Raw genomic sequence first — 63,179 nt, 5'->3', positions numbered from 1 at the left:
TTCAGCTGTTCAATGAGGCAACAAGTTATAGGAATTGAGAGGGAGGTCTTGGCTGCCCACCCTCTAGCTCAGGTGCTCGTCGGTACGCCGACTCTCAGTTCAAAGACCGCACCCTTCCCCAAACCTCTTTTCCTGCATTCAGTAGACACTTAACTCCACCGGAAGAAAGGAGGCAGAGTCTCGTTCCCATTTCACAGATGAAGAAACTGATCAGAGAAAGGACGTTTTGTTTTTGTTGTTGTTTATTTTTTAGGAGGCAGGCTCCTGCCCAACTAGAGATCTGGGGCTAAAGCATCTACACTGCTGCCCAAGAGCTGTGGCCTGTGAACTGAGAGTCTGAAATAGTACCTGGAAGAAAGCAACACTCAGAAAGCAAACCAAGAGAACTAAATATTCAGCCCTATGCAACGGGGTTGGTTTCCTGTGGGAACAGCCGATTTGAGCCCGCATGTCTTTGCACCTAGTCCATCTATGTCTCTGCCCTTGGACAAAGTCCTATCCCTCATCTGGCCAGCTTGGGCTAATCCTACAGCCGATGTCTTCTCAGAGAACTATATAGAATGAGTCCTGAACCCCTATCATCCCAGAGTGACAGTCACACAGTCAGGGCTTCGAGCAGGAGGTGGGAGTTGCCTAAGTCAGACCACAGAGAAATCAGTAGGTGGGTCAGCTTGGTTCTAAGCGTTACAGCCTGCTATCAAGTGGGGTCCAGAAAACAGGGAGTTAACTGCAGCCCCCAGGGTGCCTGCAGCCACAGGCCCTGGCCTCCACAGCAGAAGCGAAATCGCCTCCCACAGTTTCCTCTCTGGTTGTGGGTCTCCCTAGAGCTGGAACTAATATCCTCCCTCCAAGCCATCTGCGTATGGACTTAGGGCTTCAACCCAGTTTGGGGTAGGGGTGGGATGTCAAAGGGCAGAGCTCATCTGGAATGTGTTAACCTGTCCCCCACTCTTGACATCCCAGGCCACAAGGAGCGACTCCTCCCAGGCACTGGGGACACCTCCTAGCTAGTTCCTTCCTATCTACTGTCAAATAATGGGTCCCTTGAGGGAGGTATTTAGCTCCCCTTAACCCCTGGCTGGTTTCTTCATAGTCGCCCCCAAATAAGCCTGTTGGCTAAATAAGGAGGTGCTTTCTACGGAAACTGTCTTTTCTTTCTGCGACAGGGTCCCACTAGTCTGAAATTCACTACATAGACCAGGCTGGCCATGAATTCAGAAAGATCCACCTGCTTCATGCCTCCCAAGTGCTGGGACTAAAGGCATCTACCACCATGCCCTGCATGGAGAGTCCTAAGACGACAGACAGACAGACAGACAGACAGACAGACAGACAGACGTGCATGCTTACCCCTAAGCTGCTTGGAGATTCTAGTCCTCACCCTGCCAGGCACTGTCTGTCTGGCACCGGCCACACGGAAAGGAAAGGGGAGGCAGAACCGCCGGAGTGCATGCTCCAGGGTGTCCCAGGACTTACCCTTCATTACCTACTGTGTTTGGGGAGGCTGAGACACTCACTGTGAGCAGGGGCCTGCTCTCTGGGAGTCAGCAACAGGCCCTGGAGGGTCCCGGAAGGGCCTGCAGAGTCAGTACACAGAGTCGAGGCCGGCAGGCTCGGAAGAGGGTCTGTGCTCGAAGCTCTGGCTCGTTTAGTAGATAAAAAAAAGCTTTCCTTGCTAGCAAGAAGACCTGGGTTCAATCCCGGGAACCCTGGACTGTGGGCTTTGTAAAACCCAGCATTGATGATCCAGAGACACAAGGATCCCCTGAGGCTTACTTGGTCAGCTGTCCTCGACCAATTGGTGAGCTCCAATGAGAAGCCCTGACTCTGAGGAGGTGGCCTGCATTCCTGAGGATGACTCCTGAGGCTGTCCTCCAGTTCTCAACAGCCTCCCTAACCCCCACATAAGCATCCATAGGCATTTAAAAAGGAAAAGCTCTAAGCCAGGATCTGGAGAGTCCCAGATCCTCACCTGTCCAATCTACGTGGGAACCACTGAGTATACTGTTCCCATGGAAAACACAGTATGAACAGAAAATGTCCCATGCATGCCACCTACCCGTAACTATCATGAGTGTGAGCCCAAGGAGAGGCAGGAAAAAGACCACCCCTTCTCAAGATGGAGGGAAGCCACCTTGGTTCTGTCCCTCAAAAAAGAAGAAATATTTTGGTTTACATGGTTATGAAAGTTTCTACTTAGTTTTCAACCAACCACCCTACAAGTCTCCAGCACCTGTGTGGAGGGCAGCCCCCCCTCCCGCCCCCAATACCCAATGCCCAACCATCATGCACGTCTCCAGCACCTGTGCAGAAGGCAGGACCCCTATTCCCACCTGTCCTGTCCTCCAGAGGGACATGCAGCAGTCTAGGACCCTAGATTATTCTGTTCCTGCCCATCCCCACCCATTGTGTGTGTGTGTGTGTACACGCGCGCACGCGTGTGCACATCTGTGTACGTGTGTGCATGTGTGTATGTCTCTCCTTTCCCTCCCTGTCTCTTCTCCCTCTTCCCAGACCTCCCAGACACCCTACCTGATCATGCCCCCTGAGAATATTTATCTCTGGCATTTATTAAACCCTTGCCCATCTCATTTTTTTTTCTCAATATCACCTCCATTTCCCCAATGAAGAATAAAAGTATTTGGTGCCAGCCGGGCGTTGGTGGCACACGCCTTTAATCCCAGCACTCGGGAGGCAGAGGCGGGTGGATCTCTGTGAGTTCGAGGCCAGCCTGGCCTACAGAGTGAGTTCCAGGACAGCCTCCAAAACAATACAGAGAAACCCTGTCTCAAAAAAAAATTTTTTTTGGTGCCAAAGTTGTTCCCTCGCCCCAAGACTGGCTGTCTTTGTGAGGCTTCTTCCAGACAGTCTCAATTTCCAGGACCTCACATACTTGTCTCGTGTGTAGAAGGGCTGATCCCAGTTCACCACAGAAGGTCCTGTTTGAGACAGTCCTCCACTGAGGATCTCTCTAGCTGTCACTCCCAGCCTGAGCTTGGGCCACACCTATGAGGCCCGCAGTAGTGTTTGGGATGCTCGGAAAAGGAGTCCCTTTGGACTGGTACTAGGTTGTTTTTTTTAACATTTATTATTTTTTTAAATTTTGTTTTATATGTACGGATGTCCTGTCTGCATGTACGCTTACGGTGCCGTGTGTGCGAGGGGACAGAAGAGGGTGCCAGATCCTGTGGAGCTGGAGTTACAGATGGCCGTGAGCCGCCATTAGAGCGCTGGGAATTGAATTCGGGTCATCAGCCAGAGCAGTTGAGTTCTTTTAGCCTCCGCACCATCTCTCCAGTGCCTTAATCTTTATTTTTATTTCACGTGCATGAATGTCTGCCTGCCTGCATGCATGTCTGTGCACCCTGTGCATGCCGTGGCTGTGGAGGCCAGAAGAGGGCATCAGATGCTCTGGGGACTGGAGTTATGGGTGTCGGTCAGGTACCATGTGGGAATCACACCCATGTCCTGTGGAAGAGTGACCAGTGCCCTTAACTGCCGAGCCATTTCTCCAGCCCCACTAGGTACCTTTGTTGACATGTGTGGGCTGCACACCTGTGATCTCATCACATTGCAATAGGATTTCTTTTTTTTTTTTTTTTTTGGTTTTTCGAGACAGGGTTTCTCTGTGGCTTTGGAGGCTGTCCTGGAACTCACTCTGTAGACCAGGCAGGTCTCAAACTCACAGAGATCCACCTGCCTCTGCCTCCCAAGTGCTGGGATTAAAGGCGTGCGCCACCAACGCCCGGCTCAGGTTTTGTATTTCTTTTTCTCTTTTGGCTGGGGGGATAAAATCTGCTCCTATCAGGCAAGTGTTCAACCACTGAGTTGCATCCCCAGCCCCAGAAAGAGATTTATTTGTTCACTGGGCTGCATTTAGTCACCCGCTACCACCACCTATGAAAATCCTTGGAAAGCCAGGCGGGTCTCCAGCCACCCCTACTCCTGAAGTTTGTGTTCCTGAGTGAGAACTTACTATGAGTTAGGCACCAAGCTGACCGCGTTTAGAACGTGCGTATCAAGAAAGCTGTCAGCGCGGTACCCCCATTTACAAGGCAGCAGGCCAAGTTCTCAGGCCAACCTTATCTGAGGTCTTTCTTCCCCCAGCTGCAGTGTCTCAGCTAAGGCTCATCATTAACTACATAGCTGGTATCTGCACAGGTCCAGATGAAGGAGTGAGTCTCTAATAAAGACGTCCCATGTAGCTGGGCGGTGGTGGCGCACGCCTTTAATCCCAGCACTTGGGAGGCAGAGGCAGGCGGATCTCTGTGAGTTCGAGGCCGGGCTGGTCTACAGAGTGAGTTCCAGGACAGCCTCCAAAGCCACAGAGAAACCCTGTCTCGAAAAACCAAAAAAAAAAAAAAAAAAAAAAAAAAAAGCCTATTGTGTTCTCAGGCCTTTGGGGTCTCGAATCGTCACCCTGACCACTGGACCTTAGGTCTGTGTCGCCACGTGATGTCACCTCCACCCCACGACAACTGACAGAGTAAGAAAGCCTTAAAAAAAAAAGAGAAATGTCAAACACGGTCCAGGCTTACTCCTATGAAATTAGTGTGGTGGCTCACCACCCTGGCCCTGGTCTGAAAAAGAAAAAAAAAAAAAAAAAGAAAGAGGAGGGAAGAGAAAATCGGGTGGGGAACCTCAGCCCCAGAACAGAACAGCTCTAGAGGCAGAGAAGCCAGTCTCCCCCGCAGTCGAGTACGTGTATAAATAATATCCAGACACAGTCCTACAGTCTTATCAAGTACAGGGAGCTGAGCATGCATGTGTGTGTGCGCACGCGCGCGCATGTGTGTGTACACAGTTACGCACGTGTGTAAATAATATCCAGACACAGTTCTACAGTCTTTTTTTTTTTTTTTTTTTTTGCTTTTTTTTTTTCTCTCAAGACAGGGTTTCTCTGTGGCTTTGGAGGCTGTCCTGGAACTCACTTTGTAGACCAGGCTGGCCTCAAACTCACAGAGATCCGCCTGCCTCTGCCTCCCGAGTGCTGGGATTAAAGGCATGCGCCACCAACGCCCGGCCAGTTCTACAGTCTTATCAAGTACAGGGAGCTGAGCGTGTGCGTGCATGCGTGTGTGTACGAGTGTGTGTAAGGGGAGGGGGAGGAAGGCCAGTCTGGTGACTGTCATATCCCTGACAGCCATGTGCTTTGACTTCTCCCTGGGAACCCGCATGGGTCTAGTGAAGAGAACTGAGTGCCACAGGGGCCAAACTGTGTCTCCAGGGTTCCCAGGTCAGGAAGGAGTAACTGGAGAAGCCTAGGGGAGGTGGAGAAGAGGGCAGAGTCCTGTACCAGCGGAGGGGGGAGGGTCTGGGGGGGCATGCCCTGGGCCTGGAGAAGCTGCCTGGTCTTTAAGTGTCTGCCTGAGACCTGCAGGCTGAGGGTGGAGTAACAGGAGGAATAAGCCTGCCCGCTGATGACGGGGGAGCGGGCGGGCGTGGGGAGGGGTGTGTGTCGGGTAGGACTCTTCCTCCCAGACAGGGCCCAGAAGATGAGGGTGTTAAATGCCCTCCGAATCGAGGTTTCTGAAAACTATCCATCCTCTCATAGACAAGGGGGGGGCTCAAAGACACCCACCTACCAATCTCTGCACTGTCTGTTTGTCTCCCTCTCCAGACTCCAGAGAATGGGGTTGCTCAGGTTGTGGCTGGGGTGGGGTCTGGATCTGGTGGGACTGGTTTTCTGTCTGGCCGCCTGGGCGGTCACGGGTTGCCTACTGGGCCAAGGAGAGAGGCCTCAGGAAGGGGCCCCTTGTAAATCGTTAACTCCCACAGCCACCACTGGGCCCCTTGGGCCCCACCCCACCCCCCCAGTCCTGGCTCTGGCCCCTGAGTGCTAGCTCACCCACAGGCCAGGAGTCAAAGGGCAGAGGGCAGAGCCAGAGGTCTCAGCACCTGGGCAAGTCCTTTCCCTAACTCTCAAGGGGAGAGGACATTTCTGGAGGGACACCCCCCTCCCCTCTAAATTCTGAGAGCTGTCACTCTGGTCCGGCCCCCCCTGCCCCCCACCCCCAGCCTTCCCATTGCAGCCCTGACCTTTGCCTCAGAGGAATTCTGGGTGGGCCTCAGGGCTACCCCTAGCGCCACCAGCCCCGGATAATTAGGCTAAATCCCACCTACTCACAGGAGTGTCCTCCAGTAGATAAGGAATGGGAAGAGAAAAACCAACAGGCAATTCAGAGTTGGGGTAAAGCCCCAGAGCCTCCTTACAGTTCCGAAGAATACGATAATGGCTGCTTGTCCTTTGTTTTGTTTTCTCAAGACAGGGTTTCTCTGGGTAACAGCCCTGGCTGTCCTGGAACTCGTTCTAAGCCAAGCTAGCTTCGGAGATCCACCTGCCTCTGCCTTCCAAGGGCTGGGATTAAAGACGTACACCTCCCACCCCTGGCTATTTTTATTTTTTTTTTCGAGACAGGGTTTCTCTGTGCGCCACCAACACCCAGCTATTTTTTATTTTTTTAAGACAGGGTCGGGCGTTGGTGGTGCATGCCTTTAATCCCAGCACTCGGGAGGCAGAGGCAGGAGGATCTTTGTGAGTTTGAGGCCAGCCTGGTCTACAGAGCGAGTTCCAGGACAACCTCCAAAACAATACAGAGAAACCCTGTCTGGGGGGAAAAAAAAGATTCATTCCACCCACTGGCATCCATATCCCCAAAAAGTCTATAATGTTGCCAGGCAGTGGCGGCGCATGCCTTTAATCCCAGCACTTGGGAGGCAGAAACAGGCGGATCTCTGTGAGTTCAGACCAGCCTGGTCTACAGAGTGAGTTCCAGGACAGCCTCCAAAGCTACACAGAGAATCCCTGTCTCGAAAAACCAAAGAGAGAGAGAGAGAGAGTCTTAATGGTTGGTAGAAGTTCCACACCCAAGACCCCTCCCCTATCTCTCTCCAAACCCTGCTGCATCTCAGAAAGCCCCACAAAATGATGACCCCTTTCCCAGAGATGCTCAAGACCACTCCCATAGGGTATTTAAACTGTTCCCCAGAAAATAGACTGATGGTTTTCTGATTTCTCTTTCCCGGCTCCTCTCTGTGGGACTGGAAAGCCATCCAAGAATGTTGTATCCATTAAACATAGGCCTTTTCTTTTTTTTTAATATTTTATTTATTTATTATGTATACAATCTTCTGCATGCCAGTAGAGGGCACCAGATCTCATTCAAGGTGGTTGTGAGCCACCATGTGGTTGCTGGTAATTGAACTCAGGACCTCTGGAAGAACAGTCAGTGCTCTTAACCGCTGAGCCATCTCTCCAGTCCCCAACATAGGACTTTTCTAATTCAGTTTGATTTAGTCTGACTTGTATTGTTGCATCAGCAGAGAGGCTTATGGGGTTGCAGAAACTTTTCAGTCTGGTTTGGAATTCACTATGTAGACCAGGCTGCCTGAGGACACACAGAGACCCATCTGCCTCTGTATTCAGAGTACTGGAATTAACGGTGGTAAGCATGCAACTATAGCCAGCATATTTAATTATTTTCTTTAGATTTATGAGTGTTTTGCATGCATATATGCATGTGCAGCATGTGTGTGCTTGGTGCCTGCAGGGATCAGAGAGGGTATCAGATTCCCTGGAACTGGAGTTATGGTGGGTTGTGACTAAGCCTAGGTCCTCTGCAAGAGCAGGTATGTTTAACCTCTAAGCCATCTCTTTCTTATGTCTGTGTTATAATTGCATGCAGTACCTGCAGAGGCCAGAAGAGGGCATCAGATCCTCTGGAGCTGAGTCACGGGTGGTCCGTGGTCACCAGCATCTACTTTTTTTAAAGATTGATTTATTTATTATGAATACAACATTCTGTCTCCATGTATGTCTGCACATGGTTGGGAGCCACCCTGTGGTTGCTGGGCATGGAACTCAGGACCTCTGGAAGAGCAGCCCATGCTCTTAACCTCTGAGCCGTCTCTCCAAGCCGGGTCATCAGCATCTTGATGCGGGTGTAGACTGAGTCCTCTGTATTGTTTTGGAGGCTGTCCTGGAACTTGCCCTGTAGACCAGGCTTGGTCTTGAACTCACAGAGATCCGCCTGCCTCTGCCTCCCGAGTGCTGGGATTAAAGGCGTGCGCCACCACCGTCCGGCCAGAAAGCACTCTTAAGTGATTTCACCAACCCCACAGAACTAGAAGGGGTCTAGTTTGTTTCATATTCTGAAGCCAAAGGTGAGAAGACATCATAAACCCCTTTTCCTGGGTATAATGCTGTTGGGAATTTCTGATGTGGGAATAATAGGGGACATATCTAGGTAAAACCCATCCATATCAGCCTGGCAATGGGAGCACATGCCTTTAATCCCAGCACTCTGGAGGCAAAAATCAGGCATGTCTCTGTGAGTTCAAGGCCAGCCTGGTCTACAGAGTGAGTTCCAGGACAGCCAGGGCTACACAAACAAAACAAACAAAAAGTATCAATATCATTCACGTCTCTGGGAATCCACGCCCAGTATGCCCTAAAAGTGCTACAACCTCCACCCCAAGAAGCCTGTTTCAGACAAGTCGATGAGGGAAGACTGATATTGTTGCCACCCTTTTCCATAGGGAGACATCTTAGAAGCCAAGAGGATGGGGGAGGGGCAACATCAACTTTTAATTGAGATTGCAGATTCAAAGATTTAGAACTGAAGTGATTCCCTAAGGAAATATAAAAAGTTACTTACGGCATGGCTAAATTGAGCACACTTCAACTGGGCTGTTGAGAAATCATTCAGATACATGCGATGATCTACACGAAGTCTGTCAGGAGGACTGCCCACCACTCCAGCTAGACAGGGCATCTGGTTCTAGGCTGCCTGGGCTCCCCCCCAGCGCTAGGGAGGGATGGAAGAAGCCCTATCTCTTGGCACCAGAGGCCACTGACCAGGGAACCAGAAATTCTGGCAAGGGAAAATGAAACTGGAAATAGACATTCTATTGTTGAGAGAAGTTTTCGCTCCAATCGTGCAGGGCGATGGCTGCTTATCTTGTCAAAAGCTAAGGAAGGGAAGTGCGTGGTAGCCTAAGCATTTAATCCCAGCTCTCAGGAGACAGAGGCAGGCAGATTTCTGTGAGTTCCAGGCCAGCCAAGGTTCTATAGTGAGACCCTGTCTATAGAACTCTATAGTGAGCAGAAGACCACAGTTCAACTCCCAGCACTCACATGGCGGCTCATAACCTCCTATTAACTCCAGTTCCAGGGGTTCTGAACACTCACACACGTGTATTACATGATCACATGCTCACACATAAAGCCTTTAATCCTGGTACACAGGAAGCAGAGGCAGGAGGATCTCTAAGAGTTTATGGCCAGCCTCATCTACAGATCGATACAAGGACTACATAGAGGGACCCTACCTCAAAATAAATAAATAAATAGCAACAAACAAACAAACAAACAAAAAAACCACCCACCAACCTAAAGAGAGGGTCCACTTTTCATGACCTCAAATTCTTCCCTGTTTCTCGGGTCAGTCTAAGTGGGCACCCTATTTTGGACATGGGAGAATTACTAAAATTATTTCCGCAAAGATTTGTGTAGAAGGAGAGATGGCTCAGCGGTTAAGAGCGCTTGGCTGTTCTTCCAGAGGACCCAGGTTCAGTTCCCGGCGCCCACATGGCGGCTCACGACTATCTGTAGCTCCAGCTCCAGGGGATCTGACGCCCTCACGCAGACATAATTGCAGGCAAAACACCAAATGCACGTGAAATAAGTAAACAGTAAGGTTTAGTTACTTAATTTATGTGTACTTGAGTGTCCAGTGTATGTCTGTTTCATGTGCACATAGATGCCTGCAGAGGCCAGAAGAGGGAGCTAGAGGGTATCTCTGGGTGCAGGCAATTTTCACCTGCCATGTGGCTGCTGGCAATCCAGCCTGGGTCCTCCGAAAGAGAAGATGCTCTTAACCATTGAGCCATCTCTCCAGCCCCACCCGGACTCCACTTTTCTTTGAATGGCAAGGGTCTCACTACGTAGCCCTGGTGGCCTGGAGCTTTTTATACAGACCAGGTGGGTCTTGAATCCACAAAGTTCTGCCTGCCTCTGCTTCCCCAAGTGCTCGGGATTAAACGCACATACTACCACACCTTGCTCCAAAATATAGTCTTGGGCCTGCACCTGAGGCCTTGACCTGGACAGTGAGACTGGGGGAAGAGGTCATTCTCTTTGTTCTCCTCCAGGACAAACAGGATGTGTACATTCTGGGGGAGCTCAAAGACAAGTAGCTTTTGAGAACCCTCCCTTTACAGTCACCTTCAAGCGCTCAGGCGCTGGGGTTACTGCAACCTGGTAGCATGTTTCTGGTCCTTATTTTCTACAGTTGCCAGGACAGGATCATTACTGTTGTATGCTGAGTAACTTCTGTTTATTCTTGTGACCCAGGACTGACATCAGCTACACATCGTCATCTCTGCCCAGAGTCCGGCCGGCCCTCAGTTGTTTGTTAGAGGAATGGTCCTGGTTACGGCTGGAATACAGCTATCTCAGGTCCCCAGTAGGGGATGAGAAGAAAGCCCGGTGAGCCAGCGTCTGCTCAGGGTACTGCCTGGCCCCCTTCCCTAAGGCCCTCCTTCCTGGTCTAACCATCAAGGAAGGCAAGGACACCCCACCCACACCCCTGCAGATTTTAAGCCCCAGCTCAAGCTGCTAGACCCATCTCTGATTACAAAGGCATTGCCCATCTCCCAGCTACATTCTCCTCCTTACCCTGGGTCCCTGGATAATGGGATGTTCTGGATTCTTCAAACCAAATTAATCTTACTCTAGGTGTATGGGTCTTTTGCCTGTGTGCCTAGAAGCATCAGATCTCTTGGGACTCAAGCCACAGACTGTTAACTGCCATGTGGGTGCTGGGGATCAAATGAGAACAATCTGGAAGAGTAGCCAGTGCTCTTTAGTCACTGGGCCAGCTCTCCAGTGCAGGTCTGGGACTTCTTGTCAAAGATTTATTTTATGATTTATGTGCAGGTGTCTGTATGTACAGGTGTCCAGCCAGAAGAGGGCATCGGATCCTCTGGAGCTGGAGTTATAGGTAGCTGTGAGCTGTATGTCTTGTTTTTAAGATTTAATTTTAATTTTTAATTATTTTTTATTTCATTTATTTATTGTGTACACAGTCTTCTGCCTGCATGTCAGAAGAGAGCACTAGGTCTCATTCAAGGTGTTTGTGAACCACCATGTGGTTGCTGGAATTGAACTCAGGACCTCTGGAAGAACAGTCAGTGCTCTTAACCACTGAGCCATCTCTCCAGCCCCCTTAATTTTTATTTTTATTTTTTGGTTTTTACGAGACAGGGTTTCTCTGTATTGTTTTGGAGGCTGTTGGTCCAGCCCAGCCTCGAACTCACAACGATCCGCCTGCCTCTGCCTCCCAAGTGCTGGGATTAAAGGCGTGCGCCACCACCGCCCGGCTTAATTTTTATTTTTAAGTGTTGTTTTACTGTTTATGAATTATGACTTGCACAGAGACATCCTGTCCTGTCAGGAGCACACCCAGAGCAGGAGTCACTGTCTTTTACTGCCCGATGACCTCCTCTCTAGCGATGGTGCCATTTAAGGGATGCTCCTCTTCTTGTTGATTTCACGGTAGGCATTGTTAGAGGCCTGCTTACATTTATCTCTGTCTTTCTCCCAGCTCCTTCATCTTTTGTTCTGGATGTCCACTGCCATGGAAACCACCACCTGCCCCCTCTAGGTACCTTGCTTCTTCAAGGCTCCTGACCAAGGGTGGGATGGTTTCTCTTCCCTTCCATTAGCCAAACCGGAGCCAGGAGATTGGCAACAGTTAGGCAGGCACGGTGCTGGAGCAGTAGTTGAGAGGTCACATCGTCCCCAAGTATGGACAGAGCTATTATTATTTTTAATTATGTGTATATGTGTGTTTGTGCATATGTACACTTGAGTTCAGTGCCTGGGGAGACCAGGAGATGCTGCTGGATTCCCCTAGTTGGAGTTAGAGGTGGTTTGCGAAGCATTTGACCTGGATGTTAGGAACTGCAAGAGCAGTTGAATTGTCTTCCTTACTGTTTATCCCATGCAGTACCCACAGAGGTCAGAAGAGGGCACCAGATTCCCCTGACCTGGAATTACGGATGGTCGTGAGTCACCAAGTGAGTGCCGGAAATCAAACCTAGGTTCTCTGAACCACTGAGCCACATTCCACCATCCTCACCCCTCCCAAACTGTCTTGGCCTCATGTCAGTGCCCATCTCCATCCAGCCACGAAGGCACCTATTGACCTATATCTTAAGATTTCCCCCTAGTTGACTTCCCACATCTCGGCCGGGGGACTGCAGTTTTGGGCACGGTTTCTGCTGGGGCCAGAATAGGAATTATGATTTAGGAAGGAAGAGGATTAGGAGGCCGGGCAGTGGTGGCACATGCCTTTAAGCCCAGCACTCGGGAGGCAGAGGCAGGTGTTTCTCTGTGAGTTCAGACCAGCCTGGTCTACAGAGTGAGTTCCAGGACAGCCTCCAAAGCCACAGAGAAACCCTGTCTCAAAAAACCAAAATTAGGAAGAAGTAGGGACTTCCTACGAGTAAGCCTGCACCAAGCTGTCCTTTCTCTGTTGACTGGAGGAGGTGACTCCAGAGGGCGTTCCCATTCCAATTCCCTGGTTCAAGAGCTATGGATTGGCACCATTTAGTTAATCCAGTATCTCCTTCCCTCCTGCCTTCTGGAGAGCTCAGTGTTCAGGTGGCCCAGCTGGACCTGTGTCCACAATCTCTCACACCCCCCAGCAGTAGACAGCTGAGTTCTGCTAGCACCACCCTAGCAGAAGGGGATGCAGCCAGGACACCATGGGAAGGAGGCTGATCACCAATGCTGGCGTGCCCATCCTGAGACCTATCACCTTCAATGACAGGTCACTGAGGCACCCCAAGTAGCTCCATGATCTCATCTGCTCTCCGGCTTCCGCAACTGGTACCTTCAGCAGTGAGGTATTGGCACCAAGCCTGAAGAGCATAAGCAAGGATTCCCAAAACCCCTGCTATCTAAAGCAATTTGCTCCAAGCTAGTAGTGGGGGCCATGGGCAAAGGGGACATTTCCAGTAACTCCATATCTGAGACAGCTGGGACAGAGATCACTCTCTCATTATTGCAGATCTCTGGCATCCCCATGATAGTCTGTCTGTCCTCTCCAGGTGTTAGTCCTGAGGTTAGATCATCATGGCTATTTGGAAATGTCTGAAGACCTACCCTGGGCTCCCCCCAGTACTAGGCAAGCACTCTTCACATTGAGCTGTCTCTTGAACCCTTGGAGACTCCCCCCCCGCAAGATGGGGTTTCTTTGTATAGCTTTAGAGCCTGGTACTCGCTCTGTAGACCAGGATGGCATGGAACTCATAGAGATCCACCTGCCTCTGCCTCCAGAGTGCTGGGATTGAAGATGTGAGCCACCAACGCCTGGCTGCCCTTGGAGACTTTTTGTTGTTACTGTTGTTTTGAGGTCCTGGCTGACCTAAAAGAGACAGGGGTGGCTCTCAAACTCATGGCGTGAACCTTGTGCTTCTGCTTTTCAGGTGTCGGGATTACAGGTGAGTGGTCCCATATCTGGCCCGAGTCACACTGTTGCTGCTGGCATCTAATAGAGATCACACTGATATGGGTTAAGAATTTGGATTTATGTCCCTAAATGTCAGTAGTGCCGAGGCTCTAGGCCTGGTAGGAGGCAAGAGGTATTCTTCAGCCCCTCCACCAGAGGCTTAGAGCTAAGGCTCATCCCTTCACCAGCACAGGTAAAGGAGGCCGCCACTCCAGCCTCAAAGGTCCCGTGTGGCCTTAGGAATGTGAATTGGCTGCCTGCTCACCCTAATAAAGTTTTAGCTGCTCCATCCCAAGACCAGGCAAACCCTGTACTGCCTGACCCAAAGGTGGTTCTGGACCCGAGGTTGGGTGAGGGTAGGAGATGGACATACAAGTTGCCCTACCCCTCCAAGCCCAGTCTATGGTTGGCTGGAAGCCCTGCCCCTACCCCCTTTCTTATTTAGGAGGCAGCCATGGTGGCTGAGCTCCTGTCTCTGGTTTCCAAGGGAGCTGGGCTGAAGCAGCCCAAGCCTCCGTGGGTCCATCTGTCAGGGAGGCTGTTACGCCCCATCGATTGCTGCTCCCAAGGGGCTGTGTTGCTCGAGGGACCCAATGTGGCCGCCAGATAGGAGGGAATCACTCGAAGAGGCAGGGAGGGAGGGCAGCTTGGCAGCAGGGAGAGGGGCTGACATTGCAGAGGGAAGGCTCAGAGCTAGACAGGCATGAGATACGTGGAGGGCCGGGAGGGGGGGGGGCAGTGCGGTAGCAGGCTAGCTGCAATGACCTCTGAAGCCAGCTGGCACCCTTGGGACTCAGTTTTGCCTTTGGACACACCAGGTTCCCACTTGCAAAGGCAACAACGGCTGCCATTTATTGAGCAGGAACAATGTGCCTGGCATTGGGCTGGGGCTTCAGTCGAGGAACTGCCCATGCAATGTGGGTGCGGTTATTCTCCAGCAGAGTGGGGAGGCATCAGAGAGGCTGCGGCACCGTCAGTAGCCACACACAGGAACCGGAGCTTCTCTGACGTGAGTCAGCTGGGCCCCGGCTCCAGACAGACAGAGCCAGGTCGGAGGGGGGGAGGAGGTAGTCTTGCCTGGCCAGAAGCCTTGCCCGCCCCCTCCCGGGGAGCCGCCTCCTCCCCTGGGCTGCGTGACATCTGCCCCGCTTCCCGGCCCTGACAGCTGCCCAGAGCCACGTCAGCACTTCCACCAGGGAGTCTGGAAACTGGCTCTGGCCCCTGAGAGGGAAGGAGGGGGCAGAGTTGCGGTCCCCCGAAGGGTGGCTTTTCAGAGGGGTGACCCACTCAGCTGAGCAGCAATAGGGGTATGTGACCTTGAACTTTTACAAGACCTAGTTTCCCCTGCTTGGGTGGGTATGTGCCTTTTGACAAGGGTACTAGTAGCATCCAATGTGAATAGAGCATTTATTCCCACTCAGCTCAGCCATTAGTTCCAGGAATACCAGTACAGCTAGCGACCCTCACGGCCTAAGCCTACTTAGGGCCATGTGGTCACCTGATGTGGATCCCAGGGGTGAGAAGACAGCGTTCGGAGGTCTTATGGCCCAGCTCTGCAACTGGGCGGCTGGGACCAGAGATAACCGCCGCCTCCCGGAAAATCATTAGCATCTGTTTGGGCCAGCAAAGTTGGCCTGCTGGTGCCTCCGCCTACTGGAAACGGCGGCTGCAGCCCAGTCCCTTCCGTGTACAAGCCGGCTCTAAAGGGTGGGGACGACATCTATCCACCCACCCTAGGGGTGGCCCGGACAAGTAAGGGACAGGACTTGTGTCGTTGGGGGTGGGGGATTCCTCTGCGAAATAGGTGATTCACTCCGCACTCTGGGTAATCCAGACCGGCTCTTGCAGATGCCCGTGCTGGCAGCAGCCCAGGGAGTGTGTGGAAATGACACCGCCAGGGCGGCGGAGATCCCCCCCCCTCCTGACATTGGCTGGAAAGTGGAGCAGCTCGTCAGGGACAATCAATGGCGATCGATCGCTGCGCGGCGCAGGCGGCCAGCGTAAGGGCGGGGGGGAGGGGCAGTGCGGCCAGCAGGGGTAGGGGCACCCGTAGCTGAGGTCAAAAAACACACAGACCTGCAAAAGGGCACAGTGGGGTCGCACGGATACAGGGAGGCATCACTATAGGCTACCACATTACTAAGAAGGCAGACTCATCACACTAGTCTCCGACACAAGTCGCAACATAGCAGGGTTAAATGTTTGGTCTTCATGGACACACGATGGAATCAGTCACACCTAACTGCACAATGATACAGCTTACCACAGTACCCCGCCACAGCTCCACGGCACATAGTACCTCAACAGATGCCCTACACCAGCCCCCCCTATTTGCCAGCATATAAACTTACACTGACCGGTCTCAACTAGACAAAAATAGGCAAGTTAATGTCTGGCTACACAAGGCAAAAGTCAGATGGCTATACTGCATATCACACCGCCTCAAAGAATATTGTTAAGTTGGGTCTCACTATGCACTTCCACAATGGGATCAGAGCCCACATGGAACACAACTGGGCCACCCATTGTCATATGATGCACCCCAATAACTAGAAGGAATATGGTGCACCCACGATGAATTCATCATATGGAATGCCCTCCGCCCTAATAAACACCAGAGCAAAGGCAACTAAACTAGGAGTAATTAACAGTTCTGGCAGTACCCGCAAGCAAGGCAGCATAGCCCAAGCACCCAGTGAGAGAACCTGACACAGGAAGTCTTGGGTCACTCTTGGTGGCCAAACTCCTGGGTAGAGACCCTGTTGAGGGCTGAACGACCCCTTCACAGGAGTCACCTAGGACCACTGGAAAACACATTTATGATTTGTAACTATAGCAAAACCACAGTTACGAAGTAGCAATGAAAATGATTTTATGGTTGGGGGTCACCAAGAGGAACTGCATTAATGGGTGGCAGCCTGAGGAAGGTTGAGAACCACTGTGCCAGGAAGCCAGATCTGTACAATGACTGATTCCCTAGCATCACTAGAAACATTTAAGCTTTGAGTTCCTCTCTGGGAACCTGACTCACCCCAGCAGCAAAACTACTTCTGTCATTACATCTGGAAAACACAACTCAAAAGTCACAAACCCAACACACATGGTTGTTTTCACCCACAAAGAAGTCATAATCTCACCCCTATCGGGTTGGATGTGTCCCAGCAGCAGGGTGAGTCTCAAAATAGTGCTGCTCATCTTACTTCCTGTTGCCACCACAAGCTTTAGAGGAGAAAACGTATTTCTCCAAAGTTACCCACTCAAAGCCTCCCAAACGCAAGTACTGCCTCTTAAACCCACTCTCTGTTGCTTATTTTCACCAAGAGGAACAGAGGTGCTGGCTGCATATATAGTCCCAGAAAGCTGGGTGTGGGTGAGCACACCTTTGGTCCCAGCATTGGAGGCAGGGGCTGGTGGACCTGAGGTCAGCTTGATCTACAGAGTGGGCTCCAGGACAGTCACAGCTACAGAGACTCCCAGAAAGGTTCTCTCAATTACAAGTCTAAAGCAGCAAAGGCAGGCCCGAGGTCTGAGCAGTGTCCTACTCCCATCCCGAGAACCTTCAGTTCTTCACACTTTTAAGACCTTCGCTATGAGATAATGCAGGTCAGCTGGGCTGGAGCCCAAACTTCATGTTCAGGCCTGGGCCCACCCAGTGACTTCCAGGAATCTCTGCTAGCAAGGGAGCTCCCCCTAAAGGCCATGCCTAGAGTGACTCCCAACATCCACAGTTTGATTCCCTAAACTTTCTGTGACAAGCTCTCAAGCCTCACACACTGGCCCAAGATCTCTCCTAACACAGAGGCCTTCCCTGACCAGGGAATGAAGACGGCTTTTATGTCCCGGGGTGGCAACCAAAAGGACCTGGCCATTGCGGGTGTCACAACCAAGGGGCCCAGAGTCTATATAAAGTACCTGGGGTCCCAGAAGCTGGTCTTGCTTGAAGGTTTGCCATGAAAAAACAAAAAAGGACATATATATAAATTGTCCACACATACTTCTTTGAAGCTGACCCCTAATTCTCTAATTGTTAAGATCATTTTCCACCAAGTTTTGACTACAAACTTGGTTAGAAATCAGTGCCTTTTTTTTTTTTCATTTCTTTTGGTTTTTCCTGACAGAGTTCCTCTAAGTAGCCCTGGCTATTCTGAACTCCCTCTGTGTACACCTGGCTGGTATGGACACACAGAGATCCATCTACCTCTGCCTCTAAGTGGTGGGATTAACCAAGTGCCCATTTTCTATGAGAAATATCAAAAGGAATATAAGTTATTTGCCCCAAATGATACAACTGAAAAGCCTATGATTCAAACCCAGATCTAATTTCTCTTTTGTAAAGGCTAGATTTAGGCTCACACCCACATGCATAAACACTAAGGAATGTCCATGCTCACAATCTGCTCCGTAGTTCTTAACATGGACAGCCCCTTCCTGCACACACAGAAGCTGGCCTATGCTCCCCCTCATCTGGAGGGGTTAGCCATGTTCTCCATGGCTCTGTCCTTCAGGGACAGGGAAGGCAGGGAGTCTACATTCCCAGGTTTCCACCCTGACCCTGACCCACTCATTCCCTTTCCCCACCAGAACACAAATTATTCCTGCTGCTGTCAGATAACCAACAATCCCCCCCCCACAGGGGGGGAATTAAGGAGACCTGGAGCAGAGCAAGGCATTCTGGGGGCCAGTCTGCTAGCCTGACTCAGGGCTGCCTAAGACCCTACTGCCTGTGTTTTGTAGCAAGTCAGCCTTTCTTTCAGGTTAAGCCTCCACCTTTGTAGCCCAGCTAGAATCAACGCCTCCCTCCTTATTATAGGGACTTTCCTAGGTCCAAAGTTTTCTCCATGCAAAATCCTTCACATGGTTAGCAGCTAAAACAGACTCAGGGAGTCCCCTAGATTTCCCTCTCTAGAGGTGTACAGCCAAAAGCCTGGCTTACAGGCAAAAACAGCCCCTAAAAGCTTTCCCAATCTGGGGGTAGTAGTGGTTTCTCATGGCTCTGCCTAGGTTGCAGCTACTTGGTGACTTCAGCAAATCTACAGTTATTTGCATACCCAGACAGCCAAGCCTAGAATGTCAAAGGATTCCCAATGAAGAGGCAGCTGGCTTCCTGATGGTAGTCCTGGAGGTCCACAGCTGTTGCACTGGAACACTAGAAAGCTTGGGGCCCCCAATCACAAGAGAGACTGAGAAAGACAAGAACATCCCCCAGGCTGTACCAACCAGAGCTCTGCTCTCTTCCCTGAATCTCCATCTTCGGGTCTAAACAACTGTGTCACGGCTGCCCAGCTGACACAGGCAAACAAGTGGGGCTGCACTAGTTGATGAGGGCACAGAGACGATCTGCTTCCAAGAAAGGCAACAGTGGGCACCAGAAATGTGAATGCCCTTCTTCACACATAACGCACAGCCACGTGGGCAACACTGGTGTTGAAGCTGTTTATGCAATACAGAGATGACTACAGGAGCACGTGGTGAAGACGACCTAGCACTTCTCTCTATACCCCAAACAAAAGCTCTTCTTAGGGGCTGTACGTGCACATTCACTGACCTCACACCTTGTAGTTTTAAAAGCTATGGGTCATCATTGCCCTCTGCTGGCTACAGAAGAACTAGCACCCACTCAGAACCCCTTTTACCTGTAGACACTGAAAATGTAACCCTCGTTTGCCAACTATCAGTTAAACCATGAGTTTAACAGGGGCCAGAATGGGTAGAAAGAAACTAAGGTAGACAAAGAGAGAGTGTGTGTGTGTGTGTACACATCTGTAGAACCCTAAAAACCCACCAGACCCTCCTTCCATCTTTTCTCATGCCCTTGCCCTATCGGCTCCAAAGGAGGCTGAGTGAAAAGACCTAGAGTCATACTTCCAGAAAGTTCAACAGTAAAGGAAGGTCTGGGACACTCCACAGCAAGTGCTTGGAAGCTCACAATGCCCTCTGAAGCAGTCCTTTAACAGTTGGCATAATATTCCGCAGGCTAACTACATCTTCAAAAATGGTTGCGACGCTAGCTTTCAGTCTGGAGTGTGCAGATAAGTGAAACCAATGAAGAGTATATTAGTGGGAGGAAGCTCTAGACACCAGAACCACAGGATAAGTAACTTTTTGCCAATTACTTAAAACATCGAACCTCTACTTCTGAGATAATGCTGGCTTTAAAGTCCAAATGCTAATTATCCTTTGTGATGCCTCTAGAAGTTCCAAGAACAATCTTAATTTTTACAGAGACTAAACCAGAGAAAACTGGTGATTTGGGGAGAAAATGGTCTCCAACAAAACTCCCTCCTTACCTACTGAAAAGTTTGAAATTCAAGATATGAGGATCAATAAGATGGCTCCCCAAGAAAAGGCACTATTTGCTGTCAAGTCTCACAACCTAAATTCAACCTTTGGAACTGACACGGTGGAAGGAAAGTGTCTCCAGAAACTTGTCCTTTACCCACACATGTGCTGAGGCACGATCAAAACAGCACACATATTCACACTAAATGTTTAAACATTTCAAGAGCTGGGACATACCCAGCTTTTCTGGGAAGAGGCAAGAGTGCCTCAAATTCAAGACCCACTCAGGTAACTTGGGCCCCTGTGGCAAAAAGCAAAATGAGGGATTGGACAGATGACTCTATAAGTACTTAACGCTATTATCTGGTGCCACAGGTGTGTGCATATGGTACACATATATCCACGCAGGTTCACAACTCATTACACAGAGAAACTATCTCAAAAAACAAAACAAACATCTTAAAGTTAAGAATGGCGGTACATACCTTTAATCTTAGCACTTGGGAAGGAGAGGGAGGTGGATCTGTGAGTTCAAGGCCAGCCTGGTCTACAGAGAAACCCTGTCTTGATAAAACAAAAACATACAAAAAAAATTAAACGGGAGCTAATGATATGGTTGGTGGAGTGCTTGCTTGCCTAGCATGCATGAAGCCCTTGGCTCAACTCCCTGCATTGCGTAACTGAGTGTCAGGTGCGTGGTGCCTGCAATCCCATCCCTCGGGAAGTAAAAGGATCAGAGCCACAAGGTCATCTGCAGCTATACAAGTTTAAAGCCATAAAAAATCTAAGTGTTTTCAAAATTGAACTGGGTGCAGATTCAGGAAGAATTCAGCCCAGAAGTTCAAGTCTTGAGTAACAAAGGTTGAGACTACAAGAAAAAAAAAAAAAAAAAAAAAGAAAAAAAGAAAAAAATTCAAGGTTTCTAAATCTCTCTCTTTTTTCAGAGACAGGGTTTCTCTGTGGCTTTGGAGCCTATCCTGGCACTCTGTAGACCAGGCTGGTCTCGAACTTACAGAGATCCACCCGCCTCGGCCTCTCGAGTACTGGGGATTAAAGGCGTGCACCACCAATGCCAAGCTTGGTTTCTAAGTATTTCAATAAGAAGTTCACATTGGAAATTTCAATAAGTAAATATGAAGATGGCTATGTACCTTTGGAAGCTATTACAGGCATCCTTCATACCATTACATGTAATTACTGTAATACAACGTATTACAGTTTAAGGTGGTTTTTTTTTTTTTTTTTTTTAAAACGAGACAGGGTTTCTCGGTTTTGTTTTGTTTTGTTTTTTTTACGAGACAGGGTTTCTCGTTTGGAGGCTGTCGGTTCAGCCTGGCCTCGAACTCACAGCAATCCGCCTGCCTCTGCCTCTGCCTCCCAAGTGCTGGGATTAAAGGTGTGCGCCACCATCGGGCCAGCCAGTTTTCAAGGTTCTTGCTGTTTATCTCTATACATCATCTTAAGAGGCCTAGCCTGGGTATTTAGTGGCTTCTTACTTTCTTTCCTACAAGTGATCAACCATTTGCTTTCAGAGTACAATGTAGGAAATAACTTACATAGGTTAAATATCAAACAATGAAAAACTAATCAAAGACTTAGGCTTCTGTATCGGTAACCAAGGTATTCATTTAGGTGTGAGGTAAAGGGGATCAAATCCAGGGCCTTGTGTATCCTACATAAGCACTCTATCTCTGAGCTACACCCCCCGGCCTATTCATACAGATTTGCATGTGATAAAAGGTAAAACTACGAATATCTTCAAGATGAAAAGTGACCACCTCCCCAGCTGGGTGGTGGCTACATTACAGTCTTTGGGGCCAAAGGTCTTAAAGGCTTTAGAACTCTTGAGCTTCCCCATTTATAAAAAGTAAAACACAGCAACACTAAATTGGTTCAAAAACTATCAAGAGAGGGCTGGAGAGGCAGCTCAGAGGTTAAGAGCACCCACTGCTCTTCCAGAGGTCCCGAGTTCAATTCCCAGCAACTACATGGTGGCTCACAACCATCTGTAATGAGATATGGCGCCCTCTTCTGGCCTGCAGGCAGAACACTGTATACATAATAAATCTGCAGAAAAAAGAAAAGAAAAAAGAAAAGGGCTTTTATCCCCCCTAATTAGACAGGATCTTATATATTCCAGACCTTGGATCCCAAGGTGCTGGGATAACCTGTGAAGGGACAGTAAAGAGAACTTGGGAGACAGCCAGTTTTTCTGTAAAACATGCACAACACAGGCAACCGGAAACTGCACCAGGGTATATCCCACAGCTCCAAAGGTCAGGAGGCAGGGCTGAAAAGGAAGAGGCAGAACAGAAGAGAACTCTACTCATGACTCACCCCCAGTAAGTGGTAAGTATTGAGACAAACTAGAGTTCCTCCTTAACTGCAGACAAGGGGCAGTTTACATTCACCTTGACATAGTTTAGAAAGAACTCATTTCTCCCGACAATCTAAAGCCCAAAATAATTGGTTGAGCAAAGAGACGGCTTAGAAAGCAGGACTGGGTGCCAGGCGTTGGTGGCACATGCCTTTAATCCCAGCACTCAGGAGGCAGAGGCAGGCGGATCTCTGTGAGTTCGAGACCAACCTGGTCTATTGAGCGAGTTCTAGGACAGGCTCCAACCCTGTCTCGAAAAACCAAAAAAAAGCAGGACTGGAAGAAGTAAAGAAATGCTTCTATTACTAGGTCAGCGCATAAAAAGCCTCAGACCCTCATTTTTCCCCCCACAAACCTTCCCTGGCACCTCACCATCATCATAGTCCTGCTAAATCTTTATTATAGACAAAGTAGAATGATCCCTTTGACTACTGGCCAGTAATAGAGCATGCAAATATCTAAAATGGTTTGGTTTTACCAAGAGATTGTTGAATATGACTTGACAAAACTGTCTAAATTATTATTAATAAGACCCAAACAGAAACTCATACCGACATTCCTCTGTAATCACTACCTTACCACAATAAAACAAGATTGCTGCAAATTAGCCTTTGACAGAGAAATTTCCAATGTGAGAATCCTGAGTAACATCTGTTTTCTTATGGGACCACATGTGACTCATACTTAAACCACGTTCAATGACCTAATATTGTCTGTGACCATCCAAACCTCTCATTTGGCACTTGCACAACAAGAGGACAGCTTTTATTTAGCACAGACATACTTAGAGCACTCTTATAAAATATATCTTCACTATGGTATTAAGCTAGCAGTTTCCTGAGATGACAGGTAAATAAGAATGGTCTTTCAAGAGCTGCGCAACGGAACCCAAAGTAGCAGTGTTAATAGTTAAAAAACAGTAAAAGTTCAACGGCAGAATAGCTGACTAGTATGTGCAAGGCCCAGGGCCCTCTGCAACAGACACAGCACCCAAAACTGAATTTCTATTCGCCTACAATAGTAATGATACATGGTGATTTCTGGTTAGAGTTCAGTTCTAAAAATCTCTCACATCCAATTACAGCCATTACCTGGCAAGGGCAAGGGATGCAATATAGCATTCCTGAAATGCTAGTAAGCGGCCAGATGCTAAGACATTTTTCGCTGACAGGCTGAAATGGAGGAACAGTGACACTGATAGATGAGACAGGGGAACAAGTTTAAAACAAAAAGCAGTGGACATTTATTCCTCATTTTTTGTGCAAGAGTGTAAAGATGCATTTCAAAGAATCCGATGACTAGAGAGCATCAGCCATGGCCTTCAAGCTGGCCTGGCTTACAGTTAAGTTAGGAAAAGGGATGAGGGGAGGTAACTTGCCTAGTTCACATGAATGTTTCTGGGTAACAGTTGTTTACAAATTTCAAACTACATTTTACTAGAGTCAAGGGAAGACTTCAAAAAGCCACATACAGTACAATTTAAAACCAATGAACATCCTGCAAATGTTAGTGCAAAGTAATTACGTAGACTCTCCAATACAAGATTGTGCTCATGTTTTCCCAGTTTGGTCAGTTATTCTTTTATAATTACAATCACAAGGCTTAACTTATCAAACAGCAACACCTTTGTGTTCTATGTCCTATGTACCAAGAGAAAATCACAAGGTTTTGGTGAAATGCTGCTCAGTTTCATTAACAAAGCAAATTTATTTAGTTAACAGTCATGTTCCTGGAATGGTGCACACATAAGTTTCATGAAAATGCCTTTAAGCTTCTGCCTCTATCTTGTTTAATAAAATTACTCTTGTCTTTTTTACTATGTAAACTGGAATTGTTTCATGATTTTGAAATGCAACAAATATAAATGAAAACATTTCAGGGGTGAGGAAAAAAAATCCACTACTAATCTTAGCTAGACCAAGTTTTTAAATCAAAAAGCCTAACCACACAAAATTATATGTAATGACTGTAGTAATCAGTTTATTACACAGATTAATCATTCTTGAACGTACAAGCTCCAGAGGAGCAACTGGTCTTTAAATATACACAAGTATTTCCATCAAATGAATTTTCACCCTTACATCGAAAGAGGCCTAAAGCAGTTAAAAACATAAGAAAAATAAGAGCTATTAGCTATGTATTAACTGAGAAACCACATACAAACCAAAGATTATGGAAAGGGGCTAAAGGAAGAGGCTGAAAGGGCAAGGAGATGTGACAAGTGTTGGGAACAAAGCCCACCACACTATGTGTGGACAGCTCCAGTCCATTTAGATGTTGTCCAGTTAAACTTAGACCTTAAACACAGAACGTAGGTAGAGTTTAATCTGTTTGGTCATAGCTTTCACCTAAGCTGTAGGCTCTTCATGTTCTTCACCTTGCTTTTATGACTGTTTCAGATTAGATGGGTCCACTTAAGAACAGTCTCCTACGGTCACTGGAGCTGGCTTCCTCCCATCCAAGCACACACTGTGTACCCACCACCTCTCACACCGCCACTGTCCCATTTTCAGTCAGGAGGGAAGGAAAGCTTTTAGTCTCACACCTAGGTTATGCCCGGAGAACTGGCTTCTCTCTCACACACACCCCTCTCGCTAGGAGGCAATGTTGGTACAGAAGTACAGTATTTCTGGTTTGTTGTTCCAAGTATGTACAACACGCAGCACTGCTGTGTCAGGTAAACATGTGCACAGGGGAAGATGAGGCGTGGGCTCATAGAAAGCAGTCAAATGGAAATCAAAAGGACTTTCTCTTTCAGAGTTCCCTAGCTTTATTTGTAGAGGTTATCCAATAATTTCTTTAATTACATCGCATACTTCTGAGTCCATTCCCGAGCTATTCTGTTGTACCTGTACACACATAAAGAGAACTTGACTTAAGATAGGCAAGGAATCAACATGCAACATATTTCATTCATTATCCCAACTAGAAATTTCAGAATAACAGAAAACACTCAAGCAAATTCACCATTTTCCCTCCAATTTCTTTCACACATACCCCCCTTCCCCTCTTTTGAGCTAGAGTCTCACTTCAGAGCCATGGCTGGCCTTGAACTATCTAAAACTAGGATGGATAGTCTCAAACTTGAGGCAATCCTCCTGGGTGATACTATTACAGGGATGTGCCATGACCTAGCTTTACCTCCAATTACAAATAATCCTATATTCATTCATGATACAATGAGATATTGCTGTAAAAGCCAAAACAATTTCCTACAAATGCAGTATCTAGAGTACTCAGATTCAAATTTAGCATTTGCTGATATGTACCTCATCCCTTTTTTCCCCCTTTCCAAGATAGGGTGTCTCTGTAAAACAGCCCTAGCTGTCCTGGAAGTCAATTTGTAGACCAAGCTGGAGAACTCAGATCGCTAACCGCCTCCAATCCTGAGTGCTGAGGTTAAAGTCGTGTGTGCATGTGCGTATGCGCACCACCACACCTGACTTCCACCCATGTTCTTCACTGACCTTCAACTCAACGCAGTCAAAGGTAACCTTAACCTTGCAGTTTGGGACTATGTAATTCTATATTATATGGTTCTTAAAATCATTTAACAGTGATTTAAATGGCAATAATGAGATAAAGAGGGGAGACTGAGGTAGTAGGTTTCAAAAATTATCTCAACACATAAAATAAGAAGAATGAGACTAGTCTGTAGTACATAGCCTCTTGTCTCACAAAATACAATAAGGGAGCTAGAGACAGCTCAGCAGTTAAGAGACTTGCTGCTCTTAAGGAGGACCTCACTCAGTTTCTAGCACCTGCACAGCAGGACAAAACTAGCTTTAACTCCAGTTCTGGAGATCCAACTACTACTTATGGATTCTGTGGGTACCAGGCACCCATGTGGCGCGCACACACACATATATACAAGCAAAACTTTCACCTATTCATCACATAAAGTAAATGTAAAAGCTACAATGAGGTGGGTTTAGTGGTGTACTTTAGTTCCAGCACTTGGAAGGCAGAGGCCAACTGGATATCTGTGAACGGAAGGATAGCTTGGTTTATACATACCAAGCTGCAGGTCAAAGTACACGGTGAAACCCTGTCTCCAAATAAAAACAAATAAACCCTACAAAGAAATAAAATGACACAATACCTTCCTTTATATTAATAAGACAAATATTTGGCAGGGTTTACTCTAATAATTTTATACAATAAAAATAAATTCTCCACAAAAACATTCCAGTAACAAAATAAACACGGAAGGCTATAAAAGTCTAGAAGGATAGCACTGGGGTACAGACAGCAGGATTAGGAGCTCAAGGTTACCCACAGTTACAAAGTAAATCATGAGGCCAGACTATCTCAAAACAAAAAACAAACCAAAAGAGAGGACAAACATAGAAATAGGAATGTATCATTAGGCATGGCAGCTCATGCCTGACAATCTGGTACTTGGGAGGCTAAGACAATATGACAGTGAATTTGAAGGCAGCAAAGGCTAATACTTAGCAAGACTGTTTCAAAATGTGTACCTGTGTGTGCACTTCTTTGATGGGACATGCCTTACAGTGCCAGTTTCCAAGGATACTGAGGCAGAAAGGTCATTTTATTACACAAGTTTAAGGCTAGCTTGGACAGCACAGTCAGATTCTGTCTCAACAACCAAATTGTATTTTAAAAATCATAGTACTTTTGACTTAAGATATCTTTCTGATAAGCATCCATATCTACAATTTATTCAAAATGGTTCTCTAACACAAGATAAATAATGCACATCTTTAATCACAATAATTTGGAGGCAGAGGCAGGTAAATTTATGTTGAGTTCCAGGCCAGCCAAGACTTTAGTGAAATTCTGCCCCCAAAACAAGCAAACAGATTAAGTTACAGGGTTTGGAAAGATGGAAGGCAGATGGATCAGCAGTTAAGAGCACCAGCTGCTCTTTTAAAGGACCTGGTTCAAATGCCAGCACTCACATAGTACTCCACAGCCATCTAATTCTAGGGACTGTGAAGCCCTCTGCTGGCCTTTGCAGGCAACAAGCACACACACACAATAACTTAAAAAATTTAAAATTCAGTCAGAAACATATGATTAGAGATGGTAATCAGACATAAAAAAAAACACAAAAAACCTAAGAATCAGGGGCTGGAGAGAAGGCTCAGAGATTAAGAGCACTGGCTGTTCTTCCAGAGGACCTGGGTTCAATTCCCAGCACCCACGTGGCAGCTCACAGCTGTCTGTAATTCTGGCTTCAGGGGATCTGACACCTTCATACCAATGCAAATAAAATAAAGTCAAATAAGTTATTTAAAGAAACAACAACAACTAATAATTAGTGCCAGAATCCCCATTCCTGGTATAGTTCCATTAAACACTTATGACTATACTACCACCAACAAAACCCAGTCATCTACAATTTTTCTGTTATTTTTGATATTGGGCTTTTTGAGTTAAGAATCACTTTGTAGTCAGGCTGGCCTCAAATTCAGAATTCTCCTGCCTCAATACTTTGTATCTATGACTTCTCTAACAGAACAGATTTCAAGTCATCATTTAATATTCTGCTTCTAACTGACTAATTACAGATGGGAAGTCTAACTATGCCTGGACCTTACAAAGACCCACCTGCCCCTGCTTCAAAGAATGGGAACAAAGGGGTGGGTTACCATACCCAGCTAGTCCTTTATGGGTTGTTGTTTTCTCATGTAGCCCTGGCTGTGTTGGAACTCACTATGTAGACCAGGCTAGCCTCAAACCTGCCTCTGCCTCCTGAGTGCTGGCATCAAGAGTATGCATCACCACCACCCAGTGGCAGACAGATCTCAAGTTCATGGCCAACCTGTTCTACAGATTCAGGAAAGCCAAGGCTACACAGAGAGGTGCTGAAAAGGCAAAAAACAAAAAAAAAACAAAAAAAAAAACCATCTTTCTTTATAGTTCCATCATCTCACCGTAATACATAAAAGCAAAAATGATTAGAACTCTTTAAGTTACTGTCATTTTTGATGTCCTGACCATTCTTCAATAATTCATAGTACACAATTCTAAAATACTCAATTCCAATAACACAAAATTTGTTTTTTTTTTTGAGCTATACATTCTTTTCCCTACTCCTCCTCCTTCCTCCCTCCCCTCTCCCACTCTTCCTTCCTGCCCATGTTCCCAATTTATTCAGGATATCTTTTCAAATTTTGTTTTAAAAAGAAATTTGGCACTTTTATGCCAAATGATAGAAAATTCAATTCTTCCCTCCCAATTTACCAAACAACACATAAGACAAAGAAGATACAAAGGTATTTTTTAAAAAGTACCGTAGGGAAGATTTTTAGTAGAAGTTACAACAAACGATTAGACATAAAATTAGTATCATATACTTATAATAATTGGTATAAAAAAAAACCCTTCATAGCCGGGTGGTGCTGGCACAGGCCTTTAATCCCAGCACTCAAGAGGGCAGAGAAGGTGGATCTCTGTGAGTTCGAAGCCAATCTGGTCTACATAGTGAGTTCCAGCACAGCCAGGACTGTTACAGAGAAACCCTGTCTTGAAACCACACCCCCAAATAAAAACAAAAAGCCCTTTTCATGTACTCCTTGGAGCTTCTCTTAAACATCTGGTCCACCCCACACATGACAGTTCTCCATCTGAAGGTGGATACTTACTTTTCTCTGTCTGTTTTGTAGATCCGAGCAATCTCAGGCACTAAAGGATCATCTGGATTGGGATCACACAACAGAGAACAGATGGACAAGAGTACTAGGATATCAAAAAAAAAAAAAAAAAAAAAAAGTAAGACCAAAGTGAAGGGAGTAAACATCAGAGGCTTGGCAGCACTCAGGAGGCAGGGATGGGGAAGAGATGATCTTTGAGTTCAGGGTCGTCCAAGGCTGTATAGTAAAACCCTGTTTCCAAGGGAAAGACAAATACAACTCGACCCCCAACACACACACAAATCCAATGTGAGATGCTAACCTATGCTAAGACTAGAACTGAGAATGCAGGTTAGTTTAATGGTGGAGAGCTTGCATAATGTGCAAGAGGTTCTGTTTATGAGTTCAGTTTTCTAGCAGAACAAAAGCAGATCTTCTAAATCCTAGATTGAGAACACTCGTCAGTGCCAGTGAATTTCAATTTTTAGAAGCTCAAGTTCAGAGAATATCAGCTGTCAAATTTCCAACAACAGACAAAATTAGTTGTCTGACATCACTCCATTACAAGGAAACTTCAAGGGCACTCCAGGATATAGGAGATTGTCTTAAAAACGAAATAAATTCTAACTAGGTACCAGTAGCTCACACTTGTAATCTCACACTACAGAAGCTAAAGCAGGCACACTGCCACAAGTGGAGACCAACCAATACTACAGAGCAAGACCCTGTCTTAAAATAGTAACAGGAAGGCTGGGCCTTGATGGGGCATCCTTTAATCCCAGCACTTGGGAGGCAGAGGCAGGTGGATCTCTGAGTTTGAGGCCAGCCCGCTCTACAGAGTGAGTTCCAGAACAGCCTCCAAAAGCTATAGAGAAACCCTGTCTTGGAAAAAAAAAAGTAACAAAAAACAACCCACCAACAAAACAAACAGGGTGCCAGTGAAATGGCTCAGCAGGTAAACCACTTGCTGAACAGCCTGCCAAGCCAAGTTTGATCCCTGGAACCCGAAGGCAGAGAGAGATAGCTGACTCTATGAGTTGTCCTAAAATTGTCATGCAGTGCTGTTGCACTGCCCCTACCCAACACACAGGAACAATAAAAAGTAAATAAATGAAGTCAAACAATCACACATTCACCTCCTCAGTGGTAGGTTGTTTGTTTATACTTTGAAGGCAGGACTTCACTTTGTCAAGCTAGCCTCAAATGTGCTATGCAAAGAAGAATCATCTCGAACTACTACTGATCTTTCTGCTTCCACTTCCCAAGTATTAGGATTACAGTGTATATACCACTATAACCTGTTCTTGAGTATCACAATCAACAACCTGGCATCATACCATGGATTATCTATTCTTGAAAATTAAAACTCTTCTTCACTGTTTTGACTCAGTGGTTAAGATGACTGTCTGCTTTCCCAAGGGACCCAGGTTCAACCCCTGGTACCCACATGGCTAACAACTGTCTGTAACTCCAAGATCTGACACCCCCACACAGACATACATGCAGATAAATAAAATAAAAATAAATTATTAAAAAAAGAAACAAGTAGCTGGGCGTTGGTGGCACACGCCTTTAATCCCAGCACTTGGGAGGCAGAGGCAGGCAGATCTCTGAGTTCAAGGCCAGCCTGGTCTACAGAGTGGGTTCCAGGGCAGCCACCAAAACAATACAGAGAAACCCCATTTCGAAAAACCAAAAAGAAAAAAAAAAAAAAAAAAAAAAAAAAAAGATATGTACGAAGTTAAGACCACTAGCTGCTCAGAGAACCCAGGTTCAATTCCCAGTACCCACATAGTGGCTCACAAGTGTCTGTAACTCCAGTAACAGCTGATCCAACATCCTATTCAGTCACCTGGAGGAACCGGGCACATACATGATGCAAATACATAAAAGCAAAAAACACTCATGTTAAATTAAAAAAAAAACAATAAAATCAGTTATTTCACCTTGATATCAAACTACCCCATTACCTTTTGAAATAGTTAGTGCTGGAGACCACTGTGACCGTAGAATATCAAGACAAATGCTGCCATTACTGTTAATATTTGGATGATAAATTCTTGTTGTAAATGCAACCTGAAGAAAAAGAAATCTTTGTGATTGATTTACTAGTATCATACAGAGCATATTAAAAGCAATGATCTTATTCCAATTACCTTAGGTGGTTTGAAGGGGTAATCTGTAGGGAAATGGATTGTCAAGAAAAACACTCCACCCTGATAGGGGCTGTCATTCTGTTGATAAGAAAGTGAGATTTAAAATGAATACACCACATAAAGTAGTTATTAAAGAATTAAAATTTGAGTACTTACTGGCCCCATTATCGTAGCCTGCCAATGAAACACTGAAAAAGAAAAAGAAAATCATGTTAATGATATTCACATCACACCTCTACTGTAGAAACCTATCACTCCCTGCCTAATCAAAGTTCATTTATGCCAGGTGGTAGTGGCCCACACCTTTAATCCTAGCACGAGCAGACAAAGGTAGATGATCTCTGAATTCCAGGCCAGTCTAGGGTACACAGGGAAATCCAGGACAGTCAGGGACTTATTTCCAAAGGTAATGGAGTAGTTGTTTGATATCAAGGTGAAATAACTGATTTTGTTGTTTATTGGTTTACTTTGAGATTATATGTTTTTCAAATTATTTATTTGTGAGCATTTTGCCTTAATGTTATAGAGAAACCCAGTCAAAAAAAGGAAAACAACAACAAAATGAAACATCAAACATCAAAGTTCATTTATAAACACTATAATGACCTCCCCCCCCAAGACAGGGTTTCTCTGTGACAGCCTTGGCTGTCCTGGAACTCTCTTTGTAAATTAGGCTGGCCTCAAACTCAAGAGATACCTGCCTCTGCCTCCTGGGTGCTCAAAGGCACTGCCATACCCTGGCAATAATTACTATTTTCTATGGCCAGGATGAAGACTCTAAACCAACTGTGATTCCAAACCACCAATCAATGAGGGAGGGAGGGAAGCAGGCAGTCTTTAATCCCAGCACTCCAGAGACAGACAGGCAGATCTCTGACTTGGATGCCAGCATGAGATCCATGACAGACAGGGCTGTTACAGAGAAAGCCTGTCTCCAAAAACAAAACAAAACAAAAACAATCAAACAAAATAAAACCACCCACATCAAAAACTAAACCAAACCAAAAAACGGACAGTCAACTTAAAAATAGGTGGAAAGGGGCTGGAGAGATAGATGGCTCCAGAGTTCAATTCCCAGCAACCACATGGTGGGTTACAATCACCTACAATGAGATCTGGTGCCCTCTGCTGGCCTGCAGAGCAGGCATACATGCAAACAGAACACTGTACATAATAAAATTTAAAGAATAGGAAGAGAGGCTAGAGAGATGGCTCAGTGGTTAATCGTGCACACTACACTCTTGCAGATCAAAGTTCAGCTCCTAGCACCTGAATCAAGTGGCTCATAATGACCATAATGACTCCAGCTCCAGAGGACCTGATGCCTTCTTCCGGTCTCTGGACATTTACACTCCTGTGCACATACCCACCTATCTCACACACACCACCACGAGCAAAAACACAGTAAAACCATCAACAAAAGAACTCACACAATTTTGAGGCCAGGAAGATGACTCAACAGGAAGAGTTTTGCTACTAAACCTGACATGAGTTTGAGTCCCAGGACTCATACACAAGGAGAAAACCATCTCCCAAGTTGTTCTCTGGCCTCCACACATTTCATAGCACACGCACATGCACTGGAGCTATGCCTACAACATTAATGCTGGCAAAGCTGAGGCACAGTGTTCATTCTAAGTAAAGGGTCTGCTCTACATGGTGATTTCCAGGTGAGCCACGGCTGCATGGTGATTCTATCACAAAAGTCACTAACTTACCAACAAACAAAACCTGTTTCAAAGCCATGCCTGGGTGATAAATTTGTTGACAAAGTGCAAACAAAGGAAAATCAGTACACCAATTAAATATTAAGGACAGGTCATTGCTCAAGTTTTTAATCGTTTGAATATACCCCCCTAGTAATTAAACTCTTCATACTTTTGAACAACCAATTATTAAATGATTAAGTAAAAGTAGTTGAGAAATTTATTTGAGACACTACATCTGTCCTATTATCTTCAACCAAGTCCCATAGAAGAATCAAAGTCCTGGTTAAAGAAATAAAGAGTTAGCTGGGCATTGGTGGCTCACACCATTTAATCCCAGCACTCAGGAGGCAGGGGCAGGCAGATCTCTGTGAGTTCGAGGCCAGCCTGGTCTATGGAGCAGTTCCAGGACAGCCTCCAAAGCCGCAGAGAAACCCTGTCTCGAAAATCCAAGAAAAAAAAATTTAAATATGGGCTGGAGAGATGGCCCACCAGTTAAGACTGCTTTTCCGGAGAACTAGGGTTCAATTCCCAGCACCCACATGGCAGTTTCAACTGTCTATAATTCCAAGATTTGACACCCTCCCATAGATATATATGCAGGCAAAATACTAATGAACAAAAAGAATACATTATTTTAAAATTTGGGGGGCTGCGGAGATGGCTCAGTGGTTAAGAGTACTGACTGCTCTTTCAGAGGAACTGGGTTCAATTCATTGTACCCATATGGTAGCTCACAACTGTCTGTAACTTCAGGATCCAGCACTCTCACACAGACATGTCTACAGGCAAAACACCAATAAAATTTTTTAAAAAATTTTAAGTATTTAAAATTTTTAACAAAAAACCCAATAACAATGACAAAATCACTATTTGGTAGTAAAGATCAAATGGACAACTCAATCTATTTTAAGTAGCATCCTTCTGGTTAATCCTCTTATGTAATTTAAATCTGTGTCTATTGTACTCCATGTCAGGTTCCAAGAATCAGAAACTAAAACATTCAAATAATAATTTCAAAACACTGAGGTTTTAAGCATAAAAATTTCCAGCAGCTAAGTATTAATTCTTTGTTCTTAGCCTTCTGAGAGCAATCCTTTATTCTTGCTAAAAATCATACCAGATTCAAGAAGAAATTAAGAAACTGGTGCAGAGGCTGAGGCAGAAAGATTACTCAAGAGTTCAGGCCCAACCTGGGCTACCAGGGTGAAAAGTCCCAAAAGACAAAAGCAGTGCCAGGTGAAAACACCCGACACCAGGCCTGACCATCTGAGTTTGATCCCCAGGACACACAAGGTGGGAAGGAGAAAAGAACCAATCCCTACAAGTTGTCATTTGACCTTCAAATATGTTCAAAGAAACATCCACAACCACTGCCTGTTATGGGAAACCTACAACTGCCTACACAATATATCAACAAAATGTAAGATTTGAGAAAACATCAGAACGAGTTTCTGGCTGTGAAAAGGTAAAACAGTAAAATACCAACATTCTCAAGTGGTACTGCTGTCTTAGTGTTCTACTGCTGTCAAGAGACACCATGACCGTGGCAACTCTTATATGTTCAACTGGGGCTGGTCCATTCCTGTCAGAGAGTGCCCTGTGGCTCGCAAGCAGACATTGCGCTGGAGAAGTAGCTGAAGGATTCCACATCCAGATCCTTAGCGGGAAGAGACACTGGGCAGGGCTTGAGCACCCCCACGACACACTTTCTGCAACAAGGCCACACCTCCAATAATACTATTCCCTGATACTATTCCAATCACCTCAACAGCAACGTCTTTCATATTCATACTCCAGTGAAGACACCGCACTGTATCTGAGTGAGACTATACTTTTGAGAACTTTAACAATTTTATTATTGCTGACTGCATATGAAGTATGGGTACAGTGTGCATGTGCCACAATGTATGGTGGAGTGGAGGTCAGAGGACAACTTTCAGAGTCAGGTCACGCCTTCCACCATGGGCTGGAAGATCAAACTCAGAAAGTACGTACGCCCTTTTACCCAGTAAGCAGCTTACTGGTCCTGCTCCCGAGAACCTTTACCAGCAACAGCAGTAAGAATACCTATTGGAATCACTAACAGGTTTCCCTCTGGAGCCTTATAACCCTGGCTCTCTTTAAGAGAAAGAACAGCTATATAGCATCTTACCCAGGTTTCAAATGACAAGGGTTCTGTAAACAGTTTGAGAAGTTCCTAGAGGTTTCAAGTAGAAAGAATTCCAGAAATAGTTATCAGTCAAAATATGGACCCATCCCAATGAGCATAAAATATCACTGCATTTTACAAAAACATGTTAGTTAAGGATCTCTGGGGAGTTGTTTGAAATGGGGTTTCTGATATGAAAATAAAAGAAGGGTTATCCCTGGTGAGTAGTGCTGGCTGGGTATTGAACCATGGTCTCATGCATATTAGACAATAAAAAACAACAACAAAAACTACGGGCTAGAGAGATGGCTCTTTCAGAGGACCCATGTTCAAATCCCAGCACCCACATGTCAACTCACAACCATCTATAATGAGATCTGATGCCCTTGTCTGGCCTGAAGACATGCATGCAGACAGAACACTGCATACATAATCTTAAAAAAAAAACTACAATTACAACTTTGGCTTGATGCTGTCAAATCAAATTACAGAAACGGAAAACTATAATCTGTTGTATAAGCATTTAAAGGTTGATCTTTACAGCTCAATAATTACTTTTTAGCACTACAGAAGAAGCCTTGCAGTTACAACAATAAGAATATTTGTTAGTTTGAAATTAAATCTTCAGAGACCTATGTCTGAACACACAGATCCCAAGAGAATCATTTCACCAAGCTCAAAACAAAATAGATTAAGTATCTTCAGCTTACTTCAAAGAGGAAAAAATTGAACATGGAAATTTGAATAAAGTAAAAGCCTTGGATGTCATGAAACACATCTTTGATCCTGACACTGGGAAGGCAGAGACAGGTGGATCTCTGTGAGTTCAGACAGCCTGGTCTACAAAGTGAGTGCCTGATCAGCCAGGGCTACATAGTGAGACAGTCTCCAAGACAAAACAAACAAAAAACTCAAAACAAACAAAACCTCAAATCCAAAAACAAATTTACCAGTCCCTCTCCCTCTATTGCCCCCTTCTCTGTGAATGTGTGTTTGAGTGCTAGGTACAGGTAAGAGGATTGCATCAGATATTAGAACAGCAAATCAGTAAGCCCCAGCTATCTTGTCTCAGAATCCCACAATGATGGAGGCTAGAACTATAGGTCCAGCCAGGTGTAATTGCATCTGACTTGTTATGTGGGTGCTAGAGAATTCAAGGTTTGCATAGTAAACGCACCTACTGAACCATCTCTAGCCCCCACCTTATTATTTGTTGTTATTTAGTGCTTTTTTTTGGTTTTGGTTTTTCACGACAGGGTTTCTCTGTATAACAGATCTTTCTGGCTGTCCTGCAACCAGATTTGTAGACCAGATTGGCTTCCTTGGAACTTACAGAGATAGTTTGAGATCCTCTTATCTGGACTTCTCAAGTGCCAGGATGTTTTGTTGGGGTGTGTGTGTGGTTTCTTTTGGGGGACTGGCCTGGAACTTGCTCTATAGACCAGGCAGTCTGCCTCCCGAGTGCTGGGGTTAAAGCTGTGCACCACCACTGCACCTAACAAGTACCAGAATTATAAACCCATGCCACCACAACCAACTTCCACCATTTTCCCCTCTCTCAAATAGGATCTCACTAGCTGTGACTGTAGTGGTGCACGTCTGGCACTTGAGAGGAAGAGGTGGCCAGCCTGATCTACAGAGTGAGTTCCAGGATAGCCAGGGCTACAGAGAACCCTGTCTTGAAAAAAGCGGGGGGTGGGGGTTTGGTTTGCCTCACACTGTAGCCTTTGCTTCTCAGTTATTAATTATAGAAGCACACTACCACAGCTAGCAATACAGAGAAACCCTGTCTCAAAAAAAAAAAAAAAAAGAAAGAAAAAGAAAAAAAATTAGTGTGTGTGTGTGTGTGTGTATGTGAGCATGCAGATGCCCAGGGAAGCCAGAACAGACTGTTGGAATTGGAGTTACAGGTTGATTTGAGCTATCCCTAGGTGCTTAGATAGAAACTCAGGTCTTCTAGAAAAGCAGCAAAGCAACTTTAACTACTGAGACATTTGTTGACTTTGGGGGGCACTTAGTGGCACCTCATTATAGTTTTGTTTCTTGAGACAAGGTCTCACTACAGCACAGGCTGGCCTTGGACTCAATTCTCCCATCTAAACCTCTCAGGTTCTGGGATTACAGACATGCCACCATTCAGCTTGTATTTTCTTTCTCAATGTTATCATTTGTAGCACATTAAAATAGTTTTTGTTTTGTTTTTTGGATTTTTCAAGACAGTGTTTCTATGTATAGCCCTGGCTGTCCTCAAACTCGAGATCTTCCTGCCCCTGCCTCCAGAGTGCTGAGATTAAAGACATGAACCAACATCACTGGGATGTTTTGCTTTTTTTTTATTTAAGTAAAGTCTAAGTAACCCACTTAAAAAAATGATTTGCCCTTTGAGGGTACTTAACTTTGCAGGACAGCAATTTTTGCTATAAGAAAAATGTAATAATACAAATCACAATAACAACAAAGCAAAAATCAATTATTTGGGCATGCTTAAAAACTTCCTACCAGGTCTGGTGGCATACACCTTTAATCCCAGCACTCAGAGGCCAAACAGATCTCTGTGAACTTAAGGCAGGCTAGTCTACACATTGTTCCAGACTAGCTAACCAGAAAAACACAGTGAGATAAGAGGGGGAGAGAAAAAAAAGAGGGGGTGCACAGACCAAGAGAAAACATTCCAAATCATCAGCGTTTAAAGACTCACACCCGGGCCAGTTCACACCTTTAACCACAGCACTCGAGAGGCAGAGGCAGACAGATCTCTGTGAGTTCAAGGCCAGCCTGGTCTACAGAGAGAGCGTTCCAGGACAGCTAAAGCTCAAAATACAAACACTCACACATGAATCCTAGCATTGGGGAGGTTGAGACTAGAAGACTGTACAGACTATGTGAGTCTGCTTTTTTGTTTTTAATATTAACTTTAGTATTACTGTATTAAACTAGTATTAAAATGTTAGTAAGGTCAGTGAGCAGGTAAAGACATTTGAAGCCTGACAACCTTGAAACCTGACAACCTAAGTCAAGTCCCTGGATAGAAGGAAAGACTCCCCACACACAACACACAATAAAAAAATAAATGTGAATTTAGCCTAGCTAGGGATGTTTCTCAATAATACAAGTGATTGACTAGCATACACAAGGACCCTGGGTTCAACCCCCAGTACTGTAAACAACTTAATTATTATGCCTGCTTTCACAGATATGAGTCAGTAGAATATAGTCAAAAACAAACAGTATATACCATGACATTCTTTTTTTTTTCTTGGTTTTTCAAGACAGAATTTCTCTGTATTGTTTTGGAGGCTGTCCTGGAACTCGCTTGGTAGTCCAGGCTGGTCTCGAACTCACAGAGATCCGCCTGCCTGTGCCTCCCGAGTGCTGGGATTAAAGGCGTGCACCACCAACGCCTGGCTACCATGACATTTTTTTTTAAAGATTTTATTTATTTATTACATATACACCAGATTGAATTGTAGATGGTTGTCAGCCACCATGTGGTTGCTGGGAACTGAACTCAAGACCTCTGGAAGAGCAGTCAGTGCTCTTAACCTCTGAGCCATCTCTCCAGCCCCCTACCATGACATTCTTAATGAGCAAAATAGCCAGGTGTAGGCAACAGCTCTTTTACCCCAGGAAAATACCCTGAAGAAAGGATAGACAGAAAGAGACCAGAGCAACTACAAAGACAACACTATCAGAAGAAGCTCAAACAGGTTCGGTTCAGGCATGGAGGCACACACTTTAGTCCTAGCACTCTGGAGGCAGAGACAGGCGGATCTCTGTTGAGTTTGAGGCCAGCCCAGTCTACAGAGCAGAGTGCCAGGACAGCCTCCAAAACAATACAGAGAAACCCCGTCTTGAAAAACCAAAGAAAAAAAAAAAAGACTGACCTCCACATGCAACCTGTGCTGCTTAAACTGAAATGCGTGCACATGCGACCTCCAGAGGAAACACTGTTATGTTGCTTTACTCAACTCCATCAAGATACTTACTGTCATCTCCAACAGGACCTGCTGAACACTGTGCTGGAGGATCTCGGGCCAGGTCATTCAATTCCTTAAGAAAAAGACAAAGAAGAAATGTAACTTTACATAGTTCCTAAACTTACCTAGTTAACAAAGGACACTTTTATGATTATTCTTCAGTCAGAGGAGCAGACAGTGAATCTTGGAAGTACTGAGTTTTGTTTGTTGTTGTTGTTTTCCCGAGGGTGGGTAAACAGGTTCTCACTATACAGCCCTGACTGGCCTTGAGAGATACATCTTCCTCTGCCTCAGATTCAAGTATGTACTACCACACACTGCAAAGCTAGTTTTATGGTTTTCTTCTTTAAAGGTATTTATTGTATCTTACAAGTGTTTTGCATGCATGCATGCATATATGTATACTATCAGAAGATGTCAGATTCCCTAGAATGGATGGCCTTGAGCAACCATGTGGATGCTAGAACGTAATTCTGGTCCTCTGGAAGAGCAAAAAGTGCTCTTAATTGTTAAGCCATCTCTCCAGCCCCCAGAGCTGATTTTAAATGCAAGCTAATTGTGCTGGCCACCTTCTCCTGCTTCATCCTCCTTAAGTAGTCATGGGTAACGAACTCTTGGTTCAGTCTGATTTCTGGTCTTAGTCTTATATACTTACAAAAATTACAAGCACTTTTTTTCTCCTTTAAAATCAAAACAAGGGCTGGAGAGATGGCTCAGAGGTTAAGAGCACTGACTGCTCTTCCAGAGGTCTTGAGTTCAATTCCCAGCAACCGCATGGTGGATTACAACCATCTACAATTCAATCTGGTGTATATGTAATAAATAAATTAAAAAAAAGATCTAAAATCAAAACAAAAAAGTTAAAAGCTGGAAAGTGTTTTTTGCTGCTTTATTTTATTCATTGTATATGCGAACAACAGAAGACAACTTTGAGGAATCTGTTTTCATCAACTACTTTTGTTGTTTGTACCACACTGTACTCCAGGCTCTGCACCGTGAACTTCCAGCTAATTCTGTCTCTGCCTCCCATCTTACAGAAAGGATGCTGGGATTACAGATGCATGCTACATGTGATATTTTACATAGGTTCTGGGGACTGAACTCAGGCAAGCTGAACCAAGTTGCAGACCCTATTTTTGTTTTTTGAAATGAGGTCTATGTTGCTCAGATGGTATTGCTCTCCTGGGTTCCAACAGTTCTCCCATGTCAGCATTTTTAATGCTGGAACTAGATGGAAGGCAGACCACCAGATCTCCAAAACTGTTTATTGTTTAATTAGTTCAGGCTAACCTTGAATTTATGGCAATCCTCCTGCTTCAGTCTCTGAATGCTACCACCCTAACCTATTTTAAAGAAAAAAAGTCATTATTTTCCTTTTATCTTTTCTCCCTTCCACCCTTTTAGCTTTTTGAAATGAAGTCTCATTCTGTTACTCAGGCCTGGTTTCAAATTTGTGATCTATACCTGTCTTAGAACAGAGCTCTGGAGCTACATGTGCACACCGCCATGTAGTTTCCCAGCTGCCCCTCCCTTTGAAATAGCCACAGTTGATCTATACCACCAAGCCTGGCGCTAAATTATTTGAGGGGAGGGGATAGAGAGGACTCAATGTAAATTTTGTTTTGTTTCATTTTTTTTAAGACAGGGTCTCTCTGTGTGGCCTTAGTTTGCCTGGAACTCACTGAGAGCCACCTACCTCTGCCTCCTCTCTTGCTAGGATTAAAGCTGTGTGCCACCATGGCCTGTTCAATGCCAATTTTTAGAATATAAAACTGTTACAAAAAGCTTTTAAAAATAAAAGGATTCTGAAACTACACACGATACAACACTCTTTGAGAAGCTACTTGCTTAACTTCATGAAAACTCATGATACAACACTCTGTGAGATACTACATACTTAACTTCATGAAAACCAATGTTATAACACTGTTTTTCAAACTATGTGCTTAACTCCATGAAACCTCGCGATACAACACTGTCTGTAGACACTACACTAGATCACCTGACAAAACGCTGACTTTCAGCTGATGTCTTATCACCAGTGTAGCAAAAAGAAAAGCCTTTAAAAGGATGTGGGAGGCATATAATGTCAGCTACTGGGGCTAAGAGCAACATCAAGGCTGCCCAAATTATGAGGAAGTTTAAGGCTCGTCTGGGTAACCTAGTAAAAGCTAAAAAAACTAAGCTGGGGATACAGCTTATGGTAGGGTAACTGTATATCATGTTAGTTCTAGTGTCATTCTCCAGAACGTCAACAATATTACATTCTTAATTTCCCAATACCAAAAAATATAAGAATACATAATTAACTAGACTTAACATGTTATACAATAGAGTTTTAAAAAAACTATCCAGATGGTGGTTTCTCTGTGGCGTTGGAGGCTATCCTGGGACTCACTCTGTAGACCAGGCTGGCCTCGAACTCACAGAGATCCGCCTGCCTCTGCCTCCCGAGTGCTGGGATTAAAGGCGTGCGTCACCAACACCCGGCTCCTTCCTTTAGGTTTTACTTTAACTATTGCCTTGGCTAACTACTCACTCTCCTTCCATTTTATTTTTTGTTAAGTACTATGGAAAACCTCAAGTTGCTTTTTTTTTGTTGTTTTTTGAGACAGGGTTTCTCTGTGGCTGAACAAAACCAAAGCAATCTGGGAAAAGGCATGTTAGACTTATGCAAACAGTGAGGTGGTTCATGCCAAATTCCAAAACAACCTTCCTACAAAGGCAATTGGACACAGAATCCATGTGATGTTGCATCCCTCACGAATTTAAACTACTACTAAATAGTAAATAATGATGCTCCCTGGTGGTCTAGTGGTTAGGATTCAGCTCTCACCGCCGCGGCCCAGGGTTCAATTCCCGGCCAGGAAAGCACTCTCTTCTTCTCTGCACCTTAGCTGCCTGCTTCTCTCTTGGGGACTGGAGAGATGGCTCAGAGGTTAAGAACACTGTCTGTTCTTCTGGGGGTCCTGAGTTCAATTCCCAGCAACCACACAGTGCCCTCTTCTGGCATGCAGACATACGTGCAGACAGAACACTGAATATGTAATAAGTAAATCTTTAAAAAATAGTAAACAGAAGTGATTACAGGTGTCTGCTATCACTCTTGTTGTCCCCATCCCCCATGTTCAATAGTCATATAGTGCTATTTGTTCTGAAACCATTTCTTTAATACAGAAAAGGCAGCAAGCAGAGGTGTTCTGTATAACAGAAGCATGAAAATATTATAATGTAGGGCTGGACTGATGGCTCAGTGGTTAAGAATACTAGCTGCCCTTCCAGAGGTCCTGAGTTCAATTCCCAGCAACCACATAGTGGCTCACAACCATCTGTAATGAGATCTGATGCCTTCTTCTGGCAGGCATGCATGCATGCAGGCAGAACCTAAATCTTAAAAAAAAAAAAAGAAAGAAAAGAAAATACTATAATGTAGCTAGGCACAGTGGTGGTGCACTCCTTTAATCCCAGCACTTAGATGCAAAGGCAGGCCATCTCTGAGTTCTTTGAGGTTAGCCTGATCTACAGAGGGAGTTCCAGGACAGCCAGGTTACACAGAAACCCAGTCTCAAACAAAATATTACAATGCATCCACATGATGCCTTACATTATCCCTCCACTCTTCTGAACTCCACAGGGACCAAATACACATATGGTGCACATTTATCATTCACAAAAAGACTCATGATTCCTACTGCCTCCCCTTCTCAAGTGCGAGAATTGCAAGTGTTGTCACCATACCAAGCATTAGAATGATTTTTAATGAATCCAAGGAAGCAGAATTATACAGTACAGTGCCTTCAGGTTGGCTAAGCATGAAAGGTGCTTTCCATCAAGCCTAGTCTCTACCTTGGATCCACAGGGTGAAAAAAATATAACTTCCATAGGTTATCTTCTGACTTCCATGTGCACTTTGTGACACACGCAATAAGCCGGCCCATGTACCCACACACAACAAATAAAATGTAAAGTTTTAAAAATATCCCAGCACTCCAGAGGCAGGGGCAGGCAGATCTCTAGGAGGTCATGACCAGTCTGGTCTACAGAGGAAGTTCCAGGACAGCCAAAACTACATAAACCCTGTCTCAAGACCAAGACAGACAGACAGACAGACAGACAGACAGACAGACACACACACACACACACACACACACACACCCTCCCTCCCTCCTTTTAAAAATAGGTGGGCAGTGATGGCTCACGCCTTTAATCCCAACACCAGGGAGGCAGAGACAAGTGGGTCTCTGAGTTCGAGACCAGTCTAGTCTACAAAGCAAGTTCCAGGACAACCAGGGCTGTTACACAGAGAAACCCTGTCTCAAAAAATAATAAACCCTGTCCCGAAAAACAAAAATAAATAAATAAAATTTTAAAACTTAAATATATGCAGTACAAAACTAAGCATGACACGATCAATCAAAATTAAGACAGTAATGATTTTCTCTATTGTGTGTGTATGTATTCATGTTTGTGGCCGTTTTACCCGCAGCAAGCAGTCAGAAGACAGTGTCAGGCCCTCTGAACTGAGTTACAGACAGTTGTGTCTGCCATGTGGGAGCTATGAAGCAAACCCAGGCCCATCCTCTGAACAGCAGTTAAGTGCTCTTAACTGCTGAACCATTTTTCCAGCTCCTACATTATACATTCTTCAAAAACAATTACCAATTACTTCTTCCTTCCTCATAAGCACTCTACTTTTTCCAGAAGGCATCTGCTGAACAAAATACAGCTAACAAATCACTATCAGAGCCAGCAAGATGATTTAAGTAGTTACTGCTTTCCTAGAGGTGTCAAGTGATATCCTACAGACACTGTGATTTGCATTTCTATAATGAGCAATGGCGAAGATATAGATACTAGAATCCTCATAATAGCTGTTAGGACTATAAACAACTACCCAATTTAGAACATAATCTAGATTCCATTGTTTTGTATGTATACAAGAGTACATTCATACAAAAATCAATGCTTTAGCATAACTGCTATTATTTGAAGCTGGAGACTCAACCCAGGACCTCCTATAATTAAGAGAAGGCATTCTTATTAAAGTAGAAATGTTAGAGAGACGGCAGTTAAGAGAGTATAATGCTCTTGAGGAGAACCTGAGTGCAGGTCTCAACTCCCTAACACCTGGTGCTCACAAGCACCTAACTAAACACATACATATAACTGAAATTTTAGAGTTGAGCATGGTGGGGGCATACTTCTAATCCCAGAGATCAGGAGGCCCTTAACTATAAGCCATTCCTGTATGAAGAAGTGTAGTATGTTTCAAGCAGTCACTTTCTTATGTGGCAATAGACAGCTAATACAAACAAGAGCAAGTATTCATAAGATGGGAAATATAATGGGAAACATTGAAGCAACTCTCAGCAATGGTTCAAAATGACAACGTATCAACAGACAGGATGCAATGAAAAGCAGCCAACTAAACAAATCATCCACGACCTTCAGGTACAGATACATAGCACTGAGCCTCCAAGACATCCCTGCCTCAAACAAATTAAACCTAATATATAGAAATATGAAAAAAGCCTAAACTAACTGAACAAAAGGAGTCATGGTGCATACTCCTATAATCCCAGCACTCAGAGACGTGAATTCGAGATCATCCTCTGCTACAGAGTTAAACCTGAGTCCAGCCCAGGTAACAAGACCCTACTTCAGAAAAACTTTAAAAATGAACCTAGAAGTCGCCATGGCACTACACCAGCAAATTCCTTAGAAACAGCTAAAGAAAAAGAACACTAGATTTTTATTAGATTTGCAATTTTTCTATAGGCCTGAAGTTTAAATTTTCATAAAAATTTAACAAATGAAAAAGCCCAAAGGCCGATACAGCAGTTATTTATTAAACTGTGGATATTAAATGATGTATTGTTGTGGGCCTGGAGAAACTGACCTGATCTAGTTCCCAGCACCCACATCAGGTGGTAGGAAACTGTAACCAGGGATTCCATTATCTCTGGTCTCCTTAGGCACCTACACTCACATGTATAGACCCATAAGCAGAAAGACAGACACAAACACATAAAATCTCAGCACTCTGGAAGCAGAGGCAGGTGGATCTCTAAGAGTTCAAGGCCAGCCTGGTCTATACCACAAGTTCCACTACAGCCAGGGATACACAGAGAAACCCTGTCTCGAAAAAAAAAAATGAAGGAATAATAAAATAAGTCCAGCATGGTGACACACACCTTTAATCAGTGAAATAGGAGACAGAGTCAGGAAGATCTATTGTGAGTTCCAAAGGGCACAGAGCATGTGGTGAGACTCTAGTCTAAAAATCATAACATAGTAACAGCGAGAGATGGTTTAGGAGTTAAGAACACAAGCTGCTCTTTCAGAGGACATGGGTTTGGCTCACAACTGTAAATGCAGTTTTAGGGGATCTAATATTCTCTCCTGTCCACCCTCGGGTACCCCCCCACACACACTACACCAGAAATGCACATGGTACATACGAAATTACTAGGGGCAAAGTCAGAAACAAGCTGGGCATACTGATGCACATCTTTAGCTCCAGCAATCAGCAGGTATACAGAGGTGGGCTGACAGTTGTGAGTTAAAGGCCATCTTGGTTTATACAGCCAGGGCAACATACTGAGAACCTGACTCAAAAAGACATGACTTTTGTTTTGTTTTGTTTATCGAGATAGGGTTTCTCTGTGGCTTTGGAGGCTGTCCTGGAACTAGCTCTTGTAGACCAGGCTGGTCTCGAACTCAGATCCACCTTTCTCTGCCTCCCAAGTGCTGGGATTAAGGGCATGTGCCACCACCGCCCTGGGCAAAACATGACTTTTTTAGTCTTATCCCAATGAAGATAAGAAAGCTAAGATTCAAGAAAACTAGTAAAGTTATCAGGTGTGGTGGTACACTGACTGTTAAACCCAGCACAAGTGGAGGCAGAAGCAGGAATTCAGTTAGTCTTGGTTACATAGTTGAATATGAAGTCAACATGGGCTAATGAAACCCTATGAAAAAGCAAAACAAAACAGGCTGGCATGATGGTGCATACCTTTAATCCCAGCACTCAGAGGCAGAAGAAGGTGGATCTCCATGAGTAAAGGCCAGGGCTATTACACAGAGAAATCCTGTCTTGAAAAATCAAATAAATAAGTGATTTTTGTTTTTTCCTTTTTCTTCTCTTGGAGACAGGGTTTAAGCTGTGCTGAAACTTGCTTTGTAGAACATGCTGATCTCAAACTCACCTGCCCCCACCTTCCTCCGGAGTGCTAGGATTAAAGGAATAAGACACCACACACAGCCTCAGAAAAATAAACCTTTTCTTTCTTTGGATTTTGTCCTGGAACTCAAGCATTCACCTGCCTCTGCCTCCCAAGTTCTGGGACTAAGGTGTGTACCAACACAACTGACCAAAAACATAAATATTTTTTGTTGTTGTTTTGTTGGGTTTTTTGTTGTTGTTGTTTTTCGAGACAGGGTTTCTCTGTGGAGTTGGAAGTTGTCCTGGAACTAGCTCTTGTAGACCAGGCTGGTCTTGAACTCACAGAGATCTGTCTGTCTCTGCCTCTGAGTGCTGGGATTAAAGACATGCACCACCAACGGCCGGCCAAAAATACAAATCTTAAAAGAAAAAAAATCAAGTAAGCTGGGCATGATGGCTCATGCTTGTTGTATCCTAGCACTTAGGAAGCTCAGAGTTAAAGGCCAGAATGAGCTTCTGAGTGACATACTGTCTAAAAACAAACAAGCAAATACAAGATTCAATACAAGGGTTAGGGCTGTAGTTCAGTGGCAATGGGAAGGCCTCATATGCTTGAGGCCTGAAGCCCTAGGTTCAATCCCTAACGCTGCTCCCTCTCCAAAGGAAAATAAAGATTTAATTAAATTCAAAGGAAATTTTAATTATTACTATTATTATTTTGTTGTTTTTCAAGATAGGGTTTCTCTTTAGCCCTGGCTGTCCTGGAACTGGCTCTGTACACCAAGCTGGCCTTGAACTCAAAGAGATTCACCTGCCTCTGTCTCCCAACGCCTGGCTTTAAAGGAAAACTTTAAAGTATCTTCAGGGGACTGGAAAAGTGGCTCAGCAGTCAAGAGCATTCACTGGCTGCTCTAGGGTTAGATTCCCAGCACCACTATGTAACTATAGTTCAGGGGTTCACATCCTCTTTTTGCCTCCTCAAGTACCACATGTATGCAATTTGGTACATAGACATAAATGCAGGAAAACATCCATAAACGTAAAATAAAAATAAAAAAGGACAAAGAAAAGAAAGCCAGCTCTACATCCAGAGTCCTTTTTCTGTTTTTGTTTTAATTTTATGTTTTGAGCTGGGCAGTGGTGGTGACCACTTTTAATCCAGCACTGGGCTGGGGGGAGGGGGAAGAGCAAGAGTTCCAGGACAGACCAACTGTCTTGAAATAGAAAAAATTGTATTTTGTCTGTGTCTGCACAATGTGTGTGCCTGATACTGGAGTCAAGACAATATAAGCTGCCATGTGGGTACTGGGAATTGAACTCTTGTTTTCTGGAAGAGTAGACAATGCTTTTAACTGAGTCATTCCTCCAGCTCTTCAGTTCTAGTCTTAATCAAGTCACTTCGCCCGGTCAGATAGCAGCCCTGGAATATGCTGCAGCATTAGTATCACAAATCTATTACATGGTATCTCACTTGACTCTCCAGACAGAACTTTTATTTCCTTACACCATAAACCATCAAAACTTTAAGCAACTGTACACCTACATTTCAGAAAACGAATGCAAAAGTTCTGTCAGCAGCATGCATCAGTCAGAAGTTCCTGTCCTGGAACTACCTAGGATTTTTCAGCAGCTATCTCTCTGATCACAATATCCAGGATTGTAAGATCAAAACTACTCTTTACCACTCAAAGATACAAACTAAAAAGACCTTCCTTTCAATACTTCTTATTCCTCAGAAAAAGTTATGTAGTTCACACCTTTAATCCTAGCACTTGGGGAGCAGAGACAGGAGAATCTATTGAGTTCACAGTGAGTTCCAAGACAGTCAGGCTACATAAGACACCCTGTCTCAAAAACAACAAAAAACAAAAAGTAGTAACACACTGTTTCCTGTTGCAAATAGGCATGAACCAAGCATGCACTAAATATGTGTTCCAGGACTTGGCATACCCACAATTTTATTTTTAAAAATGGGCTCTTAATGTTTCCCACATTGTTCCTGGACTCAAGTAATCCTCCTGCCTCGGCCTCTCAATTTATCGGAGACTATTCTCATCTAAGAATCTTTGTCTAATGAGGGAAGGAGACTTTCCAGAAAACTATATCATGTTTCTTTTACAGTAAGCTATGCCTGCTTTCTAAGGCAGTAAACCAACCACTTATGCTAGTATTCAGTATTCCTCAGGAATATTTGCTAATTTGTTTCACCATTTTGCAAAACAAAAAAAATTCAACCCTCACCTCTAATAATATTGTTAATAAGGGCAGTGATGGTTCATGCCTTTAATCCCAGCACTTGGGAGGCACAAGCAGGCAGATCTCTGAATTCGAGGCCAGTATGGTCTACAGAGCTAGTTCCAGGACAGCTAGGGCTGTTACATAGAGAAACCCTGTATGGAAAACAAACAGATGAAAAAAAAAAAAAAGATTACTGTAACACATAGTATCCATTTCTAGCACTGTATCATTTTTTATTTTCTGAGATACAGGAGACTAAGCAGAGTGGCAAACACTTTACTTTGAATTATTCCTATATGGCTAATACTTTTAAATAATATTTTTAAATTTTGTACTGCCCACCTTTTAATCCCAGCAGAGGCAGCCAGATTTCAGGCCAGGCTGGTTCACATAGCAAGTTCCAGGCCAGTCAAGGCTATATATAGTAAAACCCAGTCTCCACACACACAAAACAAGAGGATTATCTGCCAATACATCCACAGATCTTGGCAATGGCAATATTAAAAGGGAGATGGGTAGCAGGTGCCCTATTTTCTAGTTCCCTCATCTTCCTTGCTCACTTTAGCTAGTTACCTATGACCTTGAGTTCAAAACCTTTAACTGGGAACTTTGTTTTGTCTCTTGAGAGGTCTTTAGAAACTTAGATATAGATCAATGATATCATTACTTTGTTTCAACGTTATGCTCACAAACCTTAAACTATGACTATCAAGATACCATTAAAATATGCAAGGCATTACTGAGTTTAAAAGTATCCTAGCTTGATCATTTATTCATTAAGGTAGAATATTATGTATCCCAGGCTGGCCTCAAATTTAATAAGTAGCTGAGGATGACCCTGAACTTCTGATCCTCTTGTCACCAACTTCTCTGACATTACATTACAGAAGAACACACACTGTACTAGGGATCAATCAAAACAGGGCTTTACAAACTAGTCAAGCACTCCACTATTTAGCTTCCCCCAGGTCTAGTGTCTTCTCTTTTGTCAGTTTTCAACTCCTGGAGTACTCAAGATAGCTATTACCCTTCTCAAAGACAGAAAAATTAAGACTGCATTTCAACAAGGGCACCTGCAATTTCACTAGTAAAGGTAAAAGGAAAAAGAGGAAGTCAAAAAGGCCTTTGATCTGCCAAAACAGACCCTACAGTTCACAGAACACACGAGCCCTCTTCACTCAGAGCCTACTGGATCTTATTTTAGACTCAATTTTAATAAGCTCCGGGATCTGGTTTCTTAGCGCACAGCAGATGAGATGCAGCCACCTGGAAAGGGTGAGGTGTTGCTAGAAGAGCAGGCACTCAAAGCACCAAAACCCAAGCTAAGACCTGCAAAGTCAGCAGAGACCTGAACAGAAGGCAGAGGTGGACGGACAGACAGACAGACACACACACACACACAGACGCACAGACGCACAGACACACACAGACACACACACAGACAGACGCACACAGACGCACAGACACACAGACAGACAGACGCACACAGACGCACAGACACACACAGACGCACAGACACACACAGACGCACAGACACACACAGACAGACGCACACACAGACAGACGCACACACAGACAGACGCACACACAGACAGACGCACACACAGACAGACGCACACACAGACACACACACACAGACAGACACGCAGACACACAGACGCAGACACACAGACACACAGACACACAGACACACAGACAGGAGAATCTCTGTGAGTTCGACGCCTCCTGGTCTTCAAAGTGAGTTCCAGGACAGGCTCTCAAGCTAGAGAAACCCCCTGCCAGAAACATACTGTTCACAATGTGTCTCTGTGGCAAATTTTGCTTGAAGCGTAGCTCAGGAATCTCTAAGACACCCATCAAAAGCTTTTCCCAATGTTTGGGGTCTATAGCTTGGTAGTACGGTATTTGCTCAGAATGTACAAGGCCCTTGGTCCAATTATCAGCAGTGAAAATAAAAAGTGCTGTAAATTTGGTTAAAAAAAAAAAAGAAAAAGACTATGCATGTATGAAATTCAAATAGAGAAAATACATATTTTCTAAAAGTGCCAAATTCAGACAAAAATCTATATATCAAAGAAGATACTGAATTCCTAAAGGTGCTTCCCGTCACATGTGATAACATTCTAAGAATTCTATTAGAACCAGATAAAAAAACTTCATGACATCTGAAGCTAAAGGGCAGTTAAGTGATAGGAAAGGCTTAACACCATGACTGATTATACAGACCAAGCACATCTTCTAGGGAATCCAGTTTAGATATATTGGATTGAGAATAACATAGGAATGGTTTTATCTGTATCCATTAAGCCTATCATTTAAGGTAAGCTATATGCCACACAAAAGAAGCTTGAAAAACCCAACTTCTGCTTTTGTTTTCACAATAACTGATAAAAATAGAAAATGGTTTTCCTCGTCTTTGGCAGTCTAAGTCAAGCCATACTTGACTTCGATAAAGGTTCAGGGTTGTTAAAAGGGGATGGAGGGATACACATATAAAAGTGCACACTACTGAGCTAAGAAGGAAGCTCAGGTAGCAGAGTTCTTATTGCCTAACAGATAAACTCTGGTTTGACCTGAGGACCATCATCACTTACAACCACAGTAATTCAAGAGGTAGGGGCTAAAAGAACACAAATTCAAGGTCATTTCCCCTGTGTAGTTTCAGGCCAGTCTGGAATACATACAACTCTGTATCAGGAAAAGTTGGTGGCTAGAGAAACAGAAGAACTGTTAAGACCATTCTTTTTGTTCTTGCTGAAGACCCAGGTTGGAATCCCAGCTCCTCAATGGTGGCTCACAACCACCTGTAACACCAGTTCCAGGTGATCTAACAGGCATATACAGTGAGCACACACTCGCTTGAAAGCAAAGCATTCATAAAAATAAATCTTAAAAAGTTCATTTAAAAAAAAGTTTATTAAAAACAGTCAGGTGGTAGTGGCAAATGCCTTTACGCCCAGCACTGTAGGCAGAAGCAGGCAGATTATCTGTGAATTCAAGGCCATCCTGGTCTGAGTCGGGAGAGAAACCCTGTCTGGAGGAAGAAAAGTTCAATTCCCAGGACCCATGGAAAAGTTATCCTCTAGTTCGAGGGCTGTGGCTGAAACACAACTGTACAAAAAGATTTAGTGGTGGCAGGTGTGGTGGTACATGCCTGAATTCCAGTACTCAGGACCAATACCAGCCTGAATTACACAGTGACAGCCTGTCTCAAAAAACAGCAACAGAAATGATATTGCTAGAGGCAAACGTTATTCTAAGATTTAAATGTATGGTTTGAGTCAGTGTTATCTCCCTCTCTGAAGAAGTTTCTATAGCACAGATATTAATACAAACACTAAAAGCTATTAACTTGCTGGCTTAATCTCAGCACTCTGAAGGCAGAAACAGATGGGTCTTGGAGTTTGAGGCCAGTCTGGTCTACACCATAGAGCTAGGAAGACCTTACCTTTAAAAAATAAGTTAAAACTAACTATTGATGCAAATTATAATACATCAAACAAACATTCTCTCCCAGTCTTGGAGGACAATCTTCTATAGGTATAACTCAAACAGCATTTCAAATCTATAGCTTCCCATTAGACTCTATAAGGCCCTATGACTCCTGAAGTTTTAGAAATCCACCCACACGCTCTGGGCCACAGTGGCACACGCCTTTACTCCTAGCAGGAGGCAGGTAGATCTCTGAGTTCAGAGGCCTGCACGGTCTATGGGGAGAGTTCCAGGACAACCAGGGCTGCTACACAGAAACCCTGTCTCTAAAAACAAAAATATACATACACATTACTTAGATGTTTATCCCTCACACCTCACATGGTGTTTCAAGGGGTTTTCTTTTTTTTTTTAAATAAAGTTAAGCAAAGCCCCTGCTTCATCTTAGTGCAAGACTTACTTCTAAAGGCTATCCTTTGATTTCTAAGAAATAAAAGAAAACAAAAGTTGATAAGGCGCTAATTCGACGTAAGGAATGGAATTCATTCCACATTCCAAGTCTTGAATAAAAAATAAAATGAGGGGGCTGGAGAGATGGCTCAGCGGTTAAGAGCACTGACTGCTCTTCCAGAGGTCCTGAGTTCAATTCCCAGCAACCACATGGTGGTCACAGCCATCTATAATGGTATCTGGTGTCCTCCTCTGGCGTGCAGACAGACATGAAGGCAGGCTGTTGTATTCATAATAAATAAGTCTTAAAAAAAAAAAGAGTAAAATGAGGACCAATTGCTCAACTGTGGTACTCCATCTTTGAATCGGCTTTTGGCTTCGTTCTCCGCTCTTTGTATCTCCATCTCATCAGCCTTTATGAGTAACGCCAGGTCCTACCACTCACTAATAAGGTAAAGACTTAATATGGCCCACCTGAGGAGCCAAATAAAACACCAAACAAAACTCACAGTGGGCGACTTCTTATGTCCAAGGAAAAAGTAACAGCGACACTTAGGAGATTGGGGGGGTGGGAAACCCTAAAGTTTAAGCCAAGCCTATGCTCTCCTTCTAAGTGTTAAATCTTACCAATTAACTAAATGGATAACCTTTCACTTAAAAGAACTAAAATTATTTCTACCCAATAAAACCGAATAAAAACCCCTTCTAACTTAGGAGTCTTCACGAATATATCACCTAATTTTAGCATTAAAATCATTTGGGGGAGAAGTCTGTGAAAGGAATGTCTCCGGCGGTCTTCAACGTTCGGTTTTCTGGACTGGCTCCTACCCTACCAGGTAAAACAGTTGTCCCACTAGGTCCAACCCTGCAACCCTGAAGGGCTATAGTTTCTCACCCACCCACCCCACGGTAATTAAAAAAAAAAAACCGTTTCTCCACTCAATCCCCTTCTCCCCCCAAAAGAACTGGCATTTCCTTTCCCTCTGACTTTCCACTCCAGTTTATAGACCAGTAAGGTGGGCTGAAGTATGCAAGCCAAAGAGTTAAGCGAACTCATAGAAAACAGTTGTGAGTCGGGCAAATGAGCCTCTCTCTCTCTCTCTCTCCCTCCTCTCTCTCTGGTCGGCTTGTCTAGGTCCTCGATCTCGGGCAGCCTCAGGGAAGGGCGCCAGAGGAGCGGGGCTAGAAATTGGACCACAGCCCTCCCGACCTCAGATGCTAAGGCCGCCCAACGTTCCAGCCGCTGACCCCCTCTCTCTCCCTCCCCAGCCCCCCCAAGTCCCTTTCCCTGGCCGGACAATAGCCCTAGTGAGCAGCGAGTTCCCAGGCCGGAGCGAGGCCTGGAAAGGCAGACTGCGAGGACCCGAGAGCAACTACGGCCTAAGCCAAGGTCCCCCGCGCTGCAGCCTTCTGCCGGCGCCATCTCTGGGAGTGGGATGTGAGAGGCCGCCCCGTGGGGCCGGGGCCGGCAGCGGGGAACCCGACGCCGCGAGCCCGGGCGAGGAGGCGACCGCGGCAAGTGCAGGCCGCGGCCGACTCCGCGGGCTCGCCCCGCGACCCCATTCCCACCGCAAACGCACCCTGGGCCGCCGCTTACCTTGTGGATTCTCTTCAGAGCCATGGTGGGGGTGGAAAACGGTGGCGTCGGCCCCCGGGGCGGGGACGGGGACGGGGGAGGGACGGGGAAGGGGCGAGGGGGGGCCCTGAGACCGCCCGAGCGGCGGAGAAGACCGGGAGCTCCGGAGCGCCGATCCGACGAGCTGAGGGCCGAGGCCCGCTCAGCTTCTGGGCCAGACCGCAGCGGTCACCGCATCACCCGGCGGCGGCCCCTTTATGCGCTGCTGCTGCTGCTGCTGCTGCTGCTGCTACTGCTGCCACAGCCGCCGTAGCTGCCTCTTCCTCGTAGGCTCGGCGCCGCCTCCTCGGCCGCCGTGGATCCCTCCGCCTAGGGGGGAAGCAAGAGCCCCAAGCTGAGGGGCTCGCCGAGCGCCTGACGGTCACACAGCCCGGGAAGCCCGCTTTCCTGCCTGGTGCAGGTGGACTAAGAGACGCGCGGGCGGGAGGGCGGGCGGCGGCGCCGGGGTGGGGCCGCCACAGCGCGGGGTGGGCCCAGGCCGAGGGGCAGGTCGGGAGGCTCCGGGATTGGCGGGCCTGGGAGGGAGGGCCGGGCCGGGCTGGGCCGGCGGCGGAAGGATACGGGCTGCCCCTGTGCGAGGACCTTACGCGCCGGCGCAGTCACGGCCGCGGAGGGGATGACGTCGCGAGGCCCTGAGGGGAGATCTCGCGAGAGTTCAGGTGCGGGGCGGGGAGGACGGGGGACGGGTGGTTCTAGATGCTCCTCCGCCGAGGCCGCAGATCAGCATGTGGTAGCCCTATGGCGCTTGGGACTTCGAAGATCAATAAGCGCTTAAAGGCGCGCGTTTTCCGCTTTGTTTAGCCACCCCCGGACTCGGAAGGAAGTACCTAATCCCTCTGCTACTTTCCTGAAAGAGAGAGAGAGAGAGACTCTTTCCCAAGGTCACACGACTCTTCGTTTGTTGGCAGTGTTGGCATCACCAGCTTGCACCGGCCCTTGAGTCTGGCCATCCCACCCAAGACATGACTCCAATGGTTTTTTGCACAGCCACTGGCAAGTTAGCCTTAGGAAATACGCTATGGAGAATAAGAAAATAGGGAGAGGATTTTTTTTTGGATGAGGTTACACAGCAAGTGGCCAAGTTGATCACCTCTTCGCGTCCACAAAGGTGGCCCCCTCCCCCCGAAGAGAAAATTGTAGCCAGTCACCCAGATTCTGTATTGTTAGAATGAGGAGGCACATATTATGTAGGGCCAGGTCTTCTTGAAATGTGATGGAAAATACCTCCAGGTCAAACTTCTAATTTTTTTCTAAGTGATAACATTCTTGTACATAAAAAAAGCAAGGTAAGAGTTGTCAATGGCTCAGTGGGTAAATGGTGCTTGCCACCACCGAGCCTGACGACCTGAATCGGATCCCTGGGACTCAAATGCACATGCAGGGAGAACCACTTCCAAGTTACCCTGTGACCTCCACACCCATGCACAGGTATACTTACGGGCATGTACTTAGCACACACAAATGTAACTTCAAAGAGGAAAGTAACGTGCATTTAACTGATTCTATTTTGGGGAGGTATTTTTAAAGCTGTTTCCTAGTTCTGGAGAGATTGTTCAGTGGTTAAGAGTACACTCTACTCCTACAGAGGGCCAGAGTTTGGTTCCCAGCACCCATGTCAGAGTCCCAAATAACTGCGACCCCAGCTGGGGGAGGGGGGTTCCAATACCTCTGGCTTCTGCACTTATGTACACATATTCTTCCCCCCAGAGAGATGTATACATGAAAATAAAATATTTTTTTAAAACGCTGTTTCCAAAGAAAGGTTTTAAGCTGTTTCTAACTTGTACTATGAAAACTAATGGTGTGTGGGCTGGAGAAATGGCTCAGCCGTTAAAGGGTAAGACTCACAACCAAGAATAGGGGTGTGAGACAGAGAGCTAGGACATCCTGCAATCCAGCACACAGTGGGAAGAGCCAGGGCACTCTCAGATACATAGAGAGCTTGAAGCTTCGTGAGATCATGATTAAATGTTACATAGTGATTTCCTCTGCAGCTCATTAAGATCCAGGAAATCTTTCCTTCCTTCCTTCCTTCCTTCCTTCCTTCCTTCCTTCCTTCCTTCCCTCCCTCCCTCCCTCCCTCCCTCCCTTCCTTCCTTTCCTCCCTTCCTTCCTTCCTTCCTTACTTCCTTCCTTCCTTCCCTTTTCAAGACAGGGTTTCTCTGTGTTGCTTTGGAGGCTGTCCTGGAACTTGCTCTGTAGAGCAGGCTGGCCTCCAACTCACAGAGATCTGCCTGTCTCTGTCGCCCAAGTGCTAGGATTAAAGGCCACCACCGTCCAGCAAGATCCAGGAAATTCTAAGGAGACATATTAAGACTCAGGAAATTCTAAAGGAAAGGACTTTTAAAAACTGAGAAAGTAGCAGCCAGCTATGGTTATGCACACCCTTAATTCCAGCACTCAGGAAGCAGAGGCAGGTGGATCTTTGTGAATTTGAGGCCAGACGTTCTAGAACAGTCAGGGCTACAAAGTGAGACCCTGTCTCAAAACAAACTAAAAAACAACTTAGAAAGTAAACAACTCAGGAATCTTAGGAAGTCCCTGAAACTGATCAGATACACACATGGCTCCTCCCAACCTAAAGTTACTTAAGGATTTAGGAGGAAACAGACCAGCTAAGCTGCTTGGAAGAGGAACACTAGCTAAGATACCTCTAAGAAGCAAAGATCAGTGAGCTTCCTAGAAGATATTCTAACTTGTCAAGCTACATGCAAGTCATGCAGTGAGCTCCAGGGTTTCCCCTTTCCAAAGCTGTCACCTGTGCTGAGGTTACATTTAACTCATCCTGCTCCTGTAAGTAACCCCTCAATAATACTCTTATAAGTAACCCCAATAAAACTCATTGACTCACCAAGTTGGACATTGTTAGTATCCTTAATTTGATCTGTAGTCAGTTCTCTATTTAAAGTATTTGTTCACCTATTCCAAACAAGAGTGTCACATAACACACAAAAAATAAACCGCTCCTATTTCTGTTTTGCCAAATTAAGGCACAGTATTGAATATGAAAGGGTGAGCTGTTTTTGGAGTGTGGTTCATCTCGAAGGAGTTTACAATTGGGAAGAAACCAGAATTTTATAATTCATCCTGAGGCATTCACCTACCTCCCAGGATGATTTTTCTCTCCATTAAGATGCCTATAGATCTCCAGGGTCAGACTCCCTGGACAGAAACTGGAAGGGCTTGTTCCTATGTTCAAGAAAATCCTCCAGCATTAAGAGGTTCTGTTAGCAGCACCATATTTATTGATTCCAAGATTTGGTGTCTTGCCTAGAGTGGAGGGATGATGATACGAGGGAAATTACGCCGTGTTTTTCACTCAATTCCAGGCTGGATTAAGGTCTGAGGGGGAAAAAACAGCAGTCTCAAGTCATCAAAGACATCAAGATAGGAATTTTTAGATCCTTCTACAAGATTGCACGGCTTATAACAGGCAGCAGTGCCCCTATACCAGATACCAGGGATTAGCAAAAAAGTCTAGTGCCAACAACGGGTTACTTCTTTTGGAGCTGTTGGCCAGTGAGATACAATAAAGACTGACACGGCAAGACAAGCCCACTGGTGAAACAGTGGTACAAATACCGTGAACATAATCAGCCCCTTTCTGATTAGATATGTCCAACTTGGATGAAAGCCATGCCTGGCTCCATTACTGGGCCAGGAATTTATAGCTAGACAAGTCTAGGCCTAGGGAGAAACCGACTGCTATTATTTTGCCAAATAGTAGCAAAATACCCATCTCCGTCTTGTGAGCATAGTATTAATTAATAATTAATAAAGGTTATTCGCATAGATTAATACATCTCTCAACTCTCATCAGAGACACTTCTGTTTGCAGAAGATGGTAATTAGCACAGATACCCACAACTTAGGCGTGCTCAGCTCTACACGGAACATATATGTATACTTCACCCCTCCCTCCAGGACTCAGGGATCCTTACAGAAGAGGGGGCAGAAAAAGTGTAAGAGTCAGAGCAACGGAGGACCACAAAGAAGACAGTGTCTTCTGGATGCAGCTGCATTCGGGAAACTCATAGTGTTTACTACAACATGCACGATACCTGATCAAGCTCAAGATCGATCAAATCCCGGCATAGAAAGAGGAATTGGGGCCTGGAGGGATGGCTCTAGTGATTAACAGCACCGGCTGCTCTTGCAGAGGACCCAGGCTCAATTCCCAGCACCCACATGGCAGCTCGCTGTTGTTTGTGACTCTAGCCCTAAGCTATACGGCATCCTCACACAGAAACACGTGCAGGCAGAACACCAAGGCACACAGAATAAAAATGAGTAAGTGAAATGAGACAACCGGGCACAAAATCCCGTCCTTAGCTGTGGAGCCATTGGCAATTATTAGCTGAGAGGGGATGGTCGCCACTGGTAAGTCAGTTACCGTCTAGTGGAAGATCTCATCACATGTCCAAGAATATTTGGGCAGCACAATTTTTTTTTGGATGGGGAAAAAATAAAACATAAAACTGGGGTAAAAGGGGAAGGGAGAGTGAATCTAGGAAGAGGTTGGAGAGGGGGAATGAATCTGTTCTACGACGTTGCATGGCCTGGGTGTGGGGCGGACGTGGCGGCCAGTGCCTTTAACCCCGGCACTCCAGAGGCAGAGGCCGATAGATCTCTGTGAGTTTCTAGGATGACCTGATCTGCATAGAGAGTTCCAGAACAGCCAGAGCTACAAAATGAGACCCTTTTTTTAAAAACTAAACAAAACAAACTGTGTATAAAATTCTCGAAGAACTAACAAAACCTTAAAAATTAATAAAATGGAGGTAAAAGAGTAAGTCATTTTCATGTTCCTAAGGAAGCCTCTGTTAACCTAAAATAAATAAACAAACAAACAGTAACGTTTGGTAGGAGGATGCACCATTTGGTAGAGCACGTGCCCAGGTGCATGACACCCTGAGTTTGATCTGGGGCACTACATGTAACAAGGGTGGCAGTGGTGTAATTTAAGAAAAGCATCACTCGCCAGGCATTGGTGATGCATGCCTTTAGTCCCAGCACTCGGGAGGCAGAGGCAGGCGGATCTCTGTGAGTTTGAGCCCAGCCTGGTCTACAAGAGCGAGTTCCAGGACAGGCTCCAAAACAATACAGAGAAACTCTGTCTCGAAAAACAAAAAAGAAAGAAAATCAGCACTTGAGAGAAAGATGCCACACAACAGGGTTCAAGCACACGGTTTTGTTTTGTTTTTAAAGATTTATTTATTTATCACATATACAGTGTTCTGCCTACATGCCAGAAGAGGGCACCAGATTGAATTGTAGATGGTTGTGAGCCATCATGTAGTTGCTGGGAATTGAACTCGGGACCCCTGGAAGAGCAGTCAGTGCTCTTAACCTCTGAGCCATCTCTCCATCTCAAGCACACGGTTTTTTCATTGGGAACGCGATCATAAAAATGGGAAAGGGAAGGAGGAAGACGGGCCTCCGGAGACAGAAGCAGCAGGAGAGAAGAGAAAGGAGGGGGAGAGAGAGGGGGGGAGAGGGAGGAGACAGAGAGGGGAGGGACAGAGAGAGGGAGAGAAAAAGAGAGAGAAGGACGGGAGGGGGAAACACAGTGAGTGTGCACAGGTGTTGCTCTCAGTGGCTGCAGCTGAGGGCGTGTCCAGTCAGAACCCCAAGGACAGTTCAGTACAGATGCCTGAGTACTAACAGGTGGTACATTGCTACTTCTATGTAGAGGCAGAGGCAGGAGAATCCGAAGCTTGAGGTCATCCTAGGCTATGTAGTAAGTTCAAAGCCAGATTGGAACATTTAAGACTCGGGGGTGGGGGGGGGGGGGATAAAGTAGCTGGGCTGTGGTGGCACATGCCTTTAATCCCAGCACTCGGGAGGCAGAGGCAGGCGGATCTCTGTGAATTCGAGGCCAGCCTGGTCTACAAGTGCGAGTTCCAGGACAGCCTCCAAAGCCACACAGAAACCCTGCCTCAAAAAACCAAAAAAAAAAAAAAAAAAAACCAAAAACAAAAACAAAAAAACAACAACAAAAAACAAAACTCAGGTCAGCAGGCTTGTGCAACAAGTATTCTTCTTGCTTATCCATTTCGTCACTCTACCTCTTGATTTTTTTAATATATTGCAAATCTGTTTTACATCTATTTATGTATCTATTTCCTTTAGCTAAAAAAATTTTTTTGCCAGGTGATGATGGCATACACCTTTAATCCCAGCACGGAGTAAATGTGCACAGGTGGTACTCTCAGTGGCTGCAGCTGAGGGGGTATCCTGTCAGAATCCCAAGAGCAGGCCAGTACAGATGCCTGAATACTAACAATGGGATCTCTTTTCACAGCCCTGACTGTCCTAGAGCTCACTATGTAGAACAGGCTGGCTTCAAACTGTCACGGAGATCCACCTGCATCTTCCTACCCAAGTGCTGGGATTAAAGGCATGAGCCACCACATTCAACTAATTAAAAAAAAATGCCAGGCGGTGGTGGCACATGCCTTTAATCCCAGCACTCAGGAGGCAGAGGCAGGTGGATATCTGTGAGTTGAAGACCAAGCCTGGTCTACAGAGCGAGTTCCAGGACAGGCTCCAAAACAATACAGAGAAACCCTATCTCTAAAAAAACCAAAAAAAATTGTATGGCTGTTTTTCCTGAACATCTATCTGTGCACCATGAGCATGCCTAGTGCCCAAGGAGGTCAGAAGAGGGTGTCCAATCCCCTAGAACTGGAGTTACAGATGATTGTGAGCTGCCATGTGGGTCCTCTGGAAGAGCAGCAGAACCTTTAACTGCTGAGCCATCTCTCCAGGCCTCATTTTACTTATAAATTTATTTTTATTTTTGAGACATCATCTCAGTCTGTAGCTCTGACTGACCTGGAATTGACTATGGAGATCAGGCTGGTCTTGAACCCAGAATGCTAGGATTAAAGGTGGGTATCACCACACTAGACTATTCTTTTTTTCATTAAGATTATTTGTTTGTTTGTTTGTTTGGTTGGTTTTTCAAGACAGGCTTTCTCTAAGTAACCCTGGCTGACCTGGAACTCACAGAGATCTGCCTGCCTCTGCCCCCCAGTGCTGGGATTAAAAGTATGCAATACCATGCCCAGCTTATTTTGTGTGTGTGTGTGTGTGTGTGTGTGTGTGTGTGTGTGTGTGTGTGTGTGTGTGTGTACAAAGGCCAGAGGAAGACATAAGGTAAGCTGATTCATCATTCTCTTCCTTATCCCCTTGTGACAAGGCTTCTCATTTTTTGGCTAGCATGGCTGGACAAGGCCCAAGACATTAGCCTGTCCATTCCCCCAGTGCTGGGGTTACAGTCAAATATGACCATATCCAACCTTTATAAGGCTCTTTTTTAAAAGATACATTATGCTTTTACGTTATGTGATTTGGTATTTTGCCTTGCATGTATGTGTGTGCAGTACTTCTGTGCCTGGTGCCTGGAAGCCAGAAAAGGGTGAATCCCTGGAACTGGAATTACAAATGGTTTTAAGCTACCCTGTGGGTGCTGGGAACTGAACTGAGGTTCTCTGTAAGACCAAGAGTTCTCTTAATTACTGGACCATCTCTCTAACCTCTTGACCAACTTTTACATGGATTCTGAGGACTTGAACTCAAATCCTTATACTTGCATAGCAAATACTGGTGTCAGGAGTGAGATTGTAAGGTATACCAGTTACATGTTTTATAATATTTGAAAAATTGTTCCAATTTACTGGAGACATATGCTGGAGCATTGTCAGTTTTTATTGTTTTAGGTATACCCAAAACAGCCATCATCTCTAAGAGGTGTGTAATAACAGAGTCAGCTTTTTCAGAGCTGAGGGCAGTAGCCCATTGGAAGCCTGAGAACGTGTCTATGGTATGGTGTACATATTTCAAACTGCCAAATTCTGGGAAGTGAAATACATCCATTTGCAAAAGTTCATTTCTGTGAATACCTTTAGGATTACAACCTGCTGGTAATGGAGTTTGATTGTAGAATGAGCAACTGGGGCAATTTCTTACTATTTCTTTGGCTTGTTGCCAGGTGATAGAAAAATCCTTCTTTAAACCTTTGCTGTTAACATGGTGTTTCTTATGAAATTCTGAAGCTTCCAACACATTGCCTATTAATAAATGATCAATTTCATCATTGCCTTGTGCTAAAGGACCTGGCAGACCCGTATGGGATCTGATGTGTGTTATATACATAGGATGAGTTCTGTTTCTAATGGTTTCCTGTAATTGTAAAAACAATGAGGTTAATTCAGTGCCATCATGAACAAATTCTGCTGTCTCAATGTGCAAGACAACTCTCTCTGCATACTGAGAATCCGTGACTATATTTAGAGGCTCTGTAAAGTCTTTAAGTACCATGAGAATGGCATACAACTCTGCATTTTGTACAGAGTTGCAAGGGCTTTGAACTACTTTACTTATATTTTCTGATTTATACCCTGCCTTACCTGATTTGTTTGCATCCGTGTAGAAGTTAAGAACTCCGGAAATAGGTGTTTGTCTCACGATACGCGGGAGAATCCAAATTGTTTTCTTTATGAATTTGATTCTTTCTGTTTTGGGATAATTGTTAATCATCATGTAGCTGCCTTAGGGGTAAGAAGTCCAGACCCTTTTCTCCGGTAAGAGAAATACTTAGATGGGTTAAATACTTAAGTCAGAGCTAGCCAGCAAGAAACAAACAAATGGCCAACAGCTTCATAATTAATACAGCGTCTTGTGTGTTATTTGGGGACTATAACGCGGCAGAGTCCTGGCAACTGGTGGGGAAAAACCAAAGCAGCTGGCAAGGAAAAGGCTTCTCTCTACAAAATACTCTTATCCACTGAAGGATATCCTCCAGTCCAGTTTTTGCTTTCTCTCTCTCTCTCTCTCTCTCTCTCTCTCTCTCTCTCTCTCTCTCTCTCTCTCTCTCTAAGATTTATTTATTTATTACGTATACAGTGTTCTGCCTACATGCCAGAAGAGGACACCAGATTGAATTGTAGATGGTTGTGAGCCACCATGTGGTTGCTGGGAATTGAACTCAGGACCCCTGGAAGAGCAGTCAGTGCTCTTAACCTCTGAGACATCTCTCCAGCCCCTCTCTCTCTTTTTTTGAGGCAAGTTATCACAGTTACCGAAAAAATTCTAAAGGGTCACCTGTTACCTTGAAAATTGGGGTCCCCTTATGAGGTTCTTAGTCTTGCTTTTTAATTAAATTTTTAGATTTTATTTTATATGTGTAAGTGTTTGGCCTACATGTATGTATGTGCATCCTGTGATTGCCTGGTGCCCACAGAGGCCAGAAAGGGCATCAGCTCCCCTGGAACTGGAGTTAAGGGTTCTTGGGAGCTACTCTAGGAATCGAACCCAGTCCTCCATGAGATCACCAAGTGCTCTAAGCCACTGAGCCATATCTCTGGTCTTGTTTTAAAAAATTTTTTAATAAGGAACTCAGAAAAAAAAACAACTTGAGAACAATCTTATCAGTGTTTAAAACAAAAGCCCAGGTGCAGGAAAGGTGTAAACTTGAGCAAGTGCCCA

At 45.2% G+C, this 63,179-nt stretch overlaps 1 protein-coding gene across 2 annotated transcripts; it reads right to left on the bottom strand.

Moving 5' to 3' along the window:
* Positions 1–23,392: 23,392 nt before the first annotated feature.
* On the bottom strand, positions 23,393–54,173 carry Ube2d2 (ubiquitin conjugating enzyme E2 D2). Of its 2 annotated transcripts, none has more exons than XM_005065270.4 (7): positions 53,649–54,141; positions 38,776–38,839; positions 31,088–31,119; positions 30,932–31,009; positions 30,746–30,851; positions 28,788–28,881; positions 23,393–25,022 (listed from the first exon to the last, which is right to left on the bottom strand). In XM_005065270.4, the coding sequence occupies exons 1-7, from the start codon at positions 53,670–53,672 to the stop codon at positions 24,977–24,979; spliced, it is 444 nt and encodes a 147-aa protein (XP_005065327.1). In that variant the 5' UTR covers positions 53,673–54,141; the 3' UTR covers positions 23,393–24,976. The 2 variants fall into 2 exon arrangements, with proteins under 2 accessions (XP_005065327.1, XP_040614037.1); XM_040758103.1 differs by lacking the exon at positions 23,393–25,022 and adding an exon at positions 26,312–26,709 and having other exon boundaries at positions 53,649–54,173.
* Positions 54,174–63,179: the final 9,006 nt, after the last annotated feature.

Source organism: Mesocricetus auratus, unplaced genomic scaffold (assembly GCF_017639785.1).
Source record: "Mesocricetus auratus isolate SY011 unplaced genomic scaffold, BCM_Maur_2.0 Super-Scaffold_100015, whole genome shotgun sequence".
NCBI lineage: Eukaryota > Metazoa > Chordata > Mammalia > Rodentia > Cricetidae > Mesocricetus > Mesocricetus auratus.
Note: the sequence above shows the minus strand (reverse complement) of the source record. Positions and strands in the feature narration are given on the sequence as shown.

Bases quoted from the DNA above. Each gene is read 5' to 3' on its own strand.
- Ube2d2 (XM_040758103.1), bottom strand. From the start codon at position 53,672: ATGGCTCTGAAGAGAATCCACAAG. The intron at 31,120-38,775 runs GTAAGTATCTTG...TTTCTTTTTCAG, and splicing joins AGGTCCTGTTGGAGATGACA to TGTTTCATTGGCAGGCTACG. The intron at 30,852-30,931 runs GTAATTGGAATA...CTTTTTCTTCAG, and splicing joins ACCCCTTCAAACCACCTAAG to GTTGCATTTACAACAAGAAT.